Source organism: Siphateles boraxobius, unplaced genomic scaffold (genome assembly GCF_051911475.1).
Source record: "Siphateles boraxobius isolate OS27281-9 unplaced genomic scaffold, OSU_SipBor_1 48, whole genome shotgun sequence".
Taxonomy (NCBI): domain Eukaryota; kingdom Metazoa; phylum Chordata; class Actinopteri; order Cypriniformes; family Leuciscidae; genus Siphateles; species Siphateles boraxobius.
The window spans coordinates 8,246,985-8,307,932 of record NW_027509119.1 but is presented as its reverse complement, the minus strand read 5'-3'; the positions used below and the strand labels follow the sequence as shown (position 1 = coordinate 8,307,932).

Below are 60,948 nucleotides of genomic sequence, written 5' to 3'. Positions count from 1 at the left end.
TTACATACAGTATGATTTTTTTAATAGTGTTCACCGCAAGTAATAGACTACATTGTAACCTGTTCAGAAATAAGTATAGAAATGGCTGCTATTTTGCATACGTTTATTTATAATTGCCAGGAAGAAAGAAAGACAGAGAGGGCAGAAAAAAAGGTTTAGGAATTAAAAGTCAGAAGGCCTATGTAGTTTCTTCATTCACTGTGACCTATACCTGTACTGGATGGCCAATTTCAAATGTATTTTCAAAAAACTAAATACTGTATTTGTATTTAAATAAATTTTTTCACACAGTATTTTGTATTTTTATTTAAATACATTTTTCCACACAGTATTTTTAAACACATTTCCATGTATTTATGCCCATCTTACCTTACTCAATCATTTGTCCTCTGACAACCAGGAAATCTGAATTTACTATTTACTGAATATATATATATATATATATATATATATATATAGAAAGGTAACGAGCAAGATCCTCTTTTATAATTGTGGACAGGCAGACTTATTATTTGCAATATTTAATTGTTGCACAGCTGTTTCCCTCTGAGCTTCCATATTAAGCATAACGCTTTGTTTACTTAACCAGATGGCAAGATAAAATGACGACAGACAAATTTTGCGTGCGTTTGGTTTATATGGTCTTCGACAAGGGTACCAGAAATACAGCTGAATACCGAGATAAGAAAAAAACAAAACTGCAAATAAAACTTGCACTTTAGATTTACAACTTAAAATAAATATACCTAGCTACATTTTTAGGTACAATAATCAAAGTAAATCAAAGTAACAACAGCATATTAGACTTAGCTGATAAGCGGATACACTTTAGAGCGAATTCTCAACTGACTGACCAGCGAGTGCTGGACTGCACATGCTAGTTAGAAACCATCTAGAAAGAGCAAACATTCGTTTATGGTCAGAAACATTAAAAATGAGCATGACTAGGAAACGAAAGCTGAAATCAATTCAAAATGTAACAGTATCAGTGACATTTTCATTGTATTAGAGCTAGTGCCTGACAGTTTTGTAAGACACCGTTTTGTAGGAATAACGTAAAATGGAAAAACTACTTCTTAGTAAATTCAAATAAACATCAGAAATTAAAGGATAAAAACATGAAAGGAGATATGATCGAATTAAAGCAAAAGTGCATCTGATACTTCAGTTCTGAGAGCTCTAGGCTGCCAGAATGACGTCTATATATTGTTTTAAAAGGAAGAGAGAGAGGAGGGTGAGGGTAATTTCCCTTTGGCTCTATTCTCCATACACACTCTCGTCACTGTAGGCGATGTAAAGGAAGAAGTCTTCTTCATGATGTTCCTGTGTGCGAGAACATGAAATTATCAGAGGAACATAATAAAACGACTTCGATATTGATGAGGAAAGAGTGAAATACCTGGTACAACTGGCCCATGGTGGCAGAGGTAGGGGGAATGACATTGTTTACGAAGAAGAAGAGAGCATCCTCGGCTCTCAGGTGGATTCGTTTTCGGATGAGAAAGTAAAACTGGCCCACTACAACAACAGATAAATCCATAATAAAAAACACTATAGAAAGAAAAACATACTTGACAGTGCCCCTATTATGCTTGATCAGATATTACCTTTCATGTAGTGTGCTATATGGCTGTTTGTGAACGTAAAAGATAAAGTTTTAAAGATTAAAGTGCACGATAAGTGGAGTTATTGTCTCCCAAAAGAATGAACCAATTCTGAACTGTTCAGAGTTGGCTCTTGAAAAGAGGAGTTTATAGAGACTGAATCCTTTATCGAACTGTTTCAGACACTGTGAGAAAAGAGGTGATGCTGCAGTGTATATTATGAGACAATTGCAGTGGTTTTTTTGACCTTGGATGCATGTAAACCTATTGTGGGAGACTCCAAGACAAAATTGGGAACCTTTAACCTCTGGGGTCCTTCATTTCAGAGTCACACTCAGGACCTTCGGGTCCAAATGGGCCGGAAGGGTGGGATTCATATTTATTAAAAGAAAATCATAATTTTTTTTTTCTTGTTTTTTATAATATTTTTTCTTTTCTTTTTTGGTGTTTTGAGAATTTTATGATTTATAATTAATATTTATGCAATAAATACGACCCATTTCCCCCCAGTTTGCCCCCCATTGAATATAATAGAAAATTATTTAAAAAATATATTTTTTTTTTATTTTTTTTAAAGCTGTATTTCATTTTAGAGTCAAGCCTAGACCTCATGAAAGCAATTTTTGAAATGAGATGGATGCCATCTGGTGAACAAACTGAGCATTTAAAATATGCAAAACACATATGAAATCTGAATTTATTGGTTTGTTTATGTATAAAAGTGTGTTTTTGTGTGTGTGTATGTGTGTGGATGTGGATGTGTCCGTTTTGCACTCTTGATGTTTTATAGATTCACCCCTTCACTGTTGTGTACTTTTTCTCTGGATCGTGGCTGATTTGTAGATTGTACGCACAAAAAAACTCGGTATTTTCACATTTTTGCCAATTTGCAATTGATTTCCTATCCGGGTCCATTTGGACCCGAAGGTCCTGTGTGTGACATTTTTTTTTTACAACCACTTAGATTATTCAAATCCTGTCCCCAATTTTTTTGGATGTTCATATACCAAGTACCAAAAAAGTCACCAAATTTCAGACCATTCCGACGAAGCTATGATTTAAAAAAAAAAAAACATTTAACTGCGTCGGGTCCATTTGGACCGAAGGACCCCAGAGGGTTAAAAATAGCATAATAGGGGCACTTTAATGAGTACTTTTGCTATGCCAACATAGAAAAGCTCAACAAAAATGTATCTTCTTTTCACAGCATTTTCTGAAGCAATTTAAAAAAAATTGAGACATAAAACGACTTACCCGTCAGGTCAGAGGGGACCAGGTATTTCTTCTTGTCTAGGTCACCTATTCTGGCTTTAGGAGCTTTTTCCACAATTACCTAGTACAGAATCAAATACAGAATCAAATCAACTTTTTTTAAGTGTAGGAATGGTAGAGTTGGTAGAGTTAACTAAGCATTATATGAAACTGAATGATGATTCACTTTCGATTGATTTTTGAAATGAAAAAAAACAGAGCAATTTTTTAACATGTGTTGAATAAAATCTATATATCTGGCACAATGTTGAACAAGCACACACAGAAATAAGCAGTGAGACTATAAAACATCTAGAATGCAAAAGATTCAATGACCAAGAACAGCCAATCTGTGAACTTTTTAAAAAAAGCTTAACCATTACAACGGAAAAAACAGACATTACATACAATTCTAGCAAGAAACAGGACATTAGAGCTGTAAAACGTTATGTTGTGTACAATACTAGAGCTACTTTTATAGTCGATGTTGATTTTATAATTATCAGTCATATTTGGGCACTTAAAACAATTGATTCATTTGAACCTGATATAAAATGACTCGCACACTTTTTTATATGCAACAAAACACCACCTTATTTTGGTTGTAAGTGAACAAAACAAAAGGAATACAATTAAATCAATATTAAAATTATTTCAAAATTGAATCTTTAGAGGATTGCTTGTTTTGTTGTTTTACTGGCTTGGTTATAAGGTAAACAAAGTCAACCTTCTGAATGTAAACATGTTGACTGTAAAGGCCATCGAGGCTATTTTAAGATTCACCACTTCAACGTGGTCCTTAAAATGTATTATTTTACACATAAACAAAATTTAAATAAGTTCATACACACCGCATTACACTTCATTTAGGCTAGTTCAATCTTTTAATAAAGCCTTGCGGATTAAAGCAGATGAGACCACAAAAACAAAATGAGCTGAATGAGTGTTGAATTGTTCGCCTTTCAAAGAAGATTTGAAAAAAGTGATTTGATTTCTATAACCGTTCAAATACGCTATTAACAAGCATAACATAACTATTTATTTTAATAATAACAATAAAGAATTTTAGATGATACATCAACGTGGCCTTCAGCAGTTTCGCCATTCACGTGCTACTTAAGCTAAAGCTGCTTTTGTTCGTGTAACTTATGCTTAGAAAGAACGAATAAACACAAGATGAGTTTGTTTTGTCACGGACGAACCGTTCAAATAATGTATATCACTCACGCCTTTCACGTTTTACTGGTTTATTGTGGTTCCCTAGAACGCGAGCTTCTGTTTACACATTTCAAACGATACAAATCGACTTACAGGAACCCTGTCTGGATATTTCTTCCTGATTTTCTCTCCCTCTGATCGCCTCTTCTCAAAAGGATGCTCTTCTTTGTATTGAAACTTCATGGTTACTAAAGGAAGAGTAACTGTGTCTCAGAAACACACAGAAGTGTAAGAAATGTGACCAAGGCTTCTTCTCTCATACACAGCTAGTGCCTTTCCTTCTGCGCATTAATACGGGCACACAATATTTACATTATTTTTGTCAACTCAAACTCGTATTTTTCTGAAAACCACGCATCCTGAAAAAAACTGATATTTAAAGTATTTGCCGCAAGGCTTATTGAAGTTACTCGATTGTTACTTAAGTGTTTTCTGACATTTCGTTATTGCAATACCGTTATTTGTAAGGTCGGAACTACTTTCTCGGTTGTACACACTGTAGAATTGTCAAGCGGTGCTCCGGTCAGTCATATGACTATACTGCCCTCACTTCCGGTATTCAAAGTGACGCAGAGGTGTTTAATAAGAGGCTTGTTCGACTTGAACCGGCGCTGCACAGACCGATCGGTTGATGACATCAAAGTACCGCGAGAGCGATTAGAGAGCAGACGGCTCCTTATGCTTTTGAATCGCTCTCGCGGTACTTTGATGTCATCAACCGATCGGTCTGCGCAGCGCCGGTTCAAGTCGAACAAGCCTAAGAGCAAATATGCAAACGGTAATTTATTAATGAATTAATAAAAAAATAAACAATTTTTATTAATCGATCTCAACGTCAGCAAACTGTTCTCTTTGCTTGTAAAAAGTTAACATAAAAAAAGTCATACTGTACACGGAAACAGCATTATTACACTGCAAACATATATAATCGGCTTTTGTCTTGTCCCGTAAAAATACTTAAATTCCCTCAAACAATTTAATCAAGTTTATGCTTAAAACAAGAAAACAAAATGGCAGTCAAGTAGGCCTATAGTGACAAAAAATTCTATTAGTACACAATTTGAATTATCTCTGTTATATATTATATAAATCATGGCCAGTGATTTGTGATTAAAATGGTAGACCATTAAAAGACCACAACATTTCTTACCATTTTTTCTTATTTTGCCTAGGAGAGAGTGAGCGTGAGTGTGTGTACACACATACACTATTTATATATATTTGTATAAAAACTTTTTTAAAGTTTTTTTTTTCTGCAGCAAAAGGGTAGAAGACATTTGTTGCCTAATTCCAAAATTTTGCAGAGTATACTATTAATAAGACAGTAAAAGGAAACTGATCCCAGAGTATGAGATAGTGACACGTTTTTATTAGTAACGTGCACAGGTCTATGGACTCCTTGTGTCCCAGGAAGCTGCCTTGAGACTTAAGTGTTTGATTGATGAGAACAGAATTGACATTATCTGACAGGTGCACAGAGAAACCAACAAGGCCTTGAGTAAAAAAAAAAAAGGTGTCTGTTGCTCAGTCAGCTCTTCAATACAACAAAGTACAAGTTTTATAAATTCAAGTCTTGTCATTATTACATTTTTCAGGAAAGATTTTTTTTTTTAAAAGGCGCCCAAGTGGTAGGATTTCATAACCAACCAAATACATTCTTGTAGAGAAGATTAGAGCAGAAAGGCTTAAAATCTGTCGTTTAGCTTCTTTAAAGCACATAATCTATTACATCCTCCCTGATAATCATGATCAATTCATTTACTGCCAAAAAATAAATCAGGATGACAATTGACCAGAATAAAAAAAATAAAAAATTAAGAATTTGCTGCAGAATATGGATAATACTATCTTCCACATTCTGAATTTGGACAGGTCTACCATACAGAAGTCGTTAAAACCCATGTTTTCCAAAACAGTACCTCAATAATAGCATACACAACCCTACAACAATAACCCCCAACTGTTCTGACTCATCAATAGTTTTTCCAGTGAACTCTATCAGATGTGCAGAGTGTCTGTGGCTTTTTTTAGCCAGTCTGTTTCGTAGATCTCCGTTTGCGCCACCTTTAGAAGTGAGGTATGACGTCCCAAACTGGAATTTTAGACGCAAGTCATGAAATGGTTTGTTTTCATCTTGCTTCAGTATCCAGTCACTCCATATCTTCAAATAATTAAAAAGAAAAACAGCAGATGTCCTCATACACACATAGCACAAACATAACTCGCATACGATCAGCATAGGTAGAACTGTAAGGCAGAGACTCCATTCTGAAGAAGGGGAAAAAAACGTAGGCAAAAAAGCTTCCTGAAACATCCTAAAGTTTGCCTTTTCTATCCCCTTTGAGTTCAGGATTGACTCTCCTCCTGATAGACCTCATGTAAGGCCGTTTTTGGAAGGCGATGAGCCAAGAGTCGAGGGAGAATGATCAGGCGGATGTCAGATAGGGAAGCAGTTCGACAAAACGAAAGAAAAAAAAGAAGAAAAAAAAAGAACAGACTTGAAGAAAGCCCTCGGTCAGATGATCACCAGAGTCGATGCTGGTGGAGATTTCTGCTCAGGACGGACCGTACGTCTGCGGTGAACCTGAAGAGGGAACACAAAATGAAGTGGTGCTATAAGATTTCAAGTCAACAGCATAAAAATTGTACCATGTTTTAGTTACTTTAAGATCCTCACCTTAGTGCATCCAGCATGGGCAGCAGGTTAAGAAGTGCTGTGTCACTGGGGTCACTAAACCATGACTTTATAGGTATTGCATTATCTATGGGTCAGAATAAATAAATGTAGATAACAATTACACATTCAAACCAAACACGTTCTGGAGGAAAACCACTTTTTCATCAGTAGACCTTTTATAATAAATTGGTCATTCGATAAAAAATGGGCTTTCAAGAAAACTTGGATGTCTATTCGGTAGAAAGGTGAAATGATTTCTGAAATCGGTGCTACTTGAGAAAACATAGAAAAAAGGCTGTTATCTTGCCTTTTGCCAAATAGGGTGGAAAATTTAAATTGAACAGGTAGGAAATGGGTAATAACAAGTAGGAAAACACCCATAATGCAGTGGGCATGTTATCGTCAAAGGCCACTCCAAGTCTGCTATTGCATAGGCCTGACCAGTCAAATACTGCTTTGCTTGAGTAGGAAATACTTCTTAGCAAACTTTTAGACACAACAGTTTTGACTTGTATTGTTCCTGGGTGCAAGAATGCAAATAAAAAGTTATTTTCTGTTTCCAGTGAAGGATCCAGAGTGTTGTAGGCAGAAGCTAAAGGGTGCAAAGAATAGCAAATATGGAGACGACGGGACACTGCAACGGAAAATCTGAAAAACCTCTGTGTTTGTAGTCTACATTTTAAACTGAATGACAATGAACAGAGTGTTTTAGATGAAACTGGGGGAAAAAACGAAAGAAACGGCCATTTCATCCGTTCATTTGGAAGAAGAGGAACGGGGAGCACCTTCTGCCAAACCAACCGGCATGTAGGCTGTTGCCATAGTTTTTTTTACAATAATACTGTTTAAAGAGTAGATGAAGTACTATACATTTTTCAGTGATGAACCTACCCTTACAATAACAGTTGTGTTAATAATCCTCTGTCGATCTGACTCTCATTGGGCGGGGATAAAAAAACGTGGAAGTATAATCTTTAGTTTTCACGAAAGCCCTGGAGCTGACAAATAAACTGGAATTTCTCAGTCCAGTTAACACAGAGAGAAAGAAAAACACTCTTCATTTATATATACTACCGTCATTGTACCAATACAAAGCGGGTTGAAAATCAGCAAACATACATTTTAATCTATATCTATACATTTGTGACTAAATGTGCGGTTACATTTATCATTGTTGGTCACATGGACTCGCTGCACTGACCAACAGAAATCTGCTCGGTTTGAAAGTGACTTCATACATCGCTACACTATTGACAATGGCAACAGACAATGGACCCTTTTTGTCAATGAACTTTCTCTCATGTGACAACCAAAAAACATCACAGAGCAGTAAAATGTGTTTTATTCAAGACCAAGCTATTCATTTATTGATCAGTTCTTTCTAAAGTGATGTTTAAATTGGTATTGACTGACTGCTGTTTTTCTATTTAGTCATTTACTTTGCATCCTAAAGTTCAGATGTTCATTATATGCATGATCAATTTCAACATCAAAAGTCAACTTTATAATTTACTTCCATAATGTGATGCATTGCAGAGTAAAATTCATAAAACAAATTGTTGGAATTGTTGGAATTCTAAAAGTTTTCAGTATATAACTATATAATATGATATATAAATCCTATATGTGATATTAAATACTGTTTTTTCATATGGCATACATTACTGTGACGCTGAACATGCTTAACAAGGTGAGGCTGAAATGGCCTAAAGTACACAACCACAGATATCATGCAGTGAGACCAGCTGGGCAACAAGTTACAAGTTAATCCTGCAAAGGAACCAGTGCAAACTAAAGCGCGTTGTTGAAATCACGTTATAGTCTTACCTGGATGACTGCGATATGCCCCTGGCGAGTTGTCAAGAATGACTACACTTGATAAGTCATCATGTACAACGGACAGGTCTTTAATATAACTACCTGAATCCAGTGTACAGTGCTGCACAAGATAAAGAAATGGAGAGTATTGTTGAAATATATCCTTGACTAATTTCTGCCTTTTCCATATTTCTCATAGGAAAGGTTTAAGAACAATGAAATGTAAAGAGTTTCAGTGATTACCTGTCTGTAGTATCTTCTTTTTAGGATTCCCTTGTTGTTATCCAGCTTATCAGCTACTGCAGAGCCATAGATCTCCATACTAGCAGTGAACACTACTAACTCATACCACTGACTGACCACCTCTAAGAAGAAGTCGACATGCGGCCTTTTATGTACAAAGAATCTGACTGGGTGTTTGTCTATTACCACCTGAAAAAAATGACAGTTGTCATGAGAAAATGAAAGAGACATTTGGGTGAAAATCACAGTGATTCATGATTAATCGAGAAGGGCTGTACAGGGCAACCTACATGTCACGAAAAATTGTTCTGCCCGATGAAAACTTACCACAGCAACACGTGTGTAAGACTGACTTGTTTGTTTGTATGATGTGAGAGTTGGTTGTGTGCAAACTTTTTTTCCCACTCGTATGCGCTGCAGCTTTCATGGTGATGAAACGAGAGCCATTTCATGCAGATCACGTTATATAAATAAATTCGCGCAACGAAGTAGCTACTGCTTAAAGTTTACAGACACAGAGTGATAAACAAACAGGCATGACTGAGAAACAGCACAGAACACATTAAGTGCAAAGCCTTGTTTAATTTGAAACCTTTTGCACCTCAGATGTGCTTATAGTTCACATGCTTGCAGTTTTACTATTTTCTGAAATGATAGGGAGATTTTTGGAAAAATAAATACTCTAAGGCTGTGTGTCCACCAAAGCGTTTTTAGCCGGCTGAAAACGCTAGACGCTCTGCTGAAAACGCCTAGCTGTGGGCGCTTGAGAGCGTTTTGGCAGCGCTGCGTTTTTTCAGTTGAGACGATTCGTTGCTATGATACAGAATAACCGCAGAAATAACTGATTTTGCAGATAATTTTGTTTCATACAAAAAAATTATTTTTCATCCATTTTGTTCGGTTAGCTCTGCTGGTTGACGTCGTCATACATAAAGAATGTTGTGACAGTTGGTCGTGTGGTATTTGTCCCGCCCCTCCTCCACAGTGATTGGATGGCTGTGTAAAAGTGACAGTGATGCCTACAGCGTTTTTTTGACAGCATTTTACCCAAAGTTAAACATTTTTCAACTCTCGGCGACCAGTAAAAAACGCTGGGCGCTCAGCGCTTGAGCGTTAAATACACGCTCAGCGCCTCGTTACGCTCATGGCGTTTAAAAAATGCGGCGCTCCCATTGAAAAACAATTCGAATTTTACACCAGGAGCTTGAAAAAACGCTTTTGTGGACACACGGCCTAACCAACAAAAAGTAGTAGTTTGACAGAATCTTTTGTCTTAATGGCTCTGTTTACACCTGGTATTAAGATGCATTTTGGTCAATCGGATCACAAGTGGACGACACTAAATACAGGTGTAAATGGGCTCTAAATGGTTTGAGCTTGTCCACTTTCGACCACTTCCAGAGGTAGTGGAAAACACATTAGACCGGATTGCTTTCGTAGTGTAAACATGTGGTCGAATGTGTTTGAACAGCCACAAAAGACAGTCTACTCTCATCCTACTGACCTAATGTGTAAACATATGGGAAGCGCACTAGACAGACAGGATTTAAACTTTGTTGGCTGGAGACCCAAGACGAAAAACATACCAAGCACAATGTTCTCTCATCATTCCTGATTTCTAACACACACTCAGTGTTCGACATGTTCTTGTGGCTGTCAGAGCAGAAAACGAAAGCTGATGCTCTCCGGATGTTTTTCAATCATCCCTGGTCGCGTTCATATGTAAATTGCACAAGCTTAGTTTGTCCATTAGATCGAAAGGTCTGGAGAAGAAAAAAGAAAAAGAAAACAACTATATTTACCCGCCCATAGACCCTCCCCCTCGGAGAAATCAGGACAGAAGGGGTTGAAAGTGAAGAAGGAGACGGATTAAAACACCAGGTGTAAATCGAACGCGTCTCCCTCGTCTACTTGTGATCTGATTGACCAAAAACGCATCTTAATACCAAGTGTAAACAGGGCCTATGTCAAGCATGTAATGCTGTAGCGATAACCGCAAAATTGTAATACCACGATACTGACAAGCCAACCGCAGAAGAATGCAAGCAACCGTTATGTTCACATGTCATTCTTGTTTTACACTTCATGCATTTGTCATGAATGTTAAACAAGTTAATAAAAATAACAAGAGTGACGAATGTATTTTTTTTTTATTGAAAGGACATGTTCGGTATTTTACACTTAAAGCCCTGTTTTAAGATCGTTTCTGATGAAATAGAACGGTTAAGATAGAAATTTGGACAAATGCTGCTGTCCCGAGATTTTTAGGTTTCTGTGTTAGCACCCCCCACCTCCACAATGGTTTCATAGGGGCACTGGAACAATCATTCATAAAACACATTAAACTTTAGTTTACAAAGACGTGAAACTCAGCGAGTGGTCTGGGGTGTTCACTGATATGCTCACACAAAAATCGCTGCAAAAGATGCTTTCCAACAGGTTTTATCGTAGTTTTTGTTCAACTCCATTGACTTGTATTGGATGTTCTGTGAGGTACGGTATTACTCCGCCGCCGGAAACGGAAATGGGGTTGTTTGTATTCTTTATGTAGTCTTATGCAGTCGCGGTATCGTAGGCTACACTATCCAAACATTGGCAAAGGTGCATTATCTCCACTAACCGGGCTGGAGTGTCTATTATTCAAGCTCTCAACGGAAGAATGTACGGGTGTGAGGCGTTGGAAAAATAGGTCCACAGTTTTACAACGAATGGTAAAACACCTGTTGGAAAGCATCTTTTACAGCGATTTTTGCGTGAGCATATCAGCGAACACCCCAGACCACTCAGTGAGTTTCACGTCTTTGTAAACTAAAGTTTAATGCGTTTTATGAATGATATTGTTCCAGTACAGACAGCAAGTGAGAGAGATCGACTGACCGTGTGCGATTACCTGCGTCTTTCCTTCTTCAGATGAAAAAATGTGTGTATTTCACAAAATTTAATAAATATATTAGGAATTCAGATATATTATGTAAATATACTGAAGTATAATAGTGCAATATATATCGCAGTTAATAATTTTCCTGGGAAAATATGCTCATGAAAAATGGGCTCTTTGTTAAGTATAGTTTATGAGACTTCTGTTCATATTTATTTCATTTACTTTGCTCCATAAACTCAAAAACAACAGAATAAATGATCACCCACCCCTAAACAGTGATTTGGTGATTGATAACATAATTAGCATACATATATAGCATGCATGATGAACTATGGTTGTTTTCAGTAATGCCAACAGGCGTTTCATACTTGTGCTATAATTGTGTGGCCTGTGCTATAAAACTATCAACATCTGTAGCACCAGCGACAGCAATATCATAGCAATGTTCAAAAAAGTTAACGTACAGCCTTGATAATAATTAAAATATAATAATAATTTTTATTATTATAGACTATGTTATACTTTAACATTTAATAGTTTTTTATCATTTTAATAAATATTATAATTATTTTACTTTTATAATATAAAAAATAGTATTTATGATTTTAATAGTTTTTAATTTAATTAAAAAATATATCTTTAATATAAGAAAAATCTTTATTTTGTAAGAGCAACAAAGAGCAGCTGCTAGATAATGAACTATTTTAGAGCTAAGCATAACTAGAAAAACTTAACGGTAAATAGAAATTTCCATGAATTTCCCTGGCCTGGAATCTCAATACCTGAAATTTCTAGGTTTTTAATGAGCGTTGGTCTATAGATGTGCATTTTTAGTGCAGTTTTAACGTACTCTGTAACAAAAATGTTTCATCTTACTTTGAGGATGAAGTCTGGCGGTGTGCCAGGCCGTACTGTAGGTCTGAGGACTCCATCGTGGTGCGAATGGATCAATGTCTCGTCAAGATCTAAAACTAGGATCTTTCGCTTCACGGTGTCTGAACATGAATACAAACACAAATTGACAGGTCAGTCAACATATATGAAAAGACATAACACAAACACAACACCGTCTCAATTTAGCTGTCGTAAAGAAAAGTAACACTCAGATTGGGCATGTTAAATCTCACCGGCAGCTTTGTGTTGTCATAATAATAACGTCTAACTTGAGGAGAAGAAAAGATGTACTCACTGAGTCGGTTTCTGGAAACGGGGGACAATGCTAAAATGTCATATCGCACCGTTTGATACTGGATTATCTAGAACAGGAAGACGACAAAACAGGAAACAGCCACTTCAGTACAGCACAGCGCATGACACATGTACAATGCAGCAGAGGACATTGTGTGCACACCTTTTACAGTTTATTTAGCAAGATATAATGGTTTTAATTAAACATTTAGGCCTACATTTATTAACTCTGAACTTTTCAGAAGTCACTAGTTTCTAACGACAAGTGAATGAAGACCATTTAAACATCACATGAAAGCACAGTAAAAAAATCTTGTCTAAAACTGCTGAAGGAGGTGGAACTTTACATTATACAGATTTTTTTTTTTAAAGTACAGTAACTTTAAAAATACAGGACCATTCCAAGAACTACTGTTGACCATCTATCTATCCAATATTTGTTTATCTATCCATACATACATCCATCTATCTATCCAATCCAATCCAATCCATTCATCCATCCATCCATCTCATATTTTTATGATTCAAGATTGGCAAACAATAATAATAATAAAATAAATATATAGATAAAGAAATAATCATATTCATGATATATAATCAATATTGGTTGATCCTTAAAATTCACTATAGAAATCTCCATGGCTAATATGTTATTAAAAACACGTCTAGGCCAAGAAATGGACAATTAAGCCGATAATACAGGGTTTCAGTGCCCGTGAGAACCCTAAATTAGTCCAAATTATCTAAGAGGTGTCCTGAATAACTGGTGAATTAGCCGCTTACTCGAGTACGCAACCTTCAGGAATTGAACTGAGCTCAAACTCAGATCACTGTCTCTTTAAGAGGTCCGAGACCCTCTGCTTCAGTCCAGCACTCACCACAATGTGGATACTCTTCCTCTCTTTCTCCAAATCCCTCTCTTCTGAGCTATCTTTAGCTCTCCCAGCTGTCTAAAAGTGTCAGAGGAACTTCGGAGAGAACAGCCGAGCGAAACTGCCAGGGTGACTTTGAAAAGGGGGCTGTTTTTTCCCAACTTGCATTAGGCCTCAATAAGGATTCATTCATAATGTCAGGTCAAGTTGAACCGACCCGATGCTTGCACGACTGTAAAGCATGTTCAGAGAAGTGTCCGCTACCCCGGCACCTATATCAGCGTCCCAGACGAGTAATACTTCTATAATTGCGTCTTAATGATCATCTTAAAGATTATTATACAACTGGCTCGCCAAAGCCTGTTGTGCACAGGGGGATTACAGCCTGTTTTCCTAGTCTAAGTGTTTACATACTCTGAGCTAAAGCATGTGACTCATTTATCAGCTACTGGATATTCACATATTATTATTAATATTATTTGTATAGTATGTTATAAACTATGAATCCTCTATTTTTATAAATATTATTAAAAATTGTTTTTGAGTTAGCCATCTTTCCCTGATCATTATTGCTTTAGGCTCACTGTAAAATATCATATACATTTTAGTTTAAGGTTCTTTCTCTTACATTTATTTTAATTCGTAATTTCATTTAAGTTTTTCCATCAAATATTTATATATTATTTAAGCTTTATTTCAATGAACGTATGCTTTTAGTAAAAACAATAACACTGGTTGCAAAAAATTAAAATTATATAAAATGAAAACAACAAATTTTGGTGTTTGCACTTATCTCCCCTGATCAATATTGCTTAAGATGCATAGTGAAATGTCTTATTTTACACTAATGGTACTGTACATGTTTGGCTGTTTATTAAAGTAAAGTGTCGCATTTACCAATTTAAGGAGTTGTTACATCTGTTGTCATTAGTTTGTGTCAGTGTGTTAAATGGAATCAGTGTAACACGTTATTCTTCATAACCAGCAAACAAGTTGTGCAGTTACCAACTAAATAAACTGTCTTAATGGACATGTGTCTCTCTAATGAATCACTGACCACTTGCACAGAATAAACATGGGTAACACTTTATTTGAATGTGTCCCTGTTACTGTGTAATTGCACATTTAAGCACTGAGTAGTTAACTACATGTACTTACTATAGGATTAGCTGCATGTAATTATGCCTAATTTATAGTTACTATAGTAAATGCATGTAACGTGTAACAAGGACACATTGAAATAGTGTTGCCTAAACATGAAATATGCTACTTTATTAACATCTAGGAGATGGAGAATGATTATCAAACCTGTATGTTTCCAAACAGGTGTCTGCTTTCCCTTCAGACACCTGCATGAAAAGTCCAGTGCCATGTCATGAAACAAAAGTTGCTCAAACATGAAAAGGACACTAACCGTTCGTATGTGCTTCCTGAGGATGTATAAAAAGAAGCTCCACAGCCTGGATGTCACGCCGAGGAAAGTGCGCACACCGAGCAGACATTGGCGGGTCTTTAGCATGTCAACCATAACACCAGAGTCCGTGAGGTGTGATTCACACCGCTGACAAGAGCAACACAACACACCTGTGGAAATAAGATCCTGCCAACCATTCACAACTTCTCACCTCACGCGTCTTGGTATTATTCAAATAAACGAGTGAAGGTTGCCAAAGTGCAGCGTTTACAAAGAAAGTGCGTGGGTTAAAAATCACTTGGTGAATGTCTTTATCTTTAGAGAGGTAGTTTCTCTGTCCGGCTCCTTCAAATGCTCGCTGGCTAAGATGGACAAACAAACTGGAGTGTCGAACAAATGTCTCCGTTCTGCCAAAAGCCACGAGAAGTGCGACTGTCCATCTGCTGCAACATTAAAACCAATATGCGTATCCCGCTTCTTTTTGATAATCTTTGAGAAAGCGAAAAGAAATTTCGTAAAAAAAATCGAAAAAGCGTACCATTTCTCAGCGCCGAGAACAGTTTAAAGCCAATACGGTAGAGCAACACGGGCCACCATCGCTTCCCTGACGTCACTTCCGCGAAGAGACATTAAAGTTTGTGCTCACGTGGCCGCGGCGTTTTTCAAAACGACTTTTGAGTTCCCATTCAGTGTTCACCAGTGAGAGTTCAAACCATAGGAAGCTTCCACAATTTCTTGTCATATGACAGTGGTGAAGTAAGAAACAAGTCCTTGTTTTTGGTGATATTAAATTATTAAAATGAACAAACAAAATATTTAGCGTAGTGATGAGATTTCAATTCATCCCAATTGCGCGAATCTTTTGAATTAGCTGACCAAAAGATTACTTCGGAAGCCCTTTAAAGTCACCATGAAAATTAAAATGTAAATAATCCATGCACATCCATTTTTTTAATTCGTATGCATCAATATTTAATCAAAATAACTTCCCCCTCCCTCTTGCAGCAACATCTACTGTTGCGAGGGCGGGGCAACCTGTCGCTCACATGAGATCGACCAATAGCAAACCACAACTATCCAACCATCCAATCAAATCACCATGACAATATTAAGCCCCTCCCTACATTATTTTCTTGTTCGAGAAGCCGTTTCATGCCGACTTCAAGTAGTTATGTTACATTGTTATACCAGTAGTTGGTGACAAGCTAGTGTCTTTTCTGTTATCAGTGTCACTCACTAACTTAATTGATTTGTTATATTTCACAGGCAAAAAACACCCAGTGTCTATTGTCAGTGTAATGATGTATGAAGCACAACTCATACAGAAATCACTTTCCAAACAAGCAGCTTTCTTTTGGTCAACTCACACATCAGATCTACTAAACGTAAGCTCGAGCATGTTCATTTGACACGCGAGAATCAATATCAATGTTTAAATGTGAATAAAAGCCTAAATGTAATCTGTTCATCATATAAAGCGACCGTGTCTCTTCAGAAAATTTGGACTAAACCACTCAATTCATATTGATTAGTTTTACGATCTATTTATGAACTATTTGAAGCGTCAAATAGTGGTAGTTGCGTTGCTGTCAATGGAGGGACAGAAAGATCTCAGATTTCATCGAAAACATCTTCATTTGTGTTCAGAAGATGAATGAAAGTCTTATGGGTTTAGAACAACATGAGGGTGAGTAATTAATGACAGAATTTAAATTTTTGGGTGAACTAACCCTTTAATAACACTGTTCAACAAAGCTTAAGTCAAAAATTTGTACAATTTGTATGTATGTTGGACTTTCAATATAATTTTATTGATCATTTTTATATTGTACTTTATTTTGTTTGGAGAATGTCTGACCTCCAACGGCACAAAGTTTGGGTATCATCCCATGAGCTTTGTTCAAGATCTACACCAACAAGTGAACAGGATGTCTACAACAAAACCCAGAATGATATATACTGTACAAAATGAGCTTAGTAATAAGTCAAGAATAATCATAATTGGGCAATTATGCTTAAATATTTCCAAATCAGTGCTTGAAAATAAGTGCTTCTTATCCACAAATACAAAAACTGCATAACATTACTAAAAAGGTCATCAATTTATGTCAAAATAAAATCCTGAAACCTGCTCTTGTAATAGCTGACAACAGACTGACTTTGATTCATTATAAAATAAAGAATCATAAATAAATAATTTATAAAGATGAATTTGACATTCCCAGATTTAGGATATGACGTGGGCTGTCCATTCACACATCAAGATCATCATCTGGATCCTCCTCATCAAAGTCATCGTTGGCATCAGGCTCGTACATGATCCGTCCCGAGCCAGGAGTCGGCCTCAGAAGAGCTGATTTTCTGGAGGGGAAAACAGATTGCACTGCAGCATGAAAGACTGAACTTCTCAGACATCAAAATTCTTCAGATCTTGGTGACACTTTATTTTAAAGTTTCCTTGTTACATATTTTACATGTACCAATATAACAGTAAATAACTATAACAGTAAATTATGCATAATTACATGTAACTAACTCTAAACCAAACCCTACTTTAACCCTACAGTAAGTATATGTTGTTACTTAATATGTATAGTCAAACTATAACAAGGGCACCTTAAAATAAACCCAGATTTTTAGTTTTTAATTAAATAATCAGATTTCTTTTAAAAACAGTATTTTTATTGTCAACTAAAACTATGAAAAATTGTTTTCGTACATTGATATAAAGCTAAAATAAAGTAAAATATAAATACTAGATGAAAAAAAAATTACTAAAAATGGTGCCTTGGCAATTAACTATAACTAATAAAAATGACAAAAATCACATAATAAAATTACTAAAACTTTAAACTGAAAACATAAAAATAAAAGAATTCAAAATATGATTAAATATATGAATGGTATATAAATTATACCAAAGACTATATGGAAGGGTTGAATATTAGACGGTGCACTAATATTACTATAAATGGGAGAAAGTACAATGGACAATATGGCAGAATAAGTCCCGCCTCCTAAATAAGCCAATTGGTAAAGTCGTTAGGTGTGTTCGACATCTGGGGCACGTTCAAGCTCAAACCAGTACTCAACGTTTTGCTACGGTTTCCGGGTTGAACGAAATGTTTCCTGGAAACGGTGTGGAACGGGTTTTGAGATACGTTTTCTCTTGTTTGGTGGGTGTGTCAAAAATGTCAGCCCAATCAGCAGCAACATGTATATAAACACAAAGTACCTCACGCGGGAAACACTTCACGTAACGCATAAATGCGCGTAACTAACGTAAATAAATATTTGGCAAAATAGCACATTACTGGAGGGAATAATATGGTTTTTTTCCAGAAAACTTTTTGCACAATAAAATTCAAGCACTTCCAAGGACCTGTATCTATGTGTTTATTTTCAAAAACTTTCAAGGGCCTTGAATTTTTTTTCCCAGATTCACAAACTTTCAAGGATTTCAAGGACCCGTGGGAACCCTGTTTATAGTAAAAAATATAGCATATCAACAGTGATCAGCAATAATGATAAGCCTAATACTCACAATAAAAATAATAAGGTCATATAGATCATAACACAGTCTCGGAGTTAAGAAGTGGATTATCCTTCACCTGAAATGTTTGTCTTTTCATCCTGAAATGCGAGGCAAATATTGGATCGCAATAATTAGGAACCAGTTTCCACAAATCCCTTCCCTCGATTGGGATGTTCTCTTATTCTGGACAGGAAGGGCACCGACTGTAACATCGAGCGTATTTTGCAGTATTAAACACGTATTTATACCGATTTCATCAGGCTCCGAAAATTCTTCAAAAAGAACACAAAGAATGGCCTTGTCAGCTGCCATAGTTGCAACTCTTGCGTCATCAGAACAGGGTGTTCAACGCACCACAGTTTCCGTTTAAAAAAACGTTTTGCAACTTTTTGTCTGGGCTGAACGCAGCCCAAGCCTATTGTGTTACTGCAGCTGCTGTTAGAAGCTCCGGTTAAGAAACAGTCAGTGTTCTGAGACGAGCGCTTAGGACTGCACATGTGCACTGAAACGCAAACTTTTCAAAACAGGTTTCAAAGTGTAAGTTTTTTGAAAACGATACCGGTATCGTCTTCGTGTAAACTACAAAAATGCACATTTTTCAAAGAAGTGACACCATGCGCATGCGTATTACGTGTTCAGTCTATAACTACTGGCCTGGCAGCAGAAAACAGCGTTTTTTTAATGTTTTCGCTGATCCTTGTGAACATTTTGACAATGTTGATGTCGGTACTCAAACGTTTCCGTGTTTCGTACATCTTTGTCGTGTAAACATACCCCAAAATACCTGCCCAAAAGGTGTTTAAAAGATGGTCGCCGAGTGAAATGACTTGCCTGAAAGGACTTTGATTTTACTAATGTTCCCTTCATGTGCATCGGAAATTTCCTACATCCCACTTCTGAAGTTGTGATTATGAGCTCGTCGCATTCAAATGCGTTTTTGTCAGAAAGAACAGAAATCTTTATTAAATATCATTCTTATTAAAGCCAAAATGATATTTAGCTTTCCATTGACAACCAATTAAACATTCAGCATGCTATTTAGATAGTCAGCTTGCTGACAATTCTAGAATAATGGTCAAATACAGGCTATTTTCTAATACAGTATGCTTTAAATGATTATTCATATTTGTAAATATGCACTAATGATAAGACAAGGCTATGTAGCTGACTGTTGTGGAAATAACTAATAAAGAATAGCAGTCAGAGCAGCAATCGTTCTCCCCTCGGCCATCTTTAAAGTTTATGGCGAGCCCAACTCTGGGACTTGGGTATTAAAATGATCTCTGAGCTAGAGAGGGCGTTCGTTCATGTTCAATTTTTAACTAGGAAACTCATATTTACGATAATTCTGATAGCACAAGATAACTCTGTTTTCATCATTAGAGGTCTCTTACTTCTCTTTGCTAAATACAAATGGCAGTGCCACTTTCTCCTTGGCTTTTCTCTCCTCCTCAGACAGGCGTAGATTGAAGGTCAAGTTCGATGCTGGATCAGCCTGCTCAGATCACAGTGAAAGACAAAAAGTTACAACAAAAACCTTCATCTAAAGTCATTGAGAATCAAGGCGGCTTTGCTCACCTCTGCTACTTTTTGCTCTTTCTGTACATGCCCAGGTTGACGGAGTTTGGCCTGTACAGAAAGGGTCACGTCCTCGGACACACTGAAATACTCTTCCTATAAATTGATTATACACTTATGATTTTCGTTTACAATCACATGTTTATTCAGAGTAAAACCTCATGTCTTACCTCTTGCATAACTTTGCCTGACTTTGTGCGTCGTGTAGTCGTAGCCACAGCATGATGTTCATTGTTTGCAGCTGCCACAGAGATAACAGTACTGGCTAAGTGGCTTACAATCCCTACAACACCTTGTAGATGCAAATCTGAATGCAGGAGACTGATAATAGTTTTAATATCTCCTCCTAGTGGTCAGTGGAAAAAACAAACAAGAGCGTTATTTCCAAAGTCTTGAATTAGTCGACACTTAATGCCTGCTACAGACTGTGTGATTTCGGCAATCCTGTAAGATCATTACAAATCACACTGTACGACATGGATCTAATAAACGCCATCAGCATGCGCTTGTGGTAAACAAATAGAGCAGGATTAATCTCACTTTGGCAGTTGTGGATTTTATGTGCGCTAAAAAAAAGAGAGGAGGAAGCAAACAAGGAGAATATGGACGCGGTCATTGCTGGGGAAAAGAGGCATGACGATTCCGTAAATGGAGCGGCGTGTTAAATTTTAGCGCCATGTTACGTTGATCATTACGCCATTTCATGTAGCATTTTTATTGGCTAGTCAGTAGGCGTAGGTCGTAGAAGCAAACACACTGTGAGATGATCATGCTAAATTTCTAACACTGTCAGAAAATGATCACAGGCTATCTTAGACCGTGACCATGGCCATCTTTGAACCTCTCTCACTGTATGACGATCACAGAAATCGCCACGAGCCCAAAATCACACAATGTGTACAGGGTATTAAAGGCAACACAGTTTGTCAATGTGAGATGTTTCACCTTTTCTGAGCTCTTGAAGTCTTTGAGAGATGACAACAGGGTCATGATGTCTTAAAACCAATGAGAGCGAGTCAATAACAAGTACTGGTGCTTTGACATGCTGCGAGTCTTTGATGAGCTTAGTTATGTGTTGAGAAGTGAGCTGATCAACGGTGAAAGATGATCGGCACATCCAGCCGAGGGGATCAGGGAAACCCTTATGAAAATGAAGCCTTTAAACACACAAGACACATGAGAAATTATTTCAGTGGCAAAATAAATTAAATTAAATCCCAATAGACTGCATGTCTGTCCTGAATGATAAAAGAATCATGGTAGTGAATTAATCATATACTAATATTACTAAAATATTACACTTTTGCTGTTGTTTATGCCCTTACAAAATGTGTTAATAAACAGTAGGGGGGAAAAATGGTAAATACAAATAATAATAAATAAATAATAGCCTACATAGTTAGCAAAATATGGTAAAAACAAAATAATAATAAAAATTATAAGATAGCAAAATAACCAGGCTTATCAACTTAAAAATATAAATATTATTTATGTCAAAGGCTGTGCATATTATGGCACAAATTAATAAACTGCTTAACATTGCTAAAATGAATATGTTTACTGTTGCTTTAGCACATATAACATTTGTTAATTAACGTAAGTGAAAAATAATGGGAAATGCAAAAAATATAAAGTAACTAACAATATCATGCATAGTTAAGGTAACAAAATAACCAGCAGGCTTATAAACCTAAAACAAATAAATATATATATATATGTCACACAATTTTTTGGTACAGGTTCTTCTGTCACTTGATACTTTGGCTATTATTAATAAAATAAAATAAATGTTGCTGCTGTTTAAGCAAAACTTAAAATAAAACAGGATATTTTAATTTCTGTAAGTTAGGAAAGTATATTACCAAGGCATTAGTCAGTAATACAGACATAATGGGGGAAAATGTGAATAACTTTGCTTTGCAGGATGATTTAAGGCGTGCCCCTATATTTTCTGCTTATGCTCCTACAATTTTCTGAATTTTCAAAAAAAAAGTTAGTCTGGAGCCCTGACTTACAATATTTAGGTGTTCAAGCACTTTAGTGCTGAAAACCTATTGTATTTGCTATTTGAAAAAAAAAATTGCCCTAAAACGCATCGTGCAGCCCAAACCGTAAGGCCTAGAGACCTGAAACTCGGCCAGATGGTAGGCCATACTTTTGGGGAGAAACTATCAGAGTATGACCTCGATTGGCCCATAGGTGGCGCTACAGCAACCAAAAGTACTAAATTGCTAATAACTCCTAGACCGTTGGCCCTGGCCTCATGCTTTTTACACCACTGTGATCCTTGGCTCAAGACGAACAAGATGTATGTCTCAGATTTCAATTTGGGCCTAAAAAAAAATTTTACGTCCAATTTTGTCCAAAACCTACTTTTGCGAACTAGTCCCTGGTTTTTCGCCCGATCGGAACCAGACCAGTCTAGGACAATTCTCTGGACTCTCTAGATCAATAATTATCGAAAAAAAGTTGAAATTTTGCAATTGGGTGGCTGTAACAGGGTCATTTAGAAAAAGGGGCGGGGCTAAATACACTCAAAAGCCTATAAATCATAAATAAAAACTCAGAACTTCACAAAAATTGATGAGCATATGTGTCATAACATGGTGAAGAAGCATGCAAAGTTTCATGGAGATCGGACCATAGGTGGCGCTATAACTGTCAAAAAGGTCTCATTCTTATTAGGTGTTCAAGCACTTTAGTGCTGAAAACCTATTGTATTTGCTATTTGAAAAAAAAATTTGCCCTAAAACGCATCGTGCAGCCCAAACGGCCTTAACTGCTTGAACACCGCTAAATGCTGCTTGCAGCTTTAATTATCTTTGTTTTGCATAAATTTAAAAGAAAAATCTTAATTAGGTGTTCAAGCACGAAGTGCTGAAAACCTATTGTAATTGTACAGATTTTTAGGTGTTCAAGCACGAAGTGCTGAAAACCTATTGTAATTGTAAGGATTTTTATTATTATTATTATTATTCTTCCGCCGTAAAACGCATCGTGCAGCCCAAACCGTAAGTGCTAGAGACTTGAAACTTTGTCAGATGGTAGTACAAAAATCGAGGAGAGCTTATCAAATTATAAGCCCAATTGGCCCATAGGTGGCGCTATAGCAACCAAAAGCGCGAAACTGGTCATAACTCCTAGACCGTAAGTCGTAGAGTCAAGTGTCTTATATCATTGGAAAGCTGGACTCTTGACTTAAAAAACGTATATCTCCGATTTCATTTCCGGTATGGAAATTTTTCCGCTATTTCCGGTTTTGTCCAAAACCTACTTTTGCAAACTAGTCCCTGGTTTTTCGCTTGATCGGAACCAAACCAGTGCAGAAATGTTCTCTGGAGTCTGACTATCAATAATTATTGAAGAAAAGTCGAAATTTTGATTTCCGGTCGCTAGGGGGTGCAAAATAAACGTTGTGGGAGGAGCCTATTTTACTAAAATGGCTATAACTCGTGAACAAAATGAGATATTTTTACCAATCTCACTACACATATGTATGAGCTCAATCCGAGGTTATAGTAAAAAAATCGCGTCGATTGAGCTCTAGGTGGCGCTATAACATGAAAAAAACATATGGCCACCTAGTGGTTAGTCCGATTGACTTGAAAATTGGTATGCAGTGTCTTGGTCCAAGGCCCCATGTATGTGTATGAGGACATTGGCGTATCTCAAAAAACATGGCCGCCATTGGCCAATTAAGTATAAGACAAGGTTAACGAAGGCCAATCAGAACGAAACTCGATGGGCATGTTCGACTCATGGCCCAAGAGGTCTGTAAGAGTTTTGAAAGAAATCGGCCACTAGTTGGCGCTAACGAGTTTTACGGCTCTGTAATCACGTGGTGTTGCACATATTGCCACAACATGCATATCATATGATAGATCTCCTCATGCTGAACAACTTTGCCTCTAGAAACATTGCTGTCAATCAAATCGTTCATTAAATATTCATGAATATGTTAAAAACCTACTTTTGCGAACTAGTCCCTGGTTTTTTGCCCGATCGGAATCAGACCAGTCTAGGACAATTCTCTGGACTCTCTAGATCAATAATTATCGAAAAAAAGTTGAACTTTTTTATTTTTCTTATGGTATTAAAGGGTTATTTAGAAAAGGCGCGTGACAAAATGCACCCAAAAGCCTATAAATCATAAATAAAAACTCAGAACTTCACAAAAATTGATGAGCATATGTGTCATACCATGGTGAAGAAGCATGCAACGTTTCATGGAGATTGGACAATAGGTGGCGCTATAACTGTTGAAAAGCTTTAAACCCATGTATTTCCTATGGTAAATTGCCTGTATTGGCTGTAAATGGTCTTTTCCATCTATGATCGTATAATTTTCATATCTTAATGTTTAAAACCAGTGCAGTACAATTATCTGGACTCTCTAGATCAATAATTATCAGAAAAGGTATAATTACTTCATTTGGATGGCTATAATAGAGTGTAAATCGGATGGCTATAACAGCTATAACAGCTTGGATGGCTATAACAGCCAATAAGTGGTATTTTACTGCACCCTGCTGTCATTTCATCATACTACTCTCTAATATTTTTATATATAATTGATATTTAGACTTTATTAAATCATTATTTTAACATTTACAATCACATTTTGTCAAAATGCATCTATTGCTCTGTACTCTCTACAACAATAATTATAGGAAAATGTATAACTTCTTCATTTGGATGACTATAATAGGGTCACTTCAATATGTAGCCTTGACCGAAAGCCATATATCTTTTCAATAAATGCTCATAGCTTCTTAAAAAAAGGTCAAGAACAGATAAAACGGCTTGAAAAAAGGCTAACAGCCAATAAGTGGTATTTTACTGCCCCCTGCTGTTTAAAAAAAGTCATTTTGACACACTACTCAACTATAATTAATATTTAGACTTTATAAATTCACTATTTTAACATTTACAATAACATTTAGTCAAAAATCGTCTATTGAAGTGACAATTGAGTCACACTGGCTCCTGAAGTTCCAAATGTCTCTATCTACATCAGAATGAGCGTGTGTAGATTAAATTATATGAAAAACATGGCCTATTGTATAAGTAGGCTGTAATAGCACTGTTGTCCACTAGATGGAGCAGCAGCATTAGACATTTTTAATCTTTTTTTATCAGCTTTCAGCATTGGCTAACAAACAAATGCTTAAAGCATTTTCTTTAATTAGTTTTATATTATTACATTGCAAAGAAATATGTGAAATGCTCATATACCATTAAAACAGATTTTCACAATAACATATCCCAAAAGTGTGTGTGTGTGTGTGTGTGTGTGTGTGTGTGTGTGTGTGTGTGTGTGTGTGTGTGTGTGTGTGTGTGTGTGTGTGTGTGTGTGTGTGTGTGTAAGCATGCATTATGGAGTTAACATGAAAAAAATGGTTTGCTTCACTGGAGAATACTGGAGAAACAAAGTAGTTGAAAATGAAAGTGAGCCAATAAGTGGTCTTCTACTGCCCTCTGCTGGCCACTCTTCTTATTAATAGTCTTTTTTTGTATATAGACACTATAAAATCACTTAAATAACAATTACTATTATAACACATTCATATTTTGTCAGAGTTTATCACTTCAATTGTTCTTATGCTTCATATAATTGCTATCAACGTGGTAAATCATGGTAAATAACGCCAGAAACATGGTAAATCATAGTAAAAAAGGTAAATCATGCTAGAATCCTGGTAAATTATTCTAGAATGTGCTATATCATGGTAAATCATCATATAACATGGTATATCAAGGTAAACTATGGAAAATCATGTAAGATTCATGGTAAATCATACTGGAACATGGTAAATCATGAAAAATCACACTGAAATGTAGTATATCATGGTAAATCATGCTTGCTACATAAAACTTAATGTCTTTTGATGCTTTTGTGCTTAACGGCCTGAAAGGCCTTAACTGCTTGAACACCGCTAAATGCTGCTTGTTTTATATATAATTGATATTTAGACTTTATTAAATCATTATTTTAACATTTACAATCACATTTTGTCAAAATGCATCTATTGCTCTGTACTCTCTACAACAATAATTATAGGAAAATGTATAACTTCTTCATTTGGATGACTATAATAGGGTCACTTCAATATGTAGCCTTGACCGAAAGCCATATATCTTTTCAATAAATGCTCATAGCTTCTTAAAAAAAGGTCAAGAACAGATAAAACGGCTTGAAAAAAGGCTAACAGCCAATAAGTGGTATTTTACTGCCCCCTGCTGTTTAAAAAAAGTAATTTTGACACACTACTCAACTATAATTAATATTTAGACTTTATAAATTCACTATTTTAACATTTACAATAACATTTAGTCAAAAATCGTCTATTGAAGTGACAATTGAGTCACACTGGCTCCTGAAGTTCCAAATGTCTCTATCTACATCAGAATGAGCGTGTGTAGATTAAATTATATGAAAAACATGGCCTATTGTATAAGTAGGCTGTAATAGCACTGTTGTCCACTAGATGGAGTAGCAGCATTAGACATTTTTAATCTTTTTTTATCAGCTTTCAGCATTGGCTAACAAACAAATGCTTAAAGCATTTTCTTTAATTAGTTTTATATTATTACATTGCAAAGAAATATGTGAAATGCTCATATACCATTAAAACAGATTTTCACAATAACATATCCCAAAAGTGTGTGTGTGTGTGTGTGTGTGTGTGTGTGTGTGTGTGTGTGTGTGTGTGTGTGTGTGTGTGTGTGTGTGTGTGTGTGTGTGTGTGTGTGTGTGTGTGTGTGTAAGCATGCATTATGGAGTTAACATGAAAAAAATGGTTTGCTTCACTGGAGAATACTGGAGAAACAAAGTAGTTGAAAATGAAAGTGAGCCAATAAGTGGTCTTCTACTGCCCTCTGCTGGCCACTCTTCTTATTAATAGTCTTTTTTTGTATATAGACACTATAAAATCACTTAAATAACAATTACTATTATAACACATTCATATTTTGTCAGAGTTTATCACTTCAATTGTTCTTATGCTTCATATAATTGCTATCAACGTGGTAAATCATGGTAAATAACGCCAGAAACATGGTAAATCATAGTAAAAAAGGTAAATCATGCTAGAATCCTGGTAAATTATTCTAGAATGTGCTATATCATGGTAAATCATCATATAACATGGTATATCAAGGTAAACTATGGAAAATCATGTAAGATTCATGGTAAATCATACTGGAACATGGTAAATCATGAAAAATCACACTGAAATGTAGTATATCATGGTAAATCATGCTTGCTACATAAAACTTAATGTCTTTTGATGCTTTTGTGCTTAACGGCCTGAAAGGCCTTAACTGCTTGAACACCGCTAAATGCTGCTTGTTATTAGGTGTTCAAGCACGAAGTGCTGAAAACCTATTGTAATTGTACTGATTTTTATTATTATTATTATTATTATTTTCCCCTAAAACGCATCGTGCAGCCCAAACCGTAAGTGCTGGAGCTCTGAAACTTTGTCAGATGGTAGTACAAAAATCGAGGAGAGGTTCAGAGAGTATGACCCCGATTGGCCTATAGGTGGCGCTACAGCAATCAATTGCGCGCAACTGCTCATAACTCCTAAACCGTAAGGCGTAGACTCAAGTGTCTTATATCATTGGAAAGCTGGACTCTTAACTTAAAAAACGTATATCTCCGATTTCATTTCCGCCATGATAGATTTTCCGCCATTTTGAATTTTGTTAAAAAACGACTTTTGCGAACTAGTCCCTGTTTTTTTGCCCGATCGGAACCAAACCAGTCTAGAAATGTTCTCTGGAGTCTGAATATCAATAATCATTGAAAAAAAGTTGAATTTTCGATTTTCGGTTGCTAGGGGGCGCAAAATGAACGTTGTGGGAGGAGCCTATTTTACTAAAATGGATATAACTCGAGAAGTAAATGAGATATCTTCACCAAACTTGGTCCACATATTTATGAGTTCAATTTGAGGTCACAGTAAAAAAACTGCGTCGATCTAACACTAGGTGGCGCTATAACATTAAAAAAACATAAAAGGGGGTGTGGCCACCTGACCGTTAGTCCGATTGACCTGAAAATTGGTATGCAGTGTCTTGGTCCAAGGCCCCATGTATGTGTAAAAGGATATTGGCGTATCTAAAAAAACATGGCCGCCATCGGCCAATAAAGTTTGAGCACCTGTGAGACGAGGTTAACGGAGGCCAATCGGAACGAAACTCAATGGGCATGTTCGACTCATGGCCCAAGAGGTCTGTAAGAGTTTTGAAAGAAATCGGCCAATAGTTGGCGCTAACGAGTTTTACGGCTCTGTAATCACGTGGTGTTGCACATATCCCCACAAAATGCATATCATTTGATAGATCTCCTCATGATGAACAACTTTGCCTCTAGAACCATTGCTGTCAATCAAATCGTTCATTAAATATTCACGAATATGTTAAAAACCTACTTTTGCAAACTAGTCCCTGGTTTTTTGCCCGATCGGAACCAGACCAGTCTAGGACAATTCTCTGGACTCTCTAGATCAATAATCATTGAAAAAAAGTTGAACTTTGCCCTTTGATTCACTGTAACAGGGTCATTTAGAAGAAGGGGTGTGTCAAAACACACTCAAAAGCCTATAAATCCTAAATAAAAACTCAGAACTTCACAAAAATTAATGAGCATATGTGACATAACATCATTAACAAGCATGCAAAGTTTTATGGAGATCGGACAATAGGTGGCGCTATAACAGTTGAAAAGGTTTAAAACCATGTATTTCCTATGGTAAATTGCCTGTATTGGCTGTAAATGGTGTGTTCCATCTATGATCATATAATATTTATATCACAATGTTCAAAATCAGTTCAGTACAATTCTCTGGACTCTCTAGATAAATAATCATCAGAAAAGTTATAACTTCTTCATTTGGATGGCTATAATAGGGTCACTTCAATATGAAGCCTTTACCAAGAAAGCCTATATCTCTTCAATGAATGCTCAGATCTTCTTAAAAACAAGTCAGAACATGTGACTCTAAATAAGATAAGAAATAATGCATCTATAACAGTTAAAAAGGTTAAAGTTATAACATAATGGCATATTAAGCGAATAAGTGGTATTCTACTGCCCCCTGCTGTTTAAAATAGTCATTTTGTCAAGCTACTAACTACTAATATTCTATCATTCTTATTTAGAGTTTATAAAATCACTATTTTAACATTTACACTCACATTTTGTCAAAATTCATCTATTGAAGTATTACTATTGACCATTGTGTCACGGACAAATGTTAATCCTGAATGAGACACAGTTCAGATCACTTTATCTACAACAGAATGTGTGTGTGTAGTCCCATGTTTCTGAATAAATCCTGAATAATCTGATTAATAGCTTGCAAAGACATATTTTAATGGTCTATAAGCATTTCATATATTTTCATAATGACTTGTGTGTGTGTCTAGATATGAGTCACAAAAGCACCTGTGAAAAAACACTTTATTAATAAGTATAATGGCCAGCAAAGGGCAGTAGAAGACCACTTAGTGGCTCACTCTCATTTTGACAGACTTGATTTTCACCAGTATATCATGGTAAATCATGCTAGCAATGTGACGAATCATAGTAAATCATGCTACAATCCTGATAAATCATTCTAGAATGTGGTATATCATGGTCAATCATCCTATAACATGGTAAATCAAGGTAAACTAAGATAAATCATGCTATAAACATATTAAATCATACTAGAATGTGTTCAGTTGTGGTAAATCATGCTAGAACAGGGTAAATCATGGTGAATCATACTAGAATTTGGTATACCATGGTAAACTATGGTAAATCATGCTAGATTCATGGTAAATCATGAAAATCACACTGAAATGGGGTATATCATGGTAAATCATGCTAAAATTGCCTGTATTGGCTGTAAATGGTATTTTCCATCTATTATGTCAGTGTTTTAATGTGTGCTAAATAAAACTTAATGTCTTTTGATGCTTTTGTGCTTAACGGCCTTAAAGGCCTTAACTGCTTGAACACCGCTAAATGCTGCTTGCAGCTTTAATTATTATTATTATTATTCTTCCGCCGTAAAACGCATCGTGCAGCCCAAACCGTAAGTGCTAGAGACTTGAAACTTTGTCAGATGGTAGTACAAAAATCGAGGAGAGCTTATCAAATTATAAGCCCAATTGGCCCATAGGTGGCGCTATAGCAACCAAAAGCGCGAAACTGGTCATAACTCCTAGACCGTAAGTCGTAGAGTCAAGTGTCTTATATCATTGGAAAGCTGGACTCTTGACTTAAAAAACGTATATCTCCGATTTCATTTCCGGTATGGAAATTTTTCCGCTATTTCCGGTTTTGTCCAAAACCTACTTTTGCAAACTAGTCCCTGGTTTTTCGCTTGATCGGAACCAAACCAGTGCAGAAATGTTCTCTGGAGTCTGACTATCAATAATTATTGAAGAAAAGTCGAAATTTTGATTTCCGGTCGCTAGGGGGTGCAAAATAAACGTTGTGGGAGGAGCCTATTTTACTAAAATGGCTATAACTCGTGAACAAAATGAGATATTTTTACCAATCTCACTACACATATGTATGAGCTCAATCCGAGGTCATAGTAAAAAAATCGCGTCGATTGAGCTCTAGGTGGCGCTATAACATGAAAAAAACATATGGCCACCTAGTGGTTAGTCCGATTGACTTGAAAATTGGTATGCAGTGTCTTGGTCCAAGGCCCCATGTATGTGTATGAGGACATTGGCGTATCTCAAAAAACATGGCCGCCATTGGCCAATTAAGTATAAGACAAGGTTAACGAAGGCCAATCATAACGAAACTCGATGGGCATGTTCGACTCATGGCCCAAGAGGTCTGTAAGAGTTTTGAAAGAAATCGGCCACTAGTTGGCGCTAACGAGTTTTACGGCTCTGTAATCACGTGGTGTTGCACATATTGCCACAACATGCATATCATATGATAGATCTCCTCATGCTGAACAACTTTGCCTCTAGAAACATTGCTGTCAATCAAATCGTTCATTAAATATTCATGAATATGTTAAAAACCTACTTTTGCGAACTAGTCCCTGGTTTTTCGCCCGATCAGAACCAGACCAGTCTAGGTCAATTCTCTGGACTCTCTAGATCAATAATTATTGAAAAAAAGTTGAACTTTGCCCTTTGATTCACTGTAACAGGGTCATTTAGAAGAAGGGGCGTGTCAAAACACACTCAAAAGCCTATAAATCCTATACGAAAACTCAGAACTTCACAAAAATTGGTGAGCATATGTGACATAACATCATTAACAAGCATGCAAAGTTTTATGGAGATCGGACAATAGGTGGCGCTATAACAGTTGAAAAGGTTTAAAACCATGTATTTCCTATGGTAAATTGCCTGTATTGGCTGTAAACGGTGTGTTCCATCTATGATCATATAATATTTATATCACAATGTTCAAAATCAGTTCAGTACAATTCTCTGGACTCTCTAGATAAATAATCATCAGAAAAGTTATAACTTCTTCATTTGGATGGCTATAATAGGGTCACTTCAATATGAAGCCTTTACCAAGAAAGCCTATATCTCTTCAATGAATCCTCAGATCTTCTTAAAAACAAGTCAGAACATGTGACTCTAAATAAGATAAGAAATAATGCATCTATAACAGTTAAAAAGGTTAAAGTTATAACATAATGGCATATTAAGCCAATAAGTGGTATTCTACTGCCCCCTGCTGTTTAAAATAGTCATTTTGTCAAGCTACTAACTACTAATATTCTATAATTCTTATTTAGAGTTTATAAAATCACTATTTTAACATTTACACTCACATTTTGTCAAAATTCATCTATTGAAGTATTACTATTGACCATTGTGTCACGGACAAATGTTAATCCTGAATGAGACACAGTTCAGATCACTTTATCTACAACAGAATGTGTGTGTGTAGTCCCATGTTTCTGAATAAATCCTGAATAATCTGATTAATAGCTTGCAAAGACATATTTTAATGGTCTATAAGCATTTCATATATTTTCATAATGACTTGTGTGTGTGTCTAGATATGAGTCACAAAAGCACCTGTGAAAACACTTTATTAATAAGTATAATGGCCAGCAAAGGGCAGTAGAAGACCACTTATTGGCTCACTCTCATTTTGACAGACTTGATTTTCACCAGTATATCATGGTAAATCATGCTAGCAATGTGACGAATCATAGTAAATCATGCTACAATCCTGATAAATCATTCTAGAATGTGGTATATCATGGCCAATCATCCTATAACATGGTAAATCAAGGTAAACTAAGATAAATCATGCTATAAACATATTAAATCATACTAGAATGTGTTCAGTTGTGGTAAATCATGCTAGAACAGGGTAAATCATGGTGAATCATACTAGAACTTGGTATACCATGGTAAACTATGGTAAATCATGCTAGATTCATGGTAAATCGTGAAAATCACACTGAAATGGGGTATATCATGGTAAATCATGCTAAAATTGCCTGTATTGGCTGTAAATGGTATTTCCCATCTATTATGTCAGTGTTTAAATGTATGCTAAATAAAACTTAATGTCTTTTGGTGCTTTTGTGCTTTACGGCCTTAAAGGCCTTAACTGCTTGAACACCGCTAAATGCTGCTTGCAGCTTTAATTAGGTGTTCAAGCACGAAGTGCTGAAAACCTATTGTATTTGTACTGATTTTTAGGTGTTCAAGCACGAAGTGCTGAAAACCTATTGTAATTGTACTGATTTTTATTATTATTATTATTATTATTATTTTCCCCTAAAACGCATCGTGCAGACCAAACCGTAAGTGCTGGAGCTCTGAAACTTTGTCAGATGGTAGTACAAAAATCGAGGAGAGGTTCAGAGAGTATGACCCCGATTGGCCTATAGGTGGCGCTACAGCAATCAATTGCGCGTAACTGCTCATAACTCCTAAACCGTAAGGCGTAGACTCAAGTGTCTTATATCATTGGAAAGCTGGACTCTTAACTTAAAAAACGTATATCTCCGATTTCATTTCCGCCATGATAGATTTTCCGCCATTTTGAATTTTGTTAAAAAACGACTTTTGCGAACTAGTCCCTGGTTTTTTGCCCGATCGGAACCAAACCAGTGTAGAAATGTTCTCTGGAGTCTGAATATCAATAATCATTGAAAAAAAGTTGAATTTTCGATTTCCGGTTGCTAGGGGGCGCAAAATGAACGTTGTGGGAGGAGCCTATTTTACTATAATGGCTATAACTCGAGAAGTAAATGAGATATCTTCACCAAACTTGACACACATGTGTATGAGGACAGTCTGGGGTCACAGTAAAAAAACCGCGTCGATCTAACACCAGGTGGCGCTATAACATTAAAAAAACATAAAAGGGGGTGTGGCCACCTGACCGTTAGTCCGATTGACCTGAAAATTGGTATGCAGTGTCTTGGTCCAAGGCCCCATGTATGTGTAAAAGGATATTGGCGTATCTCAAAAAACATGGCCGCCATCGGCCAATGAAGTTTGAGCACCTGTGAGACGAGGTTAACGGAGGCCAAACGGAACGAAACTCAATGGGCATGTTCGACTCATGGCCCAAGAGGTCTGTAAGAGTTTTGAAAGAAATCGGCCACTAGTTGGCGCTAACGAGTTTTACGGCTCTGTAATCACGTGGTGTTGTACACATCCCCACAAAATGCATATCATTTGATAGATCTCCTCATGATGAACAACTTTGCCTCTAGAACCATTGCTGTCAATCAAACCGTTCATTAAATATTCACGAATATGTTAAAAACCTACTTTTGCGAACTAGTCCCTGGTTTTTCGCCCGATCGGAACCAGACCAGTCTAGGACAATTCTCTGGACTCTCTAGATCAATAATTATCGAAAAAAAGTTGAACTTTTTTATTTTTTGCATGGTATTAAAGGGTTATTTAGAAAAGGGGCGTGATAAAATGCACCCAAAAGCCTATAAATCCTAAAGGAAAACTCAGAACTTCACAAAAATGGATGAGCATATGTGTCATAACAGGCTGAAGAAGCATGCAAAGTTTCATGGAGATCGGACAATAGGTGGCGCTATAACTGTTGAAAAGCTTTAAAACCATACATTTCCTATGGTAAATTGCCTGTATTGGCTGTAAATGGTCTTTTCCATCTATTATCGTATAATTTTCATATCTTAATGTTTAAAACCAGTGCAGTACAATTATCTGGACTCTCTAGATCAATAATTATCAGAAAAGGTATAATTACTTCAGTTGGATGGCTATAATAGAGTGTAAATCGGATGGCTATAACAGCTATAACAGCTTGGATGGCTATAACAGCCAATAAGTGGTATTTTACTGCCCCCTGCTGTCATTTCATCATACTACTCTCTAATATTTTTATATATAATTGATATTTAGACTTTATTAAATCATTATTTTAACATTTACAATCACATTTTGTCAAAATTCATCTATTGCTCTGTACTCTCTAGAACAATAATTATAGGAAAATGTATAACTTCTTCATTTGGATGACAATAATAGGGTCACTTCAATATGTAGCCTTGACCGAAAGCCAATATCTTTTCAATAAATGCTCATAGCTTCTTAAAAAAAGGTCAAGAACAGCTATAACAGCTTGAAAAAGGCTAACAGCCAATAAGTAGTATTTTACTGCCCCCTGCTGTTTAAAAAAAGTCATTTTGTCACACTACTCAACTATAATTAATATTTAGACTTTATAAATTCACTATTTTAACATTTACAATAACATTTAGTCAAAAATCGTCTATTGAAGTGGCAATTAAGTCACATTGGCTCCTGAAGTTCCAAATGTCTCTATCTACATCAGAATGAGCGTGTGTAGATTAAATGATATGAAAAACATGGCCTATTGTATAAGTAGGCTGTAATAGCACTGTTGTCCACTAGATGGAGCAGCAGCATTAGACATTTTGAATCTTTTTTTATCAGCTTTCAGCATTGGCTAACAAACAAATGCTTAAAGCATTTTCTTTAATTAGTTTTATATTATTGCATTGCAAAGAAATATGTGAAATGCTCATATACCATTAAAACAGATTTTCACAATAACATATCCCAAAAATGTGTGTGTGTGTGTGTGTGTGTGTGTGTGTGTGTGTGTGTGTGTGTGTGTGTGTGTGTGTGTGTGTGTGTGTGTGTGTGTGTGTGTGTGTAAGCATGCATTATGGAGTTAACATGAAAAAAATGGTTTGCTTCACTGGAGAATACTGGAGAAACAAAGTAGTTGAAAATGAAAGTGAGCCAATAAGTGGTCTTCTACTGCCCTCTGCTGGCCACTCTTCTTATTAATTGTCTTTTTTTGTATATAGACACTATAAAATTTCTTAAATAACAATTACTATTATAACACATTCATATTTTGTCAGAGTTTATCACTTCAATTGTTCTTATGCTTCATATAATTGCTATCAACGTGGTAAATCATGGTAAATAACGCCAGAAACATGGTAAATCATAGTAAAAAAGGTAAATCATGCTAGAATCCTGGTAAATTATTCTAGAATGTGCTATATCATGGTAAATCATCATATAACATGGTATATCAAGGTAAACTATGGAAAATCATGTAAGATTCATGGTAAATCATACTGGAACATGGTAAATCATGGAAAATCACACTGAAATGTAGTATATCATGGTAAATCATGCTTGCTACATAAAACTTAATGTCTTTTGATGCTTTTGTGCTTAACGGCCTGAAAGGCCTTAACTGCTTGAACACCGCTAAATGCTGCTTGCAGCTTTAATTATTATTATTATTATTATTATTCTGCCGTAAAACGCGTCGTGCAGACCAAACCGTAAGTGCTACAGACTTCATATTTGGGATTAAGGTAGCACAGAAATCGAGGAGAGGTTGAGAGAGTATGAGCCCGATTGGCCCATAGGTGGCGCTATAGTAACAAAAACGCGAAAGTGATCATAACTCCTAGACCCTATGTCGTAGACTCAAGTGTCTTATATCATTGGAAAGCTGGACTCTTGACTTAAAAAACGTATATCTCCGATTTCATTTCCGGTATGCAAATTTTTCCGCCATTTTGAATTTTGTCAAAAAACTACTTTTGCGAACTAGTCCCTGGTTTTTCGCCCGATCGGAACCAAACCAGTGCAGAAATGTTCTCTGGAGTCTGAATATCAATAATTATCAAAAAAAAGTCGAATTTTCGATTTCCGGTTGCTAGGGGGCGCAAAATGAACGTTGTGGGAGGAGCCTATTTTACTAAAATGGCTATAACTCAAGAAGTAAATGAGATAGCTTCACCAAACTTGACACACTTGTGTATGAGGGCAGTCTGGGGTCACAGTAAAAAAACCGCGTCGATCTAACACTAGGTGGCGCTATAACATTAAAAAAACATAAAAGGGGGTGTGGCCACCTGACCGTTAGTCCGATTGACCTGAAAATTGGTATGCAGTGTCTTGGTCCAAGGCCCCATGTATGTGTAAAAGGATATTGGCGTATCTCAAAAAACATGGCCGCCATCGGCCAATAAAGTTTGAGCACCTGTGAGACGAGGTTAACGGAGGCCAATCGGAACGAAACTCAATGGGCATGTTCGACTCATGGCCCAAGAGGTCTGTAAGAGTTTTGAAAGAAATCGGCCACTAGTTGGCGCTAACGAGTTTTACGGCTCTGTAATCACGTGGTGTTGCACACATCCCCACAAAATGCATATCATTTGATAGATCTCCTCATGATGAACAACTTTGCCTCTAGAACCATTGCTGTCAATCAAACCGTTCATTAAATATTCACGAATATGTTAAAAACCTACTTTTGCGAACTAGTCCCTGGTTTTTCGCCCGATCGGAACCAGACCAGTCTAGGACAATTCTCTGGACTCTCTAGATCAATAATTATCAAAAAAAAGTTGAAATTTGGCATTTGGTTGGCTATAACAGGGTCATTTATAAAATGGGCGTGGCAAAATATAGTCAAAAGCCTATCAATCCTATACGAAAACTCAGAACTTCACAAAAATTGGTGAGCATATGTGACATAACATCCTGAAAAAGCATGCCAAATTTTATGGAGATCGGACCATAGGTGGCGCTATAACTGTTAAAAAGCTTTGAAACAATGTATTTCCTATGGCAAATTGCCTGTATTTGCTGTAAATGGTGTTTTGCATTTATTATCATGTAATGTTCATATCATAATGTTCAAAACCAGTGCAGTACAATTCTCTGGACTCTCTAGATCAATAATTATCAGAAAAAGTTGAACAACTTCATTTGGATGGCTATAATAGGGTCACTTCACAATGTAGCCATGACCTAGTGTCCCCAAAAGCTTATATCTCTTCAATGAATGCTCAGATCTTCTTAAAAACAAGTCAGAACATGTGCCATATGACTCCAAACAATCATGACAAATTTCAGACAGATCGGACAAAATTTGCCTCTATAACAGTTAAAAATGAGAAAATTAAATGAAAATAATGGCATATTAAGCCAATAAGTAGTATTTTACTGCCCCCTGCTGTTTAAAATATGAATTATACTTGAGTAGTGTGACAAAATTACTATTTAGACTTTATAAAATTACTATTAACATTTACAATCACATTAAGTCAAATTTCATCTATTGAAGTATCACTATTGACAATTCTGTCACATTGACAAATGTGAATCCTGAATGAGACATAGTTCAAATCTCTGTATCTACAACAGAATGTGTGTGTAGTCCTATGTTTCTGAATAAATTCTGAATAATCTGATTAATAGTTTGCAAAGACATGTATGAAATAACATTCAAATATATTTTCATAATGATTTTATCAGTGTGTGTGTGTGTGTGTGTGTGTGTGTGTGTGTGTGTGTGTGTGTGTGTGTGTGTGTGTGTGTGTGTGTGTGTGTGTGTGTGTGTGTGTAAGCTTGCATAAAGGAGTTAAAATGGAAAAACTGGTTTGCTTTAGTGCAGAATAATGTGTTATATTTTGGTAAACCATGCTAGAAGAGGGTAAATCATAGTGAATCATACTAGAACTTGGTATATCATGGTAAACTATGGTAAATCATGCTATATTCATGGTAAATCATACTGGAACATGGTAAATCATGAAAATCCACACTAAAATGTGCTATATCATGGTAAATCATGCTAAAACATGGTCTATTCCATCTATGATGTCAGTGGTTAAATGCTTGCTACTTAAAACTTAATGTCTTTTGATGCTTGTGTGGTTAAAAATCTTAAATGCCTTAACTGCTTGAACACCGCTAAATGCTGCTTGCAGCTTTAATTAGGTGTTCAAGCACGAAGTGCTGAAAACCTATTGTAATTGTACTGATTTTTATTATTATTATTATTATTATTATTATTTTCCCCTAAAACGCATCGTGCAGCCCAAACCGTAAGTGCTGGAGCTCTGAAACTTTGTCAGATGGTAGTACAAAAATCGAGGAGAGGTTCAGAGAGTATGACCCCGATTGGCCTATAGGTGGCGCTACAGCAATCAATTGCGCGTAACTGCTCATAACTCCTAAACCGTAAGGCGTAGACTCAAGTGTCTTATATCATTGGAAAGCTAGACTCTTAACCTAAAAAACGTATATCTCCGATTTCATTTCCGCCATGATAGATTTTCCGCCATTTTGAATTTTGTTAAAAAACGACTTTTGCGAACTAGTCCCTGGTTTTTTGCCCGATCGGAACCAAACCAGTGTAGAAATGTTCTCTGGAGTCTGAATATCAATAATCATTGAAAAAAAGTTGAATTTCCGATTTTCGGTTGCTAGGGGGCGCAAAATGAACGTTGTGGGAGGAGCCTATTTTACTAAAATGGATATAACTCGAGAAATAAATGAGATATCTTCACCAAAATTGGTCCACATATTTATGAGTTCAATTTGAGGTCACAGTAAAAAAACCGCGTCGATCTAACACTAGGTGGCGCTATAACATTAAAAAAACATAAAAGGGGGTGTGGCCACCTGACCGTTAGTCCGATTGACCTGAAAATTGGTATGCAGTGTCTTGGTCCAAGGCCCCATGTATGTGTAAAAGGATATTGGCGTATCTAAAAAAACATGGCCGCCATCGGCCAATAAAGTTTGAGCACCTGTGAGACGAGGTTAACGGAGGCCAATCGGAACGAAACTCAATGGGCATGTTCGACTCATGGCCCAAGAGGTCTGTAAGAGTTTTGAAAGAAATCGGCCACTAGTTGGCGCTAACGAGTTTTACGGCTCTGTAATCACGTGGTGTTGCACATATCCCCACAAAATGCATATCATTTGATAGATCTCCTCATGATGAACAACTTTGCCTCTAGAACCATTGCTGTCAATCAAATCGTTCATTAAATATTCACGAATATGTTAAAAACCTACTTTTGCGAACTAGTCCCTGGTTTTTCGCCCGATCGGAACCAGACCAGTCTAGGACAATTCTCTGGACTCTCTAGATCAATAATCATTGAAAAAAAGTTGAACTTTGCCCTTTGGTTCACTGTAACAGGGTCATTTAGAAGAAGGGGCGTGTCAAAACACACTCAAAAGCCTATAAATCCTAAATAAAAACTCAGAACTTCACAAAAATTAATGAGCATATGTGACATAACATCATTAACAAGCATGCAAAGTTTTATGGAGATCGGACAATAGGTGGCGCTATAACAGTTGAAAAGGTTTAAAACCATGTATTTCCTATGGTAAATTGCCTGTATTGGCTGTAAATGGTGTGTTCCATCTATGATCATATAATATTTATATCACAATGTTCAAAATCAGTTCAGTACAATTCTCTGGACTCTCTAGATAAATAATCATCAGAAAAGTTATAACTTCTTCATTTGGATGGCTATAATAGGGTCACTTCAATATGAAGCCTTTACCAAGAAAGCCTATATCTCTTCAATGAATGCTCAGATCTTCTTAAAAACAAGTCAGAACATGTGACTCTAAATAAGATAAGAAATAATGCATCTATAACAGTTAAAAAGGTTAAAGTTATAACATAATGGCATATTAAGCCAATAAGTGGTATTCTACTGCCCCCTGCTGTTTAAAATAGTCATTTTGTCAAGCTACTAACTACTAATATTCTATAATTCTTATTTAGAGTTTATAAAATCACTATTTTAACATTTACACTCACATTTTGTCAAAATTCATCTATTGAAGTATTACTATTGACCATTGTGTCACGGACAAATGTTAATCCTGAATGAGACACAGTTCAGATCACTTTATCTACAACAGAATGTGTGTGTGTAGTCCCATGTTTCTGAATAAATCCTGAATAATCTGATTAATAGCTTGCAAAGACATATTTTAATGGTCTATAAGCATTTCATATATTTTCATAATGACTTGTGTGTGTGTCTAGATATGAGTCACAAAAGCACCTGTGAAAACACTTTATTAATAAGTATAATGGCCAGCAAAGGGCAGTAGAAGACCACTTATTGGCTCACTCTCATTTTGACAGACTTGATTTTCACCAGTATATCATGGTAAATCATGCTAGCAATGTGACGAATCATAGTAAATCATGCTACAATCCTGATAAATCATTCTAGAATGTGGTATATCATGGCCAATCATCCTATAACATGGTAAATCAAGGTAAACTAAGATAAATCATGCTATAAACATATTAAATCATACTAGAATGTGTTCAGTTGTGGTAAATCATGCTAGAACAGGGTAAATCATGGTGAATCATACTAGAACTTGGTATACCATGGTAAACTATGGTAAATCATGCTAGATTCATGGTAAATCGTGAAAATCACACTGAAATGGGGTATATCATGGTAAATCATGCTAAAATTGCCTGTATTGGCTGTAAATGGTATTTTCCATCTATTATGTCAGTGTTTAAATGTATGCTAAATAAAACTTAATGTCTTTTGGTGCTTTTGTGCTTTACGGCCTTAAAGGCCTTAACTGCTTGAACACCGCTAAATGCTGCTTGCAGCTTTAATTATTATTATTATTATTATTTTCCCCTAAAACGCATCGTGCAGCCCAAACCGTAAGTGCTAGAGACTTGAAACTTTGGCATAAGGTAGTACAAAAATCGAGGAGAGGTTATCAAAGTATGAGGCCGATTGGCCCATAGGTGGCGCTATAGCGCAAAATACAAAAAAAATGCACTCTTTTGCTTAAATCTCAATAACCCTTTGTCGCAGCCTCAAGTGTCTTATATCATTGGAATCCTTGGCTCAAGCCGAACAAAAAAGGCCTCAAGGATTTCATTTCCGGTATGCAAATTTTTCCGCTATTTCCGGTTTTGTCTAAAACCTACTTTTGCGAACTAGTCCCTGGTTTTTCGCCCGATTGGAACCAAACCAGTGCAGAAAGATTCTCTGGACACTGAATATCAATAATTATTGAAAAAACGTTGAAATTTCGATTCACGGTCGCTAGGGGGTGCCCAAACGTTCGAAGGAGGCGGAGCTAATTTTACTAAAATGGGTATAACTCGTGAACGAAACGAAATATTTTCACCAAACTTGGTACACATATGTATGAGCTCAATCTGAGGTCACAGTAAAAAAACCGCGTCGATCTAACACTAGGTGGCGCTATAACATTAAAAAAACATAAAAGGGGGTGTGGCCACCTGACCGTTAGTCCGATTGACTTGAAAATTGGTATGCAGTGTCTTGGTCCAAGGCCCCATGTATGTGTAAAAGGATATTGGCGTATCTCAAAAAACATGGCCGCCATCGGCCAATGAAGTTTGAGCACCTGTGAGACGAGGTTAACGGAGGCCGATCGGAACGAAACTCTATGGGCATGTTCGACTCATGGCCCAAGAGGACTGTAAGAGTTTTGAAAGAAATCGGCCACTAGTTGGTGCTAACGAGTTTTACGGCTCTGTAATCACGTGGTGTTGCACACATCCCCACAATATGCATATCATTTGATAGATCTCCTCATGTTGAACAACTTTGCCTCTAGAACCATTGCTGTCAATCAAATCGTTCATTAAATATTCACAAATATGTATAAAACCTACTTTTGCGAACTAGTCCTAGGTTTTTCGCCCGATCGGAACCAGACCAGTCTAGGACAATTCTCTGGACTCTCTAGATCAATAATTATCAAAAAAAAGTTGAAATTTGGCATTTGGTTGGCTATAACAGGGTCATTTTTAAAATGGGTGTGGCCATATATAGTCAAAAGCCTATAAATCCTATACGAAAACTCAGAACTTCACAAAAATTGGTGAGCATATGTGACATAACATCCTTAAAAAGCATGCCAAATTTTATGGAGATCGGACCATAGGTGGCGCTATAACTGTTAAAAAGCTTTGAAACAATGTATTTCCTATGGCAAATTGCCTGTATTTGCTTTAAATGGTGTTTTGCATTTATTATCATGTAATGTTCATATCTTAATGTTCAAAACCAGTGCAGTGCAATTCTCTGGACTCTCTAGATCAATAATTATCAGAAAAATTTGAACAACTTCATTTGGATGGCTATAATAGGGTCACTTCACAATGTAGCCATGACCTAGTGTCCCCAAAAGCTTATATCTCTTCAATGAAAGTCAGAACATGTGCCATATGACTCCAAACAATCATGACAAATTTCAGACAGATCGGACAAAATTTGCCTCTATAACAGTTAAAAATGAGAAAATTAAATGAATATAATGGCATATTAAGCCAATAAGTAGTATTTTACTGCCCCCTGCTGTTTAAAATATGAATTATACTTGAGTAGTGTGACAAAATTACTATTTAGACTTTATAAAATTACTATTTTAACATTTACTAATCACATTAAGTCAAATTTCATCTATTGAAGTATCACTATTGACAATTCTGTCACATTGACAAATGTGAATCCTGAATGAGACATAGTTCAAATCTCTGTATCTACAACAGAATGTGTGTGTAGTCCTATGTTTCTGAATAAATTCTGAATAATCTGATTAATAGTTTGCAAAGACATGTATGAAATACCATTCAAATATATTTTCATAATGATTTTGTGTGTGTGTGTGTGTGTGTGTAAGCTTGCATAAAGGAGTTAAAATGGAAAAACTGGTTTGCTTTAGTGCAGAACAATGTGTTATATTGTGGTAAACCATGCTAGAAGAGGGTAAATCATAGTGAATCATACTAGAACTTGGTATATCATGGTAAACTATGGTAAATCATGCTATATTCATGGTAAATCATACTGGAACATGGTAAATCATGAAAAACCACACTAAAATGTGGTATATCATGGTAAATCATGCTAAAACATGGTCTATTCCATCTATGATGTCAGTGGTTAAATGCTTGCTACATAAAACTTAATGTCTTTTGATGCTTGTGTGGTTAAAAATCTTAAATGCCTTAACTGCTTGAACACCGCTAAATGCTGCTTGCAGCTTTAATTTCAAGTTGACTTCTGTTTATTTTTGCACAATAAACTGTTTAGTGTGGTGTTATGTCACCACTTGTAAAATCTTGAGCCCTGAAGCAAAACAGTTGAAAGCTACTGCACTATGATATTTAAAATTATGTGCATCCTAAATTACACACTGGCAGTACCATTTATACATTATTTATATGTTAGGTGCTTTTAGGTGTCACCATATGCATAAAAGCATGTCTCAACTTCAAGTCACAAATCAAGAGTTAATCAATGTCAATCTCTCTCTCTCTCTCTCTCTCTCTCTCTCTCTCTCTCTCTCTATATATATATATATATATATATATATATATATATATATATATATATATATATATATATATATAGTATACATCATTTATTTTACTCACTTCTGCACACAGCTTCTGTCGAAGCCAGCACACACTTCTGTTTCACTCGCCTCGAATCCCAGCACATGAACGTCCTCGCCCCTTTAACGGATTTTAACACAAACCAAACACTGTAACAACTTAATGGAAGTCAATTAAAAAAATAATGAAAAATTCTGCAGACAGGAACTTGCCTCTTCAATGCTGCATTAATAAAACACTTGAGGATGCCCCGACCTGTGCATTTGACAGTATCTGAAACGTACAAGCATATACTTACTATTCTCAGCGGTGTATAAATGTACAAACGGGGTAAGAGTATTGATATTACCTTGAATGAGTATGAATCCTCCAGCATCTGCTCCCTGTAGCACATCTAGTAGCATGACTCAAAATCTCATTTAAACACTATGAGCTAACAGCTAAACAAATCACTTTTGGGCTTGGCAAGCTACTGGATGGCTTATTACACCAGCGCTATTGATTAAACATCTTAAAGACCCAAGTAGAATTCAAAACTCTTGGTTATATAAAAGAGTTATGATCAAATTCACGATCAGCACGAGTTTGATTACAGCGAATACTCAATTTCCCAAAAGCATAGCGGCTACTCGACCCACGCTCTTTCTTCTGCGTCGCTGTTTGCAAACTTGAGTGATGCATTAGCGCCACCTACTGTGTGCTGTAGTGTGTAGCACCGGGTCCCTTGCATGAAATCATGTTTGCTGGCCATTGTCCATAACATGTAAAAGATTGAAAACCCCTGATCTTATCTAACACATTTGATAAGGACGGGGATAGTTCACCCAAAAATGAAAATTCTGACATCATTTACTCACCCTCAAGTTGCTCCAAAACTGTATACATTTCTTTTTGAGAATATTTTGAAGAATATGGTTCACCAAACAATTGATGGGCCCATTGACTTCCATAGTATGGAAAAAAAAAACTATTATGGAAGTCAATGGGCCCATCAACCGTTTGGTTAACCATATCTTCAATATATTCTCTTTTGTGTTCAGCAGAAGAAAGAAACTCATACAGGTTTGGAACAACATGAGGGTGAGTTAGTGATGACAGAATTTTACTTTTTGGGTGATCTATCCCTTTAACCATGATTAGTGTTATCAGTCTCGTTGTTTTTAACCCGGCTTTGTAGCCTCTATGTCTGAACGGTAAGGATATGTTTTATCTAAGAGGCAGTAAAGCTATTTAATGGTCTGTTTCCTCAAGGCCCAACATAACATATAGAGACAGCTCAACATTGCCCTCTAGTGATATTATACGGAACATGCAGGGAAAACATCTATGCTCACTGAATTGTGAAAAGAGAAAAAATAACTAACATGATTTCCATCTTTAAAAATTATGATTTTAAAATGATATATACATGTGTATGTAATATATGCATGTAAAACAATTATGTATATTTAATTATATGATATAATATGAATGTGATATGAGTATATATATATATATATATATATATATATATATATATATATATATATATATATATATATATATATATATATATATATATATATATATATATATCAGTAATAACCCATAAACCTCCTTAAAAACTGAAATGTTTCTGTTGTAACGAAGCCACTGATCAACTCCTCCATGACGTCATCAACGCGCGCCGCTGGTCTTCAGTCTGCTGGCCTCTGGAATGGGCAGATACCACCAGCCCATATTTCACCATTGATTTATTGCACGAACTCCACAGAGAGTCTGTATTTTTCCCGTCGTCTACACGATGCTATGCGGAGGTAAGTGTTTTTGTCGCAGGGGGTCTGCGTGCGGGTAAAGGAGCGGCGGTTTGAGTATGGGAAGAGCGATTAACGTTAGCTCGTTAGCGGCGGTCCGGTGGAAATCCCAGCCTTTCATTTTGTCCTGCTTTAGTTTCAAACATACTTCGACTACCAAAGTTTTTGACTGGACGAAATGAAGCGAACGCACCAAAACCGTTTTTATGCAAATTATTGATTATATTGCCCTTGTGAAACGTGTGGCTAGTGAAGTTAAATGCTTTGATAGCAGCTGGCTAACGCTTGAGTCTTGATGAAAACATCACTAGTGTCTCGTGCCACGATTCACTTCAGCGCGATGTCAATCCTGACAGGGATTACTAACATCCAAAACACAAAATGTGTTCTTTATTGCATCTTATTTTTGTCTTTTAATGTTTTTATTACGCTTTTCTTTGTCTGTTTTAGTTTAATAGTGTCAGAATAATGTAGGCTGGCGAAGTTTCCGTTTCATGGAAACTTTTCGTTTTAGCAAACGATTCGGTGACTGCTTTTTGATTTATGAAATTGGCTATTAAAATTGCTTTATTTAGAAAGGTGGCAGTGTCTTTTATCCACCTGTCATGTAGTAGCAGAAATCTACTTTTACTACGGAGTAAAATTGCGCCTTGAATTGATTTTTTGGGGCATTTTATTACCTTTTACGCGCGTGTGTTTTTATTTGGGTCTGTCGTGTATTTATGTATGATGCTTGAAGTCTTCTCTAAACACATAATACACCTAGATTTGTATTAATATGTAATATACCAAATGTTAGACAGCACACAAAAAATGAGAACTAGTATAGTGGTTTAGAAATTGTTTAGGCTCCTTGTATTTCTGCACTTTCTTTCCCTTTATTGAATCTGACGTGTATGAATCACAGAAGCATCATGGGTTCAACACAGTCAACCTGGAAGAAATGTATATTAAGTGCTTAATCTTCTAGGCCTAATTCTATTAACTATTATGGCTGTTACTGCACTTATTTTTTATTGTGAGGTTTGTTCTGTGAGATATAAGGTTAACTATTATTAGAATAAGCTTTGAAATACTATTAAAAGGTTGTTGTAATAACAGTTGTAGTTGTTAGAGTATGATGTCAACGTTACTAATTAAAATAAAATATAGTAAAATGTGATAAATCTTACATTTTGAATGATTTCGTTTATCTGTAAATGGAAGTTTGCAAAATTTCCCTTTAACTGCTCTGAGGTTAAGTGATGTTTGTCATGATGCTCGTATTTTGCTTTCTTCCATCCTCAATGTTATATTTAGGCCAAACTGGAGGGGGCATTTGTGGATTTCCTTGGTAATTTCCAATGTTTTTTTTTTTTTAGAAAAGTGGCGTTTGATGATTGAGTAAAACAGGTCTGTGGTTAAGGTTACTCAAAGAGACTTCCACATTTTCCTTTAAAATATAAATGACACAGTCATACCTAAAAAAATGGCATTTTGTCACTTTTTTTCAAAGGTTTTGTAATGTGTAATAATGTTCTTAAATATTTTAATATTTCATTTTTCATTTTCATTTCATTTTAACATTTTCAGTTTATTTATAATTTAATTTAACTTTATCTTTATTACGAAAACTATAAAAAAAATGGTTAGCAATAACACTTGTATTTTTTATATATATATATATATATATATATATATATATATATATATATATATATTTATTATGATATTATGGTTGTTTAATTGATGGCTCAACAGTTATTATCAGTTTTGGCACATCAATTGCAAAATTGTGTGTTTTAGTGTATATTGTCCAAATAATCTGAATTGAATCAAACTTGGCTGCAACTAATAAAACTAAAGGGTTGATTCAATGTTGATTGTTTTTTCAAACTGACAAATAAACAGGGAGATCTGGGAGCAAGTAACAAGGAGAAAGATTATGCAAATTCCTAAAAAATTGTCCTTTAAAAACGTGAAATGCAAAGTGAACTATGCTATGTAATATATATTTGAAAATATGTACTCTTGCACGTTGCTTATAAGTAATATGGCAGTTGTACTCAATATTCACAAAAAATATTATAGCAATTTATATGCAGAGTTTGAATATGACATTTGGCAGATTGTTCACATTCTTTAATTGACTAGTTGGCACTAGTTGTCTAAACCAGCCATTTTATTGGCTTGGTCAGTGTGTTCAGTAATATCCTATACATCATTAGTTTGAATATGTTGTTTGTATTTATTCGTAATGTCTTTATGCATTTAGGTAAGGTGATGGAAGAGGCCAGTGGGAGGTTCTCAGAGCTGATTCCAGTGGTGCTATTTCCGCGGCTGTCAGGCTTTGTCCCTTCCTCTGTTCAGTAACGGCGCCCATTCTCATCCCAAATCACCATGAAGCCAGTCCACGAGCGCAACCAGGAGTGCCTCCCTCCCAAAAAGCGTGACCTCCCTGTTAACAACAACAACAACACCTCCACCAACAACAGCAGCAGCAGTAGCATCAGCGGCGGAGCGGGAGGCAGCGGAATTGGGAGTGGAGGAGGAGGTGAGGATGGCCCATCTTCACAAAGCTCTGGAGTGAGCGGAGAAGCCCAAAGTGGTAGTGGCGAGTGGGTGCGAGCCCAGCCGAGCATGCATTATGAGGTGGAGGGTGCTGAGGGTCTCATCGGGTTACCCATGGATCAGTATAGCATGCTCTATAAAGTAGCTTTGCCCGCTGGCACCTACTCACCTGTTCTTAGCCACATTTCTCCTGCCTACTCCGTTCCTCCCTCGGTGTTACAGCATACTAGTGTTCCCTACCCTTCGCTCGGGTACACCCAGATCCCGCACTCCTCCTTGCAGTTTGTTAGCTCTCCGTACGCGACTGCGGTTCCCTACGGCGTGCCTGCGGGATTTGTTCCCCAGCCGCACCTAGTTCCATACCAATCAGTGATTCAGGAAGGAGTGGTCTCATCCCATCAGCAGCAGCAAGTCTCGACCCACGCGTACACCAAAATGACAGCGCCTCTGGTGCTCCCGTCTGAGCAGGCGGCGACGCAAGCGGCGCTGGGGACTGTAGGGATGTTACCTGCCGGGGAGCACGGCCCGAGAGGCGTGCCTGTGTTCTACCACCCCGCCGTCAGGGGCGTCCAACCTCAACGAACCCTAGAGCAGGAAAGGGAGGTGAATGGTGGGGACCTAGACCACGGAGGCAGGGAGAGCCATCTAGATGCAGTTTATTCGGCCAGAAGTGCACGGCTGCTGCCGGAGTCCCATCAAGACAAGAGCTTGAAAAGCCGCAGCCTGGAGGGCAGAATGTCTCCAGGACAGAGAAGCACGCCAGACACTGATCTCGAGGTAAGGGACAGGTGGTTTACTTATAGGATCAATGTGTTCAAGTATGGTAAATGTCTTGCTGAAGGTTTTGTAGAGAGTTTTAGAAATAGACCTTTTTCACAGACTTCGCATTTCCACAATTAGTCTTTCAAATCTAGTAAAGTTTTTCATTTTTAAATAAATGTTATACACATGTAAAACACATTCTATTGTCTTATATTACCTTAGCAGTAAATGACAAAAGAAAAAAAGAATTAAAGGTGCTCAAAGCGATGTCACGCGTTTTTTAGGCCAAAACATTTTTTGTCACATACGACAAACATCTCCTCACTATCCGCTAGCTGCCTGTCTCCTGAACACACTGTAAAAAAATGCGGTCTCTGCAGACACCCCAGGCTCCACAAACGGCAACAAAAACAAACTGGGCTAACCCGCACCACGAAACATAACAAACTGTTCCAGCCAATAACCGATAAGAAGGGTTTGGGGGGTTAGTGCGCGGATGAGGAGGAGGGAGGGTCTAGCTAGCCTTCGTTTTGTTTGACAATACTTTAAACGTAAACAAAAAGTGATGTCACCTGACATCGCTTAGAGCACCTTTAACACTGCTGCGACAATGTTTTTTAATACATTGGCTGAGGGACTGATCTGATGATACATTTCTGACCAACTTAATCACTCTCTTGATATTAGTCATGAAAACGCTATAACGGATGTTTTATTTTGCTGTTGGAGCAAATGGCAATGCAAACATTTTTTTTTTCTGTTTTCAAGTTTACCCAACTGACGACTTATGCTAATGTTAAATGTTAAAAGGGTCCGTTCAAAGAAAGTGGGTTATTGAAGGTCTGTGGTTTTTCACTCCAGAATTCAACCGTTTTGATGAACAAACTGAAATGTACATGCTGTGGCTTTAAAAAAGAAAGGGCATGTAGGCTAATGTGCCATGCGAGACAGTGTGTATTAAAGTGTATTAATCAAAAAAAGGTGATTTTAGAACACAAATATGATTTTACAACAATTTTATTGCTAATGTCAGCAAATTAAAACTGCTGCTGAATGAAACAATCACGCATTTGACTTTCTGTTTTACTATAGTTCATAAAAAGTTGCAGATGGGTTGTTGACATGACATGTGACCGCAATTTGTGACAGCAATTTCTGGCATGCTATAATCGGAAACTCATTGGATAGTGGGTATAGGCTACATGTCAGAATAGAGCAAGACCAAATGTGGGTTTGCTAAAGCAATGCCTAAATAGCTATTTGAAAAGGGGAAGTCATTTCAGAAGAAGATCAAGTTATTACAATATTACGGCGAATGTACTTCTAAGTAAATAATGTGGTCAATTTCTATTTCTTATTGAACAGTAATTTGCCACATCACAGGACTATTGAGTGCACTGCAGAAATGCTGATTATAAATGGTGGCCAGTCTATAATTTTGACCTATATTGAGATCAGATCTTTGTTTAAAGGTGCAGTAAGCGATTTTTGAGAAACATTGTTGATATGTGAAATTGACACACAAACAAACACACCCATCCCTTCATTTCTCGGCCCCCTAAATAGCAAACACGCTATGAAACACAGGCAACCAATAACTGCTGGCACATTAGACAGCTCATGCAATGAATGAAGCAGCTGTGATACAACCGCATACCTTGGTTTTGTGAAACATAGCAAAAAACAATTTTGATCACATGTCGAGCAGAAACAAAGGAACCTCGGCGTCAGTTTTCAAGCCTTCCCTCTCTCTAACGTCTCCCCAGAGCTTGAAAGCTTTCCAATATTAATGTGAGTCCTAAAGCTCTTATCTGATCATAACCCGCCTTCCAATTAAATTCCTCAGACCTTTTCCTCTTTGGTAATTTCTCATCTCTCTCTCTTTCTCTTTCTGTCCTACTCGTTTACTCACTCTCTTACCCCACCATGAGTGTATACACCCCCTACTGCCAATCCACATTGTTTTTTTTCTCCTATTTACATAACCAGGACTATATACAAACACACTTTTTCAGCACACACAGAACATACATCTATCTTACATTCACAAAATTCACAAAATTGTTTAGGTGTTGGTTTACATTTTCAATAGCTTTTCTCAGAAAATCGCTTACTGCACCTTTTTATGGTGTCTAGATGAAGAGAACCCAATCAAACAAATAACACAAATTTTGTATTGTAATTTGTAAATGATATAAGAATGAATTTATTTGCTGGGTTTTGTTTTCATGTTTAAATCTCTAAATCTTTTATTCTAAATGTTTCAATTTTCTGAAGTGGTACAGTGAGATCCAAAAATCGAAAAACCACAGTTTAATTTTTGTATTTATAAACTATTAGGGATGCACCGATCCACATTTTTTCACTTCCGATCCGATCCCGATACCTGAATTTGGATATCGGCCGATACCGATACTATTCCGATACCAGAGCTGTGTTTGCTTTAATATTATTATTAGTATATGGTCTAAAAATAATTATAATAAAGTAATCAAAAGTAAAATAGCACTGCAAAGTTTATCATAGATAGATTTATGCTTATTAAAACTAAAGTTATTCATTCAAGAGCTTTGAGTGATTTGAGCGCGCGCTGCATTGGGAACAGCATCTCTAGCGCAGATTTTTGTGCTTATAATAGCTCTTTTTATTATTAAAAGTGTACCGCAATTTAGCAACAGTAGAGACCGCATTTTACAACAATCACCGATCATGCTGATTCTGTCTTAAAGTTTGAGTTTAAAGGAGAAATGACAGTGTAGGCTAACGTTACTGCTGCGAGGGAAGGAAGTTGCGCTAGACAGAATGCTGCTAAGTTATAGTTTTTAATGGTTTTACCTCAATCAGTGCTTTAAGTGGCATATTGAAAATATTGAAAACATTTTGAACAAAATGTAGGCTACATAAAATAAATTATAAAACATAATAACCATAGAACAGTAGAACATAAACATGAGTCTTGCTATGGTTCATTCATTTCTTTACCCGTTTCACACACCCTCTCCGGACCACGTTGAGTTGACACCATGATTGACACATGGACACTTGTAATCGGATTGACGGCTCGATCGGACTAAAAAACCCTCATGTAAACACCTTAATCGATCCGATTGAGCTCCATCCGAATGACATTCCGATCGGATTGAAAGGGGTGGTTTATCCCTTATGTAATCCGATCGAGAGAACATGTAAACACTTGATTGAAAACCGAAACTGAAAGGACTGCACATGTGCAATGACGTTAAATAAACATAATGAGTATAACGCGCGGAACGAGCTGTTTTTCCTGTTGAATAAAGTGTCATATTAATAAGCTTCCCGTCATTCTAAAATTCTCATTTTATTCGCGCGTATGTGAAGTGAAGCAGGACAACGTCCCACCAGTCCTTGTTGTGGATTCTCATCCACAGACGCCTGGTTTTGGCCGCGGGGAGGGGCATTTTTACTTCGTGATCAGCACGGCAAAATGGTTAATATGCTCTAAATTATGACCAGAGACGAATTAATATTACGTCTGCTGTTTAAAACAAATAAAGAACTAATAGAGGAGAATATTTATGCGCGAACAGCGGGAAACTCTGTATATTCGTGCAGTTTGTGCATGTCAAAAAATCTGATCCGATTTGAAACTTGTGACATATAAACGCGCACATCGCACCGATTACTTTATTTATCATTCATGTAAACACCTTGTTCAGATTCATCAATCGTATTGATTTCATTCCGATTGTGTCCATGTAAACGTAGCTACTGACAGCGGCAAAAGCGACGCATGCTCACTTGTAAAACTCAAGGGTGTATTGGTAATGTAGTCTCTGCTCTCGGTGGGACGAATTCGGAAGCGTGCATTGTGAAGGGCGCTCTGAAAAGCGACAGCGCAGCCAAAGGATTAAAACAGATGTGCAAATGAGCATACCGTTACGCTAAAAGCACGTTCTGGGCGCACGGAGAGGTGGCGGTACGCTCAAGAGCTATATTTGGAAGTGGCGGTACTGAGTACCGGCGCGTACCGGCCCACTTAAAGCACTGACCTCAATATATTCTATAATCTTTGGAAGCCGAAATCTAAAATAAAATAAGACTAATATCACAGATCTAAAGTGTAACCATATAGATTACGTTTGAATGTGTAGTTCTGTTCTCCGTCGATACTCATTGAGCAGGGCTGTCGTGTTGTGCGCGCTGTGGCTCCGCGTGAGAGATCTCTCTCTCTCTCTTCTGGACTGCGAATAGCAAAAATGCATCACAGACCAATGGTTTAAATAATACGTCTTTGCAAACATTGCATTTCGCTGTCTTGCTCTGCTGCAGTGTTTCCAGTGTGAAGTATTTCCACCATAGGATTTCCACAGAGCGAACATATTGGCAGCTATCCAGCTAGCTGGCTGCAAACTGCGGAATGGATTTCCTGAGCGGGGGTCTCTGTGTCTCATTGAGCCGCGCCTCCGTTCAGGAAATCCATTCCACAGTTTGCAGCCAGCTAGCAGACTAGCCGGCGGGAATCACTTTTGGAGTCATTTCAGCAGACAACGTTAAAGCGCAGACATGGCTCATGGATATCGGATATCGCCGCAGGTTGGATCGGGAAAATCCGATACGTGAATTACGCTGGTATCGGTCCCGAGACCGATACTGGATCGGATCGGCCCCATCCCTATAAACTATCATAGTAATTATTAATGTTAGCTTTTGGTTTTATATTTTTCAGTTTAATTTTAATTTTAGCATACTTTTTTTTTCATCTAATATTTAGATCAATTACTGAATTTTTAGTTTTAGTTGTTAATATCAACACCGCACTGAACGTGTTATTGTTATAACTTCCCAGGTATCCACATTTGAATAGAAGTTGGAAATCAGGTTTCTTTGTTGAACTGATTATTACCTGCACTGCTACAACCTGATTATTATACAACCAGTAAAGTTCACTTGGAGTGCAACTACGCACTGTGATGTTTTGCAATGTCAGACTTTTTCTCGAACTTGATTTAATATTACAAAAATATTGTAACATAATCTGGACCTACACAGAGTAATATTTTAAATGTCTCCTGCTTCATCTCTACTTAATGTATTTTCAGAGTTTTTCCTTTTTGGGGGCAATTCTTGTGAGTCAGCATCAGTTTACACCACTTCCTTCCTTTATTAGCTTTTTTGGGTGTGTTGAGGATTGAGTAACTCAGGCTACTACTTAGAAACAACAGAGATTGGTTTTTGATTTATACTCAACAGAATCTGCTGTGACAAGTCTTGAGGCAAGTCTCACCTTTCATTTGTCACTATTCAGCTTATGGTGCTTTATAAAAAAAAAAAGGAACTCCCATCCAAATGTCCATTCTATCTCTATAAAGCCTACTGTATCATATTTGTTACTCAAAATTCTAAGGCCTTTAAATTATCACCATGATCAACTTTGCTGAAAATCTTGTCTCACAATCACAATCTAGCTACTACTTGCTTCCGTCATCTGATTGATAGTTCATAGCTACTTCTTTTGCAAGTAAAAGACATTTTGTTATAATTATAACAACGTTCCCTTTCAGGTTGTGGTACATTTGTCGTCTTGCTGTGAAATCTACTTATTATTATAAATTAAACGTAAGAATAACCTTTATATTTGTATATTCCAAGCAACTTAGTTTTATTTGATTATCCCTCATTTATATATATTAAAATTATATTTATATATAAATATTGTCTCACTAGGATATTATTGGGAGATATTGTGACAACTGATATTTATATGCATTTTATGCAAATATTCTCCTGAACTTTTATAAAAATCTCATTGATTTACATTATAAGCTATAAATAACATCAACTGCACCAAATTGCATATTTTTGCTCCATTTTCCCTCCTTAAGTGAGTGATCCATATTCTCCTATATCATGAGCCATAAATGTTGATACTAAACAAAAACGCACATCCAAATCTTTTTTATTTATTTATTTAGATTTTTAAAATATATATTTTGTCTAAATATTCAATAAACTGTTCTATTTAAAGAATTCGATTTTTCTGACTGTTATTTTGTCATTTCATTTGTAGGTCCAGCAGGTGGTTGGACGACTGGCCTCTCCTGTCCATGGCATGAGTCGCAAAGAAGCAGCACATGTCCCTCTGAACCTTTCTCAAAGCTCTCAGAGGAGTCGAGAGACTCAGAGCGAAGTCAGAACAGCATATGCATTAAATCCTGCTGAATCCAGAGCTCATCAGCAGCATATCGTTCAACAAGGTCATGCCGTGATCTTGGCCAATGGGCAACCTGTTTTCGTTCCCCTGGACTACCATCATCCTCAACAGCAGCAGCAGCAGCAGCATTATCAATCCAACGATGTGGCCTCAGCAGCCATCGTTGCTTCTCCCGCTACATATACAAAAGCCATGGATGCAGTAGCGTGTCTCCCAGAGCGGGCGGTGGCAGAGCTTCCTCCCCAACACGGTCAGCACCTTCCCACTCAAGCTCCTGGTGCTTTACCACAGGCTCCTCTGCTGGCACCCACCGGCCCGTCGCACTTCATGAAGGGCGCCATCATCCAGTTGGCTACCGGAGAGCTCAAGCGTGTGGAAGATCTGCAGACTCAGGACTTTGTGCGGAGTGCAGAAGTTAGCGGTGGACTGAAGATCGACTCGAGCATGGTGGTGGATATCCGCCCTAGTCAGCGGCCAGGTCTAGTGGCGCTTCATTTCAACGTAGGGGAGCAGCAGAGCAAAGTGACTATAGATGTTCCCCCCGAACACCCGTTTTTCGTTTTCGGACAGGGCTGGTCGTCCTGTAGCCCTGAGGGGACTGCCCAACTGTACGGTCTCACGTGCCACCATCTGCAAGTGGGTGACGTCTGCGTGTCTGTGACGCTGCAGCAGCAAGCCACGTTGCAGCAGAAACCGACGCAGCAACTGCAGGCCCGGAATCCCACCAAAGCCAACTCCACGTCAGGAGCCCCTCCTCAGCCCATGGGCCCCCCTGCGCCCCAGCACACCCCTCGGCCACCAAACCAATTAAAGATGGAGCGTATCCACAGAGAGAGGGACAGGGACAAGGAAGAGCCCATGCAGGTCGGGGGTCCTCGACACATCGATGTGTCCCCCAGACCGAACAGGACTTCAGCAGAGCACACTCGGAGCCAGAGCAACTACTATTTGCACACTGAGGGTCATGCTCCACCGGGAACCGGAGCGGGAGCCTCTTCCATAGGGGCGTCCCAGAGGCGGTGGTCTGCTCCTGGCTTCCAAAGATATAATATCAAGAATGAGGAGGGAAGTTTAGCCTCAGTTGCCACCTCTGGCTCCTCTCGGCCATCATTTATCCCTCAGGAGGTCAAGCTATCCATCGAGGGGCGCTCAAACGCCGGCAAGTAGCAGCAAACACAAAAGAGATTGTCTTTGGGAGTGAAGTGTCAGTCGGATGTGAAAGAGGGAGTGTGGTCGGAGAGAGAGAGAATGTAGCCTCAGAATGTTTGAGATTTTGCACATATTGGAAGATTCCCCTGCTGCCCCCTTCTCCAGTTCTTTTCAGTTCTGGTATCGAGCAGAGGACTTATTTTGCCAGGTCATTGTCAGAATTCGCAATGATCTGCATGGGCAGCTTTATCTGGTAAATCACGTACCAAAGCCTGCATCGTCTGCGTGTTCCTGTGGGTGAACTATCATGTTTTGACAGTGATCACTTGCATAAAGATATCTTGCAGTTCCTCAAGTAGATGTTTATTTCAGAAAGGCCAGGGATAAGAATGGGATACAGCCATAGAATCTTAACAAGCCTTTACAATAATAATTATATTTTGAAGAAGGACGAAAGAGGATAGATTGCTCAACAACTTTTTTCCCTAAAAGACAGGCATTTTCTCTCTAAACATTGACTGTTTCCCTTGTTGCGCTGCCAGGCTTTTATTGGCTAAGACCTTAAAACTTGGACAGTTTTTAATGCGTCTCTCTCTAGAGGTGTGTTTGTCCTCACTTTCCTACACTCTCCTCCTCTCCCTGCCTCTTCTCAGGGTGCTTCTGCTGAGGACTACTTTCTAGTCTGGAGTTTGAGAACAGTTGCCCAGCATCGTCACATCAATCAATTGATCCAACAATCTTTCTACAATCAGGAACTATTTCCAGATGAAGTCTCATACGCATCTTAACAGTTGCATTAACGACTCCTCAGAGGTTTTTAGTTTTGATTCAGCAGTGGCTCTGAATCTGCATTCCAGTTTCAATATGATCTCTCCTCCTCAACCCATTGGAGTTATCATTTCCCAGTAAGGCTGGCCTAGGAAAACACCTCTAAATAGTACCTCATGGTTGGAAGCATCCTTCAGTCTGATTATTAACTTCTTTTTTTAATCCTACATTGTTGTGCCCTATTTCCTGGAGACAACATGTGGTGTCAGCCAAAATCAGCCGTGCTTGCGAAGCTGAGACCAAATGTGGAACAGGTTCTAGTCGTTTGCGAACGGCTTGTTCCTGTTGAAATTGATTATTGCTCTGAAGCATGCAGGTTTAAATGAAATCGTCCCATTGGAAGCGTTGAGCACAGACAAGTGTAGATTCACTGCTGTTGGGTGTGGACTGACCCTGCTCAGTTATCAAAATCAAAGCAATAGTTGTTTTTCATGTTTTTTTTTTTTTGTTTTTAAATCCCGTACAGGATAGATTACTCCTTGTATTTAGATTTTTCTATGTGCAGCGTTTGCAGTCTGTATGTAAAGACCTTTTCAACCTTTTCCTGCACTTCTCTTGATTTTCTAAGATAATGCAGTTTTACTTTGTGATAATACTCACTCTAACAGTTACAACAGGAGTTCATTACAAGCATGCAATTACCCCTAAATCAACATCTCTTTCTTTTAGGCAGATTTTCTGTCTGACCAGTAGTGTCTTTAGAGATGACATATGAAATCACACCTCAAAATAGGGCTTTCTTGAAACACCCGCTGATTAGGAAATTCAGGGTCAGCTCTTGCTATTTATAAAAAGACCTTAGTCTACCTTAAATTATGTCCTAACCAGGTATGACATGATAAAACAAGTGATGCATAACGTACATTGTGGTGTGTCTGCAAAAAGCGCCAAGAAACAGGATGCTTTTGGCTATCAATTTTGTCGATTTCTGTTTTTGTGGTATTGTGCTCAGTAACTCTGCCTAACATGAAATCTCATTGGTCCAAAATCCTTCCATAGGTTTTTTTTTGTCACAGGGTGCAGAATTTTTGCTTTCAGTTTGGATGGACAAATTACTCATCACTGGAAACTTGTCACGTCATGTCTGGTTAGGACCAGTGTTGAACCGTAAAGTCATCTTGAAAGAGGGAAGAGCTTTATTAATATAGTTTCAAATTCAAATCTGTGCTGAGGTTTTTATGGTTTCTTCTTTGGTTTCTGTAATTGGTGAACTCTTGTACAGTATTGCGTTCTCTTCTCTTCTTGGCAATATTACCCACGAGTGATTTTTAAAACTTGTACTGCAGGTCTTGTATTGCACAGATAAGTTCAATTGATTCACACTGACTCTTTAACAGGAATCAGATATAATGTGTTTTATTGTTTGTTTGTTTTTGTTTTTTTAATAATGAAGGGAAAATGTTTGTGTTCTTTTGAAGTATTCAGTTTTGTTGGTGGTTTTTGGCTCACGAGAAACTGACAGGCAAGGTTGACACTTGTTTACACATTAGCCAAGAGAAAATGCTGCAGTTTCACTTTTCGTAGTTACTGAACATTTTCAGATGGGTGAAATCATGACTTAAGTGCAATTAGACCAAATAATATAAACATTAGGAAGATTGTGTTTAGTTTCAAAACAGCATTCCAGAAAAGAGCCTGACATTACCCGTTTTGCTGTTGTTTTTGTAATGTTTCTTTGTTTCCCCCTCAATGTTTTGCCTCCACTTACTACTTGTCAGGTGCAATTTTTCGTTTCCATTTTGGCTGAAGTTCTTTCATTAGACCTTTGGCATTTCTCTGCGTTGTTGGCTCTTGGCATTGCTGGGCTGTCTCTGTTTGGGCCATGATTTAATTTAAGTTTTTGCACTCTCACTATCACTCAAGGCTTTAAGAGGAGGGTTTTTTCTTTTAGGTAAAATAATATATATATTTTATATAAATGTAGCGCTAGCATTTGACTAGTTAGATGTAGGCTTCCTCCAGACTGCATCAACCTCAATGATACCACATGTCTGTGCAGTTCTAAAACCTCTAACATTAAAGAGAAGTTCGGAAGAGGTATAAAGAAGGGTTAATCGATTGAACTCACAGGACAAATTATGTGGGTACTCTTAGTGGGCCCCATAACCATTTGCCCTAGTATAAATCCACCTGGTTTACCAACAAGTCTGATTCAGACTAAATGAAGAAATAGCAATGTGTGTATCTAGTATAACAGTATTTGGTTTTGATCAACCAACATTGGTTCAAATCCATTTGTTGTTTATGAAGCATTTCATGAGCATCATCTGTTGTATTTCATCTGTTTTGTTTGGTGACATCCTGTTCCCCTCTTAAAAGGAGTCCCACTTTCATGCTATTTATAATCTGGTCTCAAATCTAGTTCATGTTATTGCTTCCTTGCTCTTTCCCCTTCGTCCCAGAATGTTTCGGTGGCACATTGATAGTTTAAGACAGTTCACAGAGGACACTTCATAATTGTTCACTTAACTGTGCCGAGTGAGCTGCCCAAAAGGGTAACAACTGTCATCCAAGGCCTTGCAAATTTAGTATGTTCCTGACTGGGAAAAACATCTTAAACCTGCCTAATCTGGTCTGCTTGTCTTTAGTCTGGTCAAGTGCATATGGTTTGCTGGTTTTAAAGCTGTTTTGAACAGCTGGTCAACCGGCTTGGGAGACCAACTTTGACTGGTTTCAGGTTGTTAGGTTTTCATTCACAGGGAAAATTTTTAAGAGTGGGGATTTGTTATTCAAATTTAGGACCTGTTCCATTGTTTTAAGTATTACATTTGACATTAAGCAATAATTGACTCGAAAATAGCTAAAAGAAACAGCTTTAGCATGAGCTATGCAGTAGAGACTCAGTCAGCACCGTATGCGTAATGCAGTTTCAACACTCCCACCAGTTCGTCTGTGGTCTGCTGCGTTTCAAGAAACATTTCGATATCGTTGCACATTCTGTATTTTTTCTAGTAACCCGCAGACTTGGTGACCTTTATGGTAGTAGTCAGTTAGGCCAAAGTCACTACCAAATCGCATAACTTGAAGCTTATCTTGTGTCGCTAGTTTGGTGCTGTATTTTTTTATTTGAATTTTTTGACTGCAATGGTGCACTGTTCTCTGTCTTCTCAAATGCACTGCCTTACCAGCCATCTCCCGTGGAGATGAAATCTCCCACATGCAACCTTCATGGCGGAGATGGACTGAGTTCGCTTTCATTAAAAACTGAGCTACTATCCTGTGCACTGTAACCAAGAAGAGTTGACGCTATGCTATGTTTGTGCCTTCCCAATGTCTTAACTTTACTCTGGTCTGTCTTCTTAAGCTCTGTTCTCTGGGAGATTTTTATGTCTCCATTTTGTCATAACATGTCTTATATCAATCTTGCTTGGTTTAAAATTATTCCGTACTGTTAAGGTCCATATCTATACTGCAACGTCAACCTTTCTGCCTGAAACTTCATGGCATCCCAAATACCTGCAATTAGAAATATTACGATAGAAAATTAGTAATGGAGTGCTGCACTGATGACATTTTTGTAGGTCAACCTGGAAGTTAGCATCACCCTGTTTCCCTCAACAAATCCCTGAAGTTAGAATAGTTTGCAAGAGCATAATTATAAACACAACATGGTAGTGAACGTGGACAAATGTGTAGATGAGTTTACCTGTTCGGCTGAGGATGTTTAATGTC

The 60,948-nt window shown here is 37.2% G+C and overlaps 4 protein-coding genes across 4 annotated transcripts; 1 reads left to right on the top strand and 3 right to left on the bottom strand.

The window, feature by feature from the left end:
• Nucleotides 1-617: 617 nt before the first annotated feature.
• Nucleotides 618-4,589, bottom strand: gabarapb (GABA(A) receptor-associated protein b). Its single transcript, XM_077201804.1, has 4 exons — nucleotides 4,167-4,589; nucleotides 2,859-2,937; nucleotides 1,400-1,518; nucleotides 618-1,323 (listed from the first exon to the last, which is right to left on the bottom strand). Exons 1-4 carry the CDS (start codon nucleotides 4,254-4,256, stop codon nucleotides 1,258-1,260), a joined length of 354 nt encoding a protein of 117 aa, XP_077057919.1. The 5' UTR covers nucleotides 4,257-4,589; the 3' UTR covers nucleotides 618-1,257.
• An 831-nt stretch (nucleotides 4,590-5,420) lies between these two features.
• On the bottom strand, nucleotides 5,421-15,794 carry ctdnep1b (CTD nuclear envelope phosphatase 1b). The gene is made up of 7 exons (XM_077201802.1): nucleotides 15,167-15,794; nucleotides 12,882-12,948; nucleotides 12,569-12,687; nucleotides 8,812-9,000; nucleotides 8,578-8,689; nucleotides 6,751-6,835; nucleotides 5,421-6,657 (listed from the first exon to the last, which is right to left on the bottom strand). The coding sequence occupies exons 1-7, from the start codon at nucleotides 15,278-15,280 to the stop codon at nucleotides 6,597-6,599; spliced, it is 747 nt and encodes a 248-aa protein (XP_077057917.1). The 5' UTR covers nucleotides 15,281-15,794; the 3' UTR covers nucleotides 5,421-6,596.
• Nucleotides 15,795-16,951: 1,157 nt separating this feature from the next.
• Nucleotides 16,952-44,668, bottom strand: elp5 (elongator acetyltransferase complex subunit 5). Its single transcript, XM_077201801.1, has 8 exons — nucleotides 44,354-44,668; nucleotides 44,217-44,277; nucleotides 44,044-44,124; nucleotides 21,225-21,436; nucleotides 20,450-20,625; nucleotides 20,280-20,375; nucleotides 20,096-20,196; nucleotides 16,952-17,527 (listed from the first exon to the last, which is right to left on the bottom strand). The coding sequence occupies exons 1-8, from the start codon at nucleotides 44,406-44,408 to the stop codon at nucleotides 17,419-17,421; spliced, it is 891 nt and encodes a 296-aa protein (XP_077057916.1). The 5' UTR covers nucleotides 44,409-44,668; the 3' UTR covers nucleotides 16,952-17,418.
• Nucleotides 44,669-45,675: 1,007 nt separating this feature from the next.
• Nucleotides 45,676-58,442, top strand: atxn1l (ataxin 1-like). The gene is made up of 3 exons (XM_077201800.1): nucleotides 45,676-45,800; nucleotides 48,052-49,124; nucleotides 55,156-58,442. The coding sequence occupies exons 2-3, from the start codon at nucleotides 48,177-48,179 to the stop codon at nucleotides 56,464-56,466; spliced, it is 2,259 nt and encodes a 752-aa protein (XP_077057915.1). The 5' UTR covers nucleotides 45,676-45,800; nucleotides 48,052-48,176; the 3' UTR covers nucleotides 56,467-58,442.
• The last annotated feature ends 2,506 nt before the right edge of the window (nucleotides 58,443-60,948 follow it).

Excerpts from the sequence above, each read along its gene's own strand:
- elp5 (XM_077201801.1), bottom strand. The coding sequence starts at position 44,408 with ATGCTACTAGATGTGCTACAGGGAGCAGATGCTGGAGGATTCATACTC. Across the intron at positions 44,278-44,353 it reads AGGATTCATACTCATTCAAG|ATACTGTCAAATGCACAGGT; the intron begins GTAATATCAATA and ends TGTACGTTTCAG. Across the intron at positions 20,197-20,279 it reads AAGAGCAAAAAGTAGCAGAG|GCTGATCCAGCATCGAACTT; the intron begins GTGAGCAAAGCC and ends TGATCTGAGCAG.
- gabarapb (XM_077201804.1), bottom strand. The coding sequence starts at position 4,256 with ATGAAGTTTCAATACAAAGAAGAGCATCCTTTTGAGAAGAGGCGATCA. Across the intron at positions 2,938-4,166 it reads AATATCCAGACAGGGTTCCT|GTAATTGTGGAAAAAGCTCC; the intron begins GTAAGTCGATTT and ends ATTCTGTACTAG. Across the intron at positions 1,324-1,399 it reads CCATGGGCCAGTTGTACCAG|GAACATCATGAAGAAGACTT; the intron begins GTATTTCACTCT and ends TCTCGCACACAG.
- atxn1l (XM_077201800.1), top strand. The coding sequence starts at position 48,177 with ATGAAGCCAGTCCACGAGCGCAACCAGGAGTGCCTCCCTCCCAAAAAG. Across the intron at positions 49,125-55,155 it reads CGCCAGACACTGATCTCGAG|GTCCAGCAGGTGGTTGGACG; the intron begins GTAAGGGACAGG and ends TTTCATTTGTAG.
- ctdnep1b (XM_077201802.1), bottom strand. The coding sequence starts at position 15,280 with ATGGTTGACATGCTAAAGACCCGCCAATGTCTGCTCGGTGTGCGCACT. Across the intron at positions 12,949-15,166 it reads TCAGGAAGCACATACGAACG|ATAATCCAGTATCAAACGGT; the intron begins GTTAGTGTCCTT and ends TTCCTGTTCTAG. Across the intron at positions 6,836-8,577 it reads GGCATATCGCAGTCATCCAG|ATAATGCAATACCTATAAAG; the intron begins GTAAGACTATAA and ends TCTGACCCATAG.